This window comes from Taudactylus pleione, unplaced genomic scaffold, assembly GCF_031769625.1.
Source record: "Taudactylus pleione unplaced genomic scaffold, aTauple2 ptg000216l, whole genome shotgun sequence".
NCBI classification, from domain to species: domain Eukaryota; kingdom Metazoa; phylum Chordata; class Amphibia; order Anura; family Myobatrachidae; genus Taudactylus; species Taudactylus pleione.
In genome coordinates, this window is record NW_028284618.1 from 9044916 (window position 1) to 9117004 (window position 72089).

The window sequence follows — 72089 nt, forward strand, 5'->3', positions numbered from 1 at the left end:
GTGTGGCGCAGCATGGACCTGGCTAAGTTGTAACCGGGGAAAATTAATCACCTGGAGCCCCAACACAACCTAGAGGGCGCCAGAAGGAGGACGAGAATCCAAGCACCAGGTACAGAACAGGGAGGTGAGACTTGTGTCCTCTGCCCCAGCAGGTCTCAGCAAGCTGTGGCAGGACTACAAATCGCAGCAAGTAAGAGGATTGCTACATCAGGGGTTGAAGCATTTAGAAGCCAATAGACTTATGTAGGTTACAGGAGTCTATCGGCTGCTATTGTAAATGCATCAGTCCCTGGGCTTGGCTGCACTAAAGTCGAGACTGTGCCTAGACCTCTTACTTTTGCAGCAGTCCTACAGGACAGATATACCCAGGGGATGGCTGATCCCCGGGCCTCCTTTAGCGCATAACACATAGCAACAGTGTCAAACAGTGCAGGCTGGGAAAGGAGTATTGACTTTCAGCAGTGGTGTTGATGCATGGTGTCCGGTGTGAGTATGTGTGTATGCTGTATATACTGTGCATAATTGCATATGGCTTATGGTGACTGTGACCCCCCTCACAAGCAAAGCTGTAAGTATCAGACCCCAGATAGATACTTCTATATCCAGCACTATAGTTCTAGAGTTATACTGTAGTGAAGACAGCACTCTGTGATAAGCTAGAGTATAGTCAGGAGGTTACGGAGCCTTATATGTAATGTGGCTCCGGTTGGGGAAAATGTTGTAATTTCATTTGACTGTTGTTGGTCATGTGGAATTTGTATAGTCTTCCCTTTAGAAAGTAAAATATCTTCTGTGTGTCAGATACCAGTGTCAGTGCCAAGGCATCGCTGAGAGCCCACATTACACTGCTGCCTGGTGGGGATGTAGTCATGTGACCGGCGGCTCACAATCCCGACAGCGAAACGCCAGCTAGGTAGTTATGATAGGCGTCCAAATACTGATAATCCCGACGCCGGAACGCCGAGGACGCCATCCCGAACTAAGGTAAGTCCTTAGCGTTAACCTGCGGGGGGGAAGGGTTAGAATTAGGGAGTCCAGCGGGGTTAGGTTTGGGGTGGGGGGGAGATTAGGGTTAGGCACCCCTAGGGGGTAGGGTTAGGGTTAGGCACCCCCAGGGAGAGGGTAGTGTTAGGCACCCCCCTGGGAAAGTTAGATTTAGGGAGTGGTAAGGGGGGGGGATTAGGGTTAGGCACCCCTGGGGGTAGGTTAGGGTTAGGCACTCGGGGGGAAGTTAGGGTTAGGCACCACTAAGGGGGGGGTTAAGGTTAGGGGGGGGACAGGGGAGGTTAGGGTATCTACCTGCCTCTGTCGGGATTTTGATTGTGTCGGGCAGCCGCTGTCGGGATTTCAAACCCATTCCACCTGGTGCTGTGTCGCATGTGTTATGTCATACATGTGTTATGTCAACAAACTGTCCACATATTCCCTATTGTTAGAGGCTACTGTGCATGATTGTGTGCCTGTGCCAGCGGCATCCAGTCCCTTTTATAGAAGTCACTCTGCCATCTTCTCTAGGTTTGAAAAAAGGGATTTGCCCCCCAGCACACTGTAGCAAAATCAAAAATACTAAAATCCTACAGGATAATAGAGATTCAGAGGTATTAGTTACATACATTTGCAAATATATGAACCACTTAATTCACATAGAATATTTTTATCACTTCTCTAATTGTTTGTATATTATTTATGTCATTTTAATTCTTTCACATTTCATTAACACTTATTGATTTATCCTTACACATCTATCCTTTACACTTCACTATCACCTTTTTTCCCCTTTCATGTGATGCCCTGGGGATGGTCCTTGGCTGGAATTTTTTGGGGTGCCTTGCTTCTCGGACGTGAACCCCTTATTGTTAGGGACGCCAATATAGAGGAGCCTTGACGATTGGCCTGGCGCTTATTCATATATTTGCAAATTATGGAACTAATACCTCTGAATCTCTATTATGTATTATTTAAGTATTTTTGATTTTGCGACAGTGTGCTGGAGGGCAAATCCCTTTTTTTTGTGCTCAGTGTAAACCCCGCCCTTTACAAGCACCTGTGGTATGTCATTAAGCTGATTTGAGCAACTACCTTTTTTTTTTTTTTATCTTCTCTAGGTTTACCAGTGTGAGATGTCACCCACTGATTCCTGATGACTGGAAGTGGGAGCAGTAATAAGTGGTAAGGGGAGAAGTCGAGATTAATTCCTAACATCCACCACCCTCCCCCCCCCCAAAAAAGAAAAATCTAGATCTGCCCCTGGGGGGGAAAGAAGGTTGTGGCAGAACTTAGTAAAGAGGGGATGTGCTTGTGTATGGAATAAATTAATCGGAAAATAATGAAATGAGGAATGTGGTGCAAAATTAAATATGTTCAAAGTCTAGGGAGATAATTTAGTTTTTAAGAGGGAAATTGGGGTATATCAGGGATGGAGCACATTATGGGAAGAAAGAAACAGATAGGAAGATGAAAACTGCAGGTGTTATGAGCCTCAGGGGCCTATTCATCAACACTAAAATAACGTTTTTAAGGACATGTTCCTTAATTACGGTTATTTTAGTATTCATGAAGTATCTTAACACAGGAGATATCACTGATATCTCCTGGCTAAGTCCCCCTGCGTTAATTTTGCACACTCCCCATAAAGTACATTAATATGGGGATGTGGAAATTATGCTATTCATCAAATTCCGGAAATTATGTATTTTCGGAATTTGATGGAGTTACTATACGCCACTGTGTGCTTTTACGAATGTAACAGCGCATGAGCAGCACTGATTACAGCTGCGGTAAGTTAGTGTAGAGAGAGAAAACTATCTATTTCTCGAAAAGCTGTCATTGCAAATATAGCAGCTTTTCAGAATAGATAGTTATGGAGAGGAGGAACGATGAAATCTCCATGCAAGTTCTAGACCTAATTACCTCCAGAGAATTTTAAGGTATGATGAATAGGCCCCTCAGTCTCATTACCCTGTACTTATAAATTATATTATGACGTGGATATCCAAGCACTCTGGGGGTCATTCAGACCCGGTCGTTAGCGCCGATGCGCTCGGACCGGGTCGATGGCCCCCCACAGAGCATGCGCACGACGGTGACGGCGCCGTCGTGCGCATGCGTGAGACCCGCTACGACCGACAGCGCCAGTCGTAGCGGGTCTCGATCCAAAGGGGGCGAGCTGTCGATGTTGATTGACAGCTCGCCCCGTTTGGAAGGCGGGCCAGGGGGGTGGCAGCCCAAACGGGGGCGTTCCCATGGGAACGCCTACCATTTGGGGGCGGCCCCACTGACATCATTAGTGATGTCAGTGGAGAGCTTCCGGCTCAGACAGAGCCGAAAGCTCTCCGGGGCTTACGAAAAGGGAGACCCTACCCTAGGGTCTCGTTGTAAGCCCCGATGGTCGCGATGGTCTTGACCATCGCGACCATCACCTTAGGCGGTCGTAAGGCTGTGGGTGTTAACCCACAGGCTTACCACCGCAAAGGAGGACGTCTTGAAAATTCAAGACGTCCTCCTCTCATTCAGACCGACCGCACGTTCTGTGCGACCGGCTCTGAATGAGGTCCTCTGTGTCATTCTAATCCTGTCGCTGCATCTACCACAGTATATTGATGAGATGGATAAATCACTGCGTAGTACATGTATAATGCATGAATGTGCTCAAGCACTGCATATTGTACCATCCATACTATGTTCTGTTTCTAAGCTTCCACATAGGTGTAGTGATGTACTAATCCTGTAGTAATCCTGCCTATTTTGGTGTTGGTTCTGCCTATAGCTGATTTGGTGCTGCCTACATGAGGCCAGTTCTAGAAATTTTTCAAAGGCCACTTTTAATTTCCAATCCACCCCTGGCAAGAGAGTTTTTTATAGGGGTAAACCAGCTAATCTGCGGCCTAAAGGTTACTGTAGATAAACCATTAGATCACTGTGGTGATCTTAGGGCCTGATTCAGCAAGCCCTTGAATGCCTCTGATTGACAGGCAGAGGCATTTAAGGGGTGCTGCGGAGGCGGGCGGCGTTCCCGGACACGGGGCGTGTTTGCCACGTTTTCCGGAAGTGGCAAGCCCAGGGACTGCGTGGACGTACGCAGTCTACTGAGCTAGCGAGCAGGCCAGCCTGAGTAAGCTGAGGCTTACTCAGCTGGCCTGCCGCCTGGCGCTGTCCACTATTGCAACCATCGACCGCCGGTCACAGCGCTGGGATCACAAATGCAGCAGGGGGTGTCATACACCTCCTGCTGCATTTGCATTATTGCAAGAATTGCAATTGCAAAGCTGCACGCGATCCTTGCTGAATCAGGCCCTTAGTTTGATACATATTACCTGCCAGGGTTCATTGGTTGGGGGTATAGGAAAAATATAGAGGTAGTTTTAATCACCTTAGGGCCCTGCCTTGATGAATTGATTGGCAGACAGTGGGATAAAGTTTATTGCATACATGCCTACTCTCCCGGGAATCGCGGGAGGCTCTCGATTTTTCGGGTAACCCCCCGCGATCCCGGAAGAGTAGGCCTATCTCCCGCATCCCGCCCACTTCCTAGTGAAGTGGGCAGGATGGGGAGATTTTACCTGAAATTATCGGGTCCGTCGGGAAGGGGTGGGGCTAAATTAGGCAAATCGCGTCATTTAGCCCTGCCCCCTCCTCCCGGACCCGCGAATCACGGGGGGTTTCTGTAAAGGGGGTGGGGCCTAATGCTGTCTATCATCTGGCCCCGCCCCCCGAAGAGGAGAGCAGCAGGTCCCCTCCTGCTGCTCCCGGAAAGCTGCCCAGCAATGTAGGTAAGTATGGTTTATTGTCCCTGACAAATTATCCATTTACGTTTTCTGCTGGCATTGTATGCTGTGGAAAATTAGAAGGCATTCTAATGTTAAAATAAATGTGACCACCAATATGGAGTACACACTTGAACCACAAATCGTTAGGTCTGCTGACCCGCCAACCAATTAAACGATTTGGCAAGGTTATGCACAAACAACCCGATATGTCTGGCCAGAAGAACCAGATGAACTGGATATATTGTCTGTCATACAGTATGTACGAAGGATATATGCTGTATCTCCGAGTGTGTACCCAGCATAACTGTAATGTTATAGTAATTACAAAAGTTCAATTCTGTTTTTAACAGGTAGCTACACAAATCATTATTTGCTTTAAAAATCTTTATTTGCTTTAAAAAAAACAACAACAGATGTGGCTTAACGCAATGTTAACAGGTTCACACGTTCAATGAAAAAAAATAGTATTACATAACATATTTGATTTATGTTTTCTAACTAGAACCTGACATTCTACCTCGGCTGCTGTTGCTTAGTTATCATGGCCATCAGTACACCATCTGTAGACAGAAAAGTTTTGCTCTGCCTATTAATGCCAAAGATAATACCTGTCCTTTACTGTATAGTTCATGGCTATGACTATTCATTGGCATCACCATTTTCCCACCCTAGTAGTGGTGGCAACTACAGTAGTTTATCAAAAGCAATGTTGCTATAGTAAGACCAATTATCATCTCATTTGTCAGCCTATCTGACAAATGCCAGAATAATCAATCCGTTTGTTACAGTTAATCTGACATATTTAAACAATAATGTGCTTATATCCTTCTGTTAGATAACAATAGTAATAGAAATAAACAGTGTATTTACTTACATCTTCCAACATACAATGACCTGGTTATCCTAGTATAGTTTTATGAACTGATGTGGCCACATACGCCTATCATCAAATTGCATTAAATGGATGCATTTGGCACACCACGGACTTTGCGACTTAGCCACGTCATGCAAATTTTTCTTAAATGTGGCTTACGGCTCTATTTACTACAATCCGCATATTGAATGCAGATTGTAGTGTGACATTAACGACTGAATTCGCATTGCGAATTCAGGCAATATCACAGGGATTTACTACAAATCCCTTGCAGGGACAGAGCTTGCGAGAAAGCTCTGTCCCTGCGAATCCCCTCCGCACACTAGTTACAGTATTTTCGCAAAAAATACCGTGACAAAGTGCCCGCGCATGCGCCGACCCGCCGCCGCTGTTACCCCCAACGGCGCTAAGCCCTGCCCCTGTCATTAAGCCCCACCCCCGCGATAGCGGACCCCCCCGCGACCCCCCCTCCCTTAATAGCACTTACCTGCAGTCATCGGTGCTCCGGTGATGTCTTCCATGCCTCCGGTCAGCTGATATCCCATACTGCACTGGGACCCGATCACCTGATGACCGGGCTGCAGTGCACCATGGGAGACCAGCTGACCGGAGGGGAGTCATCACCAGAGCCCCGACCACCGGTCCATGGAGTCAGGTAAGTAAATTTTTTTTTCCTTTTTTTTTGAGTAGAGATCAGCTTGCTGTCTTTTTAGACCACACAGCTGATCACTGGGACCGGCTCTGGGCTCTGCTCTGCCTTTTAGAGCATAGTAGGAGCCCGGTAACCGGGGGAGACCCTGGATAATGCCACCTCCAGATGGTGTTATTATCACAGGGCTTTCCCCGGTATTTTTTTGACTATTTATTTTTAGTAACTACCAGGCAGGTTGCATTTCCCATAATTGTAATGGGAAATGTAATCTGCTTACTAAAAATAAGTGATACTTATGGCTTGGAGTAGAATTTTACGAATTCTACTCCAACTGCCCTATAGTAACTATAGGTGATACTAAAATAATGTGAAAAGGGTGTGAAAACACCCTTTTTCACTTTGTTTTAGTAAAAATAATGTTAATAAATAGAGCCTTTAACCTGCTACTCATTGTTGCCTACCTTTGGCTTCTCCTCCCCCAGAGCAGCCTTGGTAGGAGAAGCAGGTGGGCTGTGACGGGGGCGTGGCCTGATGGGTTGCGTCATTAAGCCCCTCCCCCTTCATGACAAATTGTCGTGATTGGCTTAAATTTAAATAGGCGTGGTGTTAAATTATGTGATTCACTGAGAATTGCGTCTTTAAGCCCTGCCCCCTACACAGGGACCCGCGATCGCCACGGAAATTCTCCCCATTCTTCATTAGGTAGTGGGCAGAATGCGAGAGGAGTGCCTACCCTTCCGGGGGTGCAGGGGGTTACCCGACAAATCGTGAGCCTCCCGCAAAAACCGGGAGGGTAGGCATGTATGCTGCTACTTTGTACAGTAACAATATATTTGTCCCAAGTACTAAGGGCCTGATTCAGCTTGGGTCGCAGGTCCCCAGTCAATGTTTGCTTTCTGTGCATGCGTATGCACTGCAGTGCGTGAACCAGCCGTTGCGATCGTGAATGCAAATGCAGCAGATATGCAGAGACACAGGGAAATGATTGCCAGCAAGTGCCATTTGGATAATCTGTGAGAACATTGGTTATCTGGGTAACTCTCAGGTTACTCAGGATGGCCGCTGTTTTCATGCTGATGCGGTGCAGCCCCTGTCCGCGGCACGCCCAGAAAATAGGGCAGACGTTGGAACGCCGGACCGTGTTCCCAGACAGAGATTTGCACAAGAGCAGTAGAGATCCTGCGCACGCGCATATCGATAAACATAGGAGATGTACGTCAACCATCGGGTTTGAGCACATTTTTTAATTAACCCCTTAGTACACAATTAGCAAATTAAGACGCAAAATTCAGGAAAAAAATGCTCAAGTGCGAGAATCGCTGCCTGTGGTGGAAAGTTTAAGTCACTTGAGGTGTCCTGTACCATATGGCGCAAAAAGGATAGATGTATGAGGAGACATCTGTATCTTGTAGTAGTACAATGTGCAGATATATATTATAAACTACTAAAGTATAAAAAATCGTTACACACAATATTTATAGAATCCAGCAGCGTCGTATATTTCAGTAATAGTAAATTAAGTCCTTGGTATATGCGTTTAATAACAGTCTGTCTTCTTTAGTAAGTGCTTAGGCACATTGGCATTACATGACTTTGCCAACTGTGTTCCACTCTGTTGCATTCCAAATACAATCCACACGGAAATTGATTAACGTTCTTTGTTCCTTCATTGGAAACCGCATAGTATCTGAACACAGGTATAAAGAGTTGAACTTAGAACTGATGTTTTGCCTACTTTCCGGTCATTTTTAATTGCTTTCATACATTTTGCAAAGGTATTGTGCATAGAAAAAGACTGATTCTCTTTGAATACCTACTTTAAGGTAAGGAAGAATTGTTTTTGCACTTAGTACATTGAATGCATTATAAGAGCACTAAACTAAGACACAAATAAGTTTTACAGTTTGAAATACATTTGAAAACATCCCAGAACCTTAGCAGGGCTGGATATATTTTTCATGACTGTCAGCCATTTTATACAGGAAGTGTCCTTCAGCAAACTTAATGACAGGAATTCAGCTGTGTGTATGAAAAATCTTGTCCCTAGGAAAATTGCAAGCCTCGGTAGTGTCTTAAATGCAGGCAATCCCACATGTGGAAGTGACACACACCCCAACACATCGGACATGAAGGAGCGTCAGCCAGCATTTTCAAAGCTGCTGGCTGTGTCTACTTCATGTTAGCAGCCAATGCTGGATGTGTGAAGTTATGTTAGATTTATTGTATTATTTTTTTGTTATATATTCCCAATTCTGATAGGCTCATTACACATTTATTTTTGTGTAAACTTTTATGTGTGAAAAAAAACCCACTCTAGAGGAAAAAAGTTAGCATGACTCCAAAAATATAATTGTAATGAAGAAAAGAAAAAAGCAGGGGGCTGTGTGCAGTATCTATGCCACCTTCCTCTGTTGCTGGTAAATGCACCAAGTAGACTCTGGCACTGTGCGAGAGTATACTGTGAATGCACAGATCTTTGGGAAAGTGGCACCAGTGCTATATTCCCAGTGATGTCTCTACTAAATACGAGTATATATACACAAGGGTGGTTCAATAAGTAAGGTACAGTAACAAGACCTCTTGTGTGTGTAAAGTTCTCTATCTCATTCCAATATCCCACCAGGCCAGAGCAGGTAGACCACTGCTTCCCCTCACGGCCATTATATATACACTGGTGGCCAAAATTGTGGACACATTTTGAAATTTTTATGTTTTTCAACATTGAATGCTTATAAAAACTGTTTCAATTCACACAGTGCAATGAGTCATATATCAAATGAAAGGAAATTTAATACTGAGGTCAAATATTTGCATCACAAGGGAAGTTATGCTACTTTCAGTCAGACAAAGAAGCACAGATGCATGAGATTCAAGAAGCGGATTGTAGCAACAGCTACTACCAGCAAATCGGAATCGTCGTTCTAAGGACCAATCGGCTGTGGTTTATGAGCAGGTGCGAGGTCATGTTCAAAGGAGGGATAGGTCAGTTTGGCTGTTTCATTTTGCAGAATAAAGTTGGTTACTGAAGTGCAATTACGGTTGGATGTTTGTGTGTATTGTTTAGTGCTAACGACGGTGTAAAAAATAAATACAATAATGTCGTCCAGGCAAAGTGGTGACTGGTCACCCAGGAAGAGATCCAGGATTGTGGCATTACGTGAAAATGGTCTTTCGTATGCAGCAATTGCGAGAGAAGTTGGTGGGAATATGACAACATCAGGAATATGAAAGTTTTGTTTACGCTATCAGGAAGAACAAAGAAGGAAAAGGTCAGAAAAACTGCACAACAGAGGTTGATGTTAGGAGAATTAAATGAATTTGCGTCAGGGACAGATGGATGTCATCTGCGGCCATTAGTAGTGAACTGAGTGCAATTGGTGTTTTTGTCAGTGCAAGAACGGTACAGAAAAGACTAACGGAGGTTGGCCTAAAAGGTAGGATTCCCCCAAAAAAGCCATTGCTGAATAAAAAGCAGCGGCAGAAACAAATACAGTGGGCAAAAGAACACATTGCATGGACAGAAGGTCAGTGGAAACAAGTGATATGGAATGACAAAACTAAGATATCGATATTTGGTAGTGATGGGAAAAAATGTGTGAGACGTCGCATCGGGGAAAAGGTACATCCAGATTGCATTCAAGCGACAACAAAGAATCCTACAAGTGTTATGATCTGGGCATGTATGACAGCAGATGCTGTAGGCCGCCTTTATGTCATAGATGGCACACTGAACAGCAGAAAGTACATTGACACCATCCTACAACCAAAACTTCTACCTTCTATCAGGGATCTTTTTCCAGATAATGCTCCATTTTTTTTTCCAGCAGGATTCAGCTCTCTGCCTCAATGCACGGATATGCAAACAGTGGTTCCTGGAGAATGACATGCAGGTGCTGGGATAGCCAGGAAACAGCCCAGACCTGAACCCCATAGAACATTTGTGGTTCCGTTTGAAAAAACTGGTACATCTGAGGCGTCCATCCAATAAAAGACAATTAATTGAGGCTATAATTGTCTCATGGCACCACATAATAAAGAAGGAAGAGCTCCAAACATTGGTTGGCTCAATGCCACGTCGCTGTGCTGCTGTCTTGAAAAATAAAGGATACCCAACGAAATACAGATAGGACAGTAACATCATAAGTACACAGGGATTTTCACCCTAAGTGTTGTTTTCACTGCATAACTTCCCTTGTAATGCAAATATTTGACCTCTGTTTATTGTGTTGAATTCAGCATTACATTTCCTTTCAATTGATATAAGAATCATTGCACTGCATGAAGTGTAACAGTTTTTATAAGCATTCGAAGTTGAAAAACATTCACATTTCAAAAAGTGTCCGCAATTTTGGCCACCAGTGTATATGTCACACTGTCCCAACATCAGTTGGAAGATGACGGGGCTGGCGGACACATGGTCAAACATTGAGGTGCATAGTGTGACCAGATTTCTCTACCTTACAGGGCACATCAGCAGCTGAAATTCATCACCAACTTGTCGAGGTGTACAGTGATAACGTCATGTCATGGAGACAGGTTTGGGTTTGGTGCACTGCCTTTAATAACAGCCAAGCACGGCCACCACAGATGACAATTTGTGCCGTTTTGAAGATCTGATTCAGAAGGACAGACACACTGGAGTTAGTGATATTGCTGATGAACTAAACATCTCAGTGGGTGCTGTGCACAACATTATACATGAGCAACTGGGGTACAGGAAAAAGTGTTCACACTGGGTACTGAAGCAACTCACAGAAGTTCACAAAACCAAAAGGATGGGATTGTCTCTCGTGCACTTGACACAGTAACATGAGGAGGGAGTACAGTTCCTGCAGCGTATTGTTACAGTCGATGAAACGTGTGTGTGTCATGTGTCACTGGAGATGAAACAAGCTTCCTTGACATGGAAACACACATCATGCCCACCTTCAAAGAAGTTCAAATTGACTCCATCAGCGAAGAAGGTCATGGCAACCATGCTTTGGAACCACAAGAGGTGTGCTTCTTGTTAATTCCTCACCAAGGGAGATACTGTGAAGCTTACTGCTATTGTGACACTTGAGCCGGTTGCTGTGAACAGGCGTCGTATTGCTGTACGATAATGCCAGGCCACACTCAGCCATTTGCACGTGTGAGTTGTTAGCCTGCTACCATTGGGAGGTACTGGTCCATCCTCCCTACAGCTCTTACCTGGCACCGAGTGATTTCGATCTCTTTGGACCATTGAAGAAGCACTTGAGTGGAAGACGATTCGCAACCAACGATGAAGATCAGCAAGACGGCATGTCCTGGTCTTAGGCGCTTGACACTGATCTCTTCTATGCCGGGATAGATGCCTTGAGGTACCGTTGGAACAAATGCTTAGACAAGTATGGGGACCATGTGGATAAATAAATCGGTACCAAGGCCACACTATTGATTATACTTATACTGTATGTACGAGTTGAATACATTTATGCAATGAGAGGTCATGTTACCTTATTTATTGAACCACCCTCGTATATATTAAGTTTGTTTCAGGATGTCTTATTTGCTAGAAAATACAGTTATGTGTACAGTATATGGAATATAATATGTGATCTGCAATGGAATTGTTAATATTCCATTGCAGCACTCTAGTAATGTAGCTTGCATGTTATATGGTTTCTCATTGATAGTTGCTTACATTTTAAAGAACACATAAGCACACAAGATAATGATGTGTAATAACAAAAGGTTACACCACCTATATTCTTAGCATTGGCTAATGTCAGCGAGACTCCAGTTCAGTGGACAATGGAATGCTTTTTTTCGTGTCGTCGTCAGACAGCTTTGGTTAATGCTTTGCTCTCCGTTCCCAACCCTGGCGGATTTTTGTGATTCTCTGATCCAGACAAGGAATAACAAGGATGAACTTCATTGCAAGAACTGCACATGGTATAATTAAGGAGAGGACAAAAGCTGGGGGAAGACACCATCGATAGAAGGGTCCAAAGATAAATCTGTCTCCACCATAGACAAGGGTATGAGCTGTGCTCAAAACCAGGGTCAGGTAGCCCAATTTTGACTGCAAAAAATAATAGGTATTTTTTAAGAAACTGTGTTTGTGGTAGGGAAAGAAAGTTACAATACATTTTCAAGTCTTGGAGAGAGATATTGCAAAAAGGAGAGAGATAAAGTACCAACCAGTCAGCTTCAGTAATTTTTCTAGCAGCCTGTAAAATGACAGTTAGGAACTGATTGGTTGGTGTCACGGTTTGAATATTCGGATCCAAGTCAGAACACGTGGACTGGGCTAAGGAGGTGTACGGGAATTGAAGTGGCTGGATTATATGTCTACTCATGGGTAGGACCCACATGTTATGTGTCATCTAAGAGGTCACAGATGACTGGAAGGCTCCCAGTCTGCCCTTGGAACCAACTGATTGGAACTCAACCCCTAGTCTTGAACACAGGATCAAGTGGCTGGAACCAGTGTTTGAGAACTCAGGGAGCAGAACAGTGAGTAATACAGATAATCAATTAGCCCACCTGGAATTCACTAAAAACTAAAGAGCTGGGTGCCTGGAGCCTACTTCTTCAAAGAGGGAAATAGATCCAGTACCCAGTCCCCATCAATAAATTGACCACTTCAGTTGAAACTTAGCATGAACTCCAACACTCAGGGGTATATTTACTAAGGTGAGAGTTTTTAGAAGTAGAGATGTTGCCCATAGCAACCAAACAGGTTCTACTTAACATTTAACTAGCACCTTCTAGAAGATAAAAGCTAGAATCTGATTGGATACTATTGGCAACATCTCCACTTCTAAAAACTCTCACTTTAGTAAATTTACCCCTCAGAGAGAGGACCCTCAGAACAACAACCATCATTAATAGTGATATTGAAGGTAGGAGGAGCAGAGAGTTCCAGAAGCAGGTTTGGGGCTGAGATAGGTAGTAGTCTCACTGAGCAGCAATACAGTCTGAAGTACAATACAAGAATAGTCCACTTGATCATGCAATGAGCAGGCGAGTTGTAATCAGAGGACTTGCTTGAAGTCGGGATAACAGCAGACTTGGCACTTGAAAGCACTATTACAGTCTACAGGATAAACAGAATACTTCAGACTACTGCACAGGCTGGAGCAAAGATGCAGCAACAGGCTGAACCTATACTGATTGATCCAGACTGGGACTGGAATGAAAGACACAGATTGAAGGCATGCAGGCTGATCTGGACTGGGACTGGAATAAACAGCATCTTAAACCAGACTGGGACTGGAGCTTAATCCGGTCTTGAACCGAGGGAGAACAGCAACTTAAACTGGACAGGAACGTGAGCTTGAACCGGACTGGAACTGAAAGAGAACAATGGCTTGAAACAGACAGGAAGCGGAGGAGATCAGCAGCTTGAACCAGACTGAGACTGTAGGAAGAGAGCTGCACTGAACATAGGGCCCGATTCAGACTCGCTCGCTAGATGCATTCGCATGCAGTCGTCAGCTGCCAAAGTATGCAAATCCTGCAATCGCACAGCAAGACATTAGCACGCCCATTATGTCTTGGCGTGCGATCACTATATGTATTTAGACGCCCACCAGCATGTCACAAGACACCCACTTTCCCTTAGTAACACACGTCATTGCCAGGAAGTGTATTAAAGTATTCGGTAACATCGAGTAACATCGGACCCATACGCAGCACTTCTGGCTGACCATACCCTACCACAAGCACTGCGAATGCAGCAATGTGTAAAACAGCCATCTAACGTGTCTGATGACGCTGCGTCTTAATTATTCACGCCCTTGAAACGGCATTCAGACGCACAGACACACCTGCGTTCGCACCATTACACCCTCGTTTTCATCGACCACCCCCTGTCAGCACCCACAAACTGCTCATCCTGTCACTCATTCTAGCGAGGCATCTATGTACAAGGGGTGATCGCTTCGCGATCGCATGGACTGGTTCGCGCATGCGCACTGTGACTTATATGCATGCGCAGATTGCAAACATCAGCAGGCTAAGTGTGAACGCATCCCAGCGAGCGGGTCTGTATTGGGCCCACAGGTTGAAGGTCTGCAGACTGGATACTAGCAATAGCAATATGCTGCAGAGTGGATGAGACAAACTCTCAGGCAACAATGAAGAAGCATGTGGAAATAGAAAAGTAAGGAGAATCGTGGTGCTTCACTTGTGTCAAAAGCCGCCTCTTAACCAACACCTTTGGATCTATCCCAAAACAAGATCCCAAATGAATCGGCAAAGAAATTGTGATCAGTGTGGAAGATGGCGCTAATGTGGGGGAACAATATGAGTAGTAAGCAAGAAATACTTATCTGAAAAAGATGGTCAATCGGAAGTTTGTCCTCATTGCTCAGATGTTAACGCGCTCAATAGATATACGGACGATCCCTTGGACATGTGAAGAAAAGGGGGTGATAATACCAATGTGTAGTATGGTAAAATATAAAATATAAAGATGGTAATCAACACGTCATCTAGTTAGTGTACCGAACTCACTTTAAAGGAGACGGAAATGGCATGTGTCAAGGTATCTTTAATCAGAAAAAAATCTGAATAGTTTCTTTAGGTACTCTTTTAGGTGGTAATATCGAGGACTCGTACCTTACTTACAGTATTATGGGGTAGAAAACATATGTAAAGGTATCTTTTAACACCAACACAACATGACTTCTTTAAGTATTCCCTTAAAAATTCTCTTAAATGAAAGGTGCAGGGTTCATACATTACTTACACAGTTCTAGTGTAAAACGGGATGTAGTTAATAGACCGGCGGACGCAATGCCGTCGGTCTAAATCCTGACACTACCTCCACAACACGGGACTTAAGATAGGCGTCGAAATACTGACACCTATCTTAATCCTGATGCCAGAAAACCGACCCCCATCATCCCGATCGTCATGTGCTGGGTAAGTATAACACTTAGCCCGTGGATGGGGGGGTTAGGTTTAGAGACCCCCGGGGGGACTTAGGGTTAGACACCCCCCGGGGAAGGTTAGGGGTAGGCTAGCGGAAGGGGGTTAGGGTATTCAGAATTTTTTCTGATTAAAAGATACCCTGACACATGCCGTTTTCCATCTCCTTTAAAGTGAGTTCGGTACGTCAACAAGATGACGTGTTGATTACTATCTTTATATTTTACCATACTACGCATCGGTATTATCACCCCTTTTTCTTCACATGTCCATGGGATCGTCTGTATATGTATTGAGCGCGTTAACATCTGAGCAATGAGGACAAACTTCCGATCGATCATCTTTTTTGGATAAGTATTTCTTGCTTACCACTCATATGGTTCTCCCACATTAGCTCCATCTTCCACCCCGACCACCATTTCTTTAACAATGAAGAAGCAGTTTGAACCGGGCTGGGACCAGAGGTAAACAGTAGCTTGAACACAGGCTGAAGATGTGCAGGCAGCATATTTGTAATAGTGATATACTGCAGAGTAGATGACACAGACTCAGAGGCAGTAGCTTGCAGAGGTCTAGCTGACAGGACCGCAGATACAGGCAGTGGATCAGAGACAGTAGATACACTCTGGTGAGTGAGCACATAGAGGAGTACTATTCCACATTGTTCCGACGGTGTGCTAATGGCAGGCACAACTTTAAATAGGGCTCTCTTGCAGAGGATAGGAGGAATCAGTCATGTGAGCAGACAGGCAGTGATTGGATACTGGTGCTCAGCTGATCAGAACTAACATGGCTGTGCCCATGGCACAGTCGAAATGAATGGAGTGAATGGAGTTAAAGTACCAACCAATCAGCTCCTAACTGTCACTTTACAGGCTGTGTTTGAAAAATGACAGTTAGGAGCTGATTGGTTGGTATTTTATCTCCATTCACTTTATCTCTGCTCCAATGCTTTGCACATAGACCCCTTAGTCCCAGTTTTGTGACAGTTGGTACTTTGGAGTCTATGGGGTCTATTTACTAAGCAGTGTTAAGAGACAGAGTGAAAAGTGATAAGATAGTGATAAGGTACCAGCCAATCAGCTCCCAACTGTCATTTTTCAAACACAGCCTGTGAGATGACAATTGGGAGCTGATTGGCTGGCACCTTATCACTATCTTATCACTTTTGACTCTGTAAATAGACCCCTATGTACTAAGCCTTGGAGACAGATAAAGTGGACGGAGATAAAGTACAAACCAATCAGCTCCTAACTGTCATTTTTTAAACACAGCCTGTATTGTGACAGTTAGTAGCTGATTGGTTGGTACTTTATCTCTGTCCACTTTATCTCTCTCCAAGGCTAAGTACATAGACCTCTTTATCTCGCCCCTCTTCATCTCTTTCCAAAGTTTGATACATCTCCCCCATTGTCTGTTACATAGTTGCTGTAGACAAGTTTCCTGCCACAGTTGAGAAACATACTATCATGCTGATTGGCACCTAACTAAATTGACCCTACTGCATATTTTTGTATATATTTCAACCTCCACTGGGGTAGGTAATGACATACCTGATTGTACAGCGCTGTGTAATATGTTGGCCTTATAAAATTAAAGTTTATTAATAACATCAATGCTACAATTGTCTTAGAGAATCTAATTACAAAAAACTTGTGCATATTATTATTTAAGGCTATACAGTATAGACAATGTACACTTACCTGTACAAAGTTAAATTCTCTCCAGTTGACAGCATTACTTACTGACGGTAGTGACGTGATACCCAGTAACACGTAAAAGAAAAAACCTAGTATTCCCAGTGCAACGTAGGAGTCGGAAAGCCAGGCATAGTGGTTTAAAAGTGGATATGTGCTATTGTCTTTAATCTGCAAACAAGACACAGTGAAACCTTTACTTGGGTTTACAATAACATGGTAAAACTTTGGACCTTATGTAAAGTTGGAAGCTTTTGGCAAAACACAGCGCATGCAGAAAGAGCTTGCACATAAAAATTGTTATAGGTGCATGTGCGACTCAAGATGCATCCATATATACAACATTAGCATATGCACCAAGATTACTTCAGGAAAGTGTATGTGTAACCCAATAGGATAGAGATATGGCTTATTATTATTAGTAAATACATAATTCACATTTACCCTATTTGTACATAATATAGTACTCCAACGGTTTTATATATATATTTGTATATTTATTAGGGGTGTGCACCGGCCACTTTTCGTGTTTTGTGTTTTGGTTTTGGATCTGGATCTTTCTTCGTGTTTTGGATCTGGATTGGTTTTGCCAAAACCACCCTTCCGTGTTTTGGGTTCTGGGTTTTGTGTTTTGGATCTGTATTTTTTTGAAAAAAAGCATAAAAACAGCTACAATCACAGAATTTGTGGGTTTTTCTGCTCCTATGCTATTATTAACCTCAATAACCTTAATTTCCACTCATTTCCAGTCTATTCTGAACACCTCACACCTCACAATAGTGTTTTTATGTCCACAAGGTTGCACCGAGGTAGCTGGATGACTATGCTAAGCGACACGAGTGGGCGGCAAAAACACGTGGCCCATCCAGGAGTGACACTGCAGTGGCAGACAGGAAGGCAGTTTGAAAAACTAGGCCCCAAACAGTACATAATGCAAAAAAAAAGAGGTGCAAGATGGAATTGTCCTTGGGCCCTCCCACCCACCCGGGCCCTCCCACCCACCCTTATGTTGTATAAACAGCACACTTTAACAAACCAATCATTTCAGCGCCAGGGTCTGCCACACGACTGTGGCTGAAATGATTGGTTCGTTCGTTTGGGCCACCACAAAACAAGCTGGCAATTAATCTGTCCCTGCACAAACTGGCTCTACGGAGGCAAGATGTATTCCTCATCCTCCTCATCCACCGATTCCTCACCCTCTTCAGTGTTGTGTACATCCTCATCCTCACAGAGTATTAATTCGTCCCCGCTGGAATCCACCACCACAGGTCCCTCTGTACGTTCTGGAGGCTGGTCTCCCTGGAAGAGTTGATAATTCATTTTTATGAACATCATCTTCTCCACATTTTGTAGAAGCAACCTCCTACGTCTTTTGCTAACAAGGTTCCTGGCTGCATTAAACACTCTTTCAGAGTACACACTGGAGGGGGGCAACTTAGGTAAACTAGAGTCAGTTTGTACAGGGGCCTCCAAATTGCATTTTTTTCTGGCCAGTACAGGTACGGACTGTCTGACATGCCTACTTGGATGCTGTCACCGATGTAATCCTTTAACAGACAGACGCACGCTTGTCGCCCCTGCTTTGAGGATGCAGGTGCGGCTACAGCCCACACAATTCACAAAGGCAGAAAAAAAAAGAAGAATTTTTTATTTTTTGTGGAGCGCACTTTGAGGGTTACACCACCCTTTAACAGTCAGACGCATGCTTGTCACTGCTGCTTTGAGGATGCAGGTGCGGCTACAGCCCACACATTTTCACAAAGACAGAAAAAAAAAGAATAATTTTTTATTTTGTTTGGAGTGCACTTTGGGGGTTACAGCACCCTTTAACGGACAAGCCAGCCGGCCCTTTACTTATGACACAGGCGCACGCTTGGCGCTACTTTGTTGATGCACGTGCGGCTACTGCACACACAATTCACAAACACAGAAAAAATATGTATTTTTTTGCACTTGGGGGGAGCACCCCTGATGGACAGAGCACCCCCTGGACAACACTACAGCACCCCTTTAGGACTGGGACACTGCACAGGACTTTGGAGTGGACACAGCCCCTATGGACAACTGACTGCACAACACAGTCCAGCCAGCCCCTATGGACTTTGGAGGAGTGGATACAGCCCCTATGGACAACAGCAGCACAGCACAACACAGCCAGCCCCTATGGACTTTGGAGGAGTGGACACAGCCCCTATGGACAACAGCAGCACAGCACAACACAGCCAGGCCCTATGGACTTTGGAGGAGTGGACACAGCCCCTCTGGACAACAGCAGCGCAGCACAGTACAGCACAACACTACACTGCACTACACTACACAGCCCAGCCAGCCCTAACTCCCACCCTCCCTCTTCACTGTCCACAGCCGTGTGAGAAAATGGCGCCGACGCGAGTACCTTATATAGAATCCAAAACCCGCGAGACCCGGAAGGCGGGATGATGACGTTTTGCCTCGATTTCAGATCCGAGTCAGGCGGGAAAAGTCGAGCCTGACTCGGATCTGCCTCGGATCGGGGGGCTCGGGGGGGTTCGGATTTCAGGAATCCAAACCCGCTCACCCCTAATATATATATATATATGAGAATTGTGTCTTGGCAGTTGTATTAATAAGTAACATTTATCACATAATATATAATTACATATGGGCACAAATAGTGACTAAGGGGGAGATGTATCAAAACAAGTGCAGAAGTTGCACATAGCAACCAATCAGCTATCATTTATCAAGTACAGATGTGCCCAGCTACATCTTTGTCTGTAGCACAGCGAATCGCGCCAGGCGTGGCACGAGATGGACTTCCACAATCGGAGACGAGCATTTGCGTCTCCATAGGAATGAATGGTAGACGCACTCCCGCGATCGGAGATGAGCATTCGCGTCTCCATAGAACTGAATGGAGACACTCTCCAGCAATCGGGGATGCGCCATAGCGTATCGTGGTGCATAGCGCAATGCACGCGCGCGTTTGTGGCACGATCAGCCACAATGAACTTGGGCGCATCTGTAAATTCTACAAAATGATAGCTGCTTGGTTACTACCACCTGTCCTCTTTAGAAGGTTTTGATAGATCTCCCCCTAAAAATTTAATTAAATTAAAAACAAAAATCCATTTTCTCTTTAAAAATGAAAGAGGGTCTTTTTCCCAGCCGCACTGTAGGTACAAGACGCAACCAAATCCACAACTACAGCAATATAATTTACCTGTCTGTTAAATATTTGCAAAAAATTTGATATAATGTTTCAAGGCATTTTACAAATTGTCATTAAATGCAGCAGGTTTCTTAATCAACTGAAAGAACACTAAAACTTAAAAAAAAAAAAATTTCTTAAATAAAGCATGATGTCTAGCTTCTTTCTTCCGATAAAAAAGGACTTTTTTGTGCGATGTCCTCATAGATGTCAAACACCAAGCATTGGCCCGTGCTTTCAGGGGGAGGTATCGCACACCTTTCAGATGTCCTTATGTGTGAAAGGGTCTTTCTAGGTTTTATCAACCACACAAAAGTTACACATAAAAAACAACAGTGCTGAAGTTATTAGGGAGGGTGTCTAAGTGGTTCTGAAGAGATTTTCCCCTACAAAAAAGCTTTGATAATTCCTATAGAATTTACCATGGTTTAATTTCTCCCCAGCAATTAATTAGAAAAAAACTTGCGACTGCGGGAAAATTTAATATGACCCTTAACCTTTTTATATGTCTGGGTGTTATAAAAAGTTAAACCTTGTTTATTCACATCCATCTCTTCATTTGTTTTAAAATAACTACCAATTCGACTTTTGTTGAAACACAGGGGCTCAAGCATTCCCTGAAAACTCAGCTTTACAGGCAAGCTTCCCAGTCCCAGAACCACTCTCTTAACTTACATAGGCAATTACCCCCAAAATAACAGCACTCTATTCTATTCTACCCACTAGCCACCACGCTACAGAGTTCACACAAAATGTACATGTGTTCATTTTTATACCCAAACAACTCTCTGACACCGAAACTAATATTGTTACTGTATGTGACTAAGTCAAAAAGCCAGACTTAGGACACTTTTTATCAAGTGGTGAAGAGAGATTTTGCTGACTTAAACACTAGCAAAGTCTCTATTACTGAGTCTTACTTTTGAAGGAAGGACTAGAACAGGGACATCAGCATAGAAAGGATTCTTTACTGTAAATGTGGTTAAGCTGTGGAATTCCTTACCACATGATGTGATGGGGGTACATTTGTTAACAGAAAAAAATGTGATTTTCTTATAAGACCATTATAGTATACTTTATCCAAGAAAATGATCTAATTGCCGTTTCTGATTTATTTCCCCTATCAAAATTAATTTGCTATTGTTTTTGAAATTCTGTTTCACATTTCCTTTGAATCTACATCATTTTAAGCTATGAAAGTTTATCTTGAAGGACCTGTGTCTCCCTTTCAATCCTAATACCAATATAACTGTAGGCAATCACACAATGCCTCAATATGTCTAAGGAACCTTCCAAAGTTGGTCATTATTCTGATCCTTAACCTTTGTTAAGCATAAACAGCAGTTGATTTAGTTATGTTATTTATCTCAGTGAACACAGGCTTAGATATACAGTATATTATCGTTCACTAGTGGGCACATTGGCATCTGTCATCTATAAGTAATGGAGTCAGCAAGTTTCTTGTGGCTAATCCAGTATTCATGATAATGCAGCTAAATGGCTAGTCCTGCGTAGAGTAACAGACCTACTGTATCTTCTGACCATCCAGGAGCCCAGAAGTCCGGAGGATCTGTCAGAACTACACAGATGGTGGCTGTAAGTCACTGGCTGCCTGAGAATCCAGTGCTAGGACTAAGAAGAGTGAGTGTTGGCTCCTGGATCAGTAGTCATCTGCGCCCACTGTGTTTCCATCCAAAGCCGTGATCGCCATCATTAGTATGGGCACATGGACCAGCCCCACACTAGGTACAAAAGATCTGTCTGAAACAGTCTCCCCTTCACAGTACGCACAACTCAGAAAAGCTCGGATCTTTAGCTACATGCCCACGACACTCCCACATGACAGAACAGTTCAGTGAAATCGCTTTGTTGCCTCCCAGTTCCCACCCCAAAATGCTCATTTTATGTAATGCGAGATCTGGCAAAGATCTGTCTGACTCAGAATTTACTTATAATCCTAAGGTATCCACTTAGCGATTAAACAGGCTGATTGAACGACATCGACATCGTTATCGTTCAATCGCTTGTTACACTCGCAAATCGGCCATGTAAATGTCAAAAACGACCAGTGATGCACGTGCCCGCTGGTCGTTTTTGACATCTATCATCGCCCGAACATGCTGGTCAACCTGACGACACCATCAGGTTGCCTATGTTCAGGGATGATTGATGAGCCTATACTGATCGACTGAATGTTCAGTGTAGGCACATCACGACTGCACGATTACAATGTCGTAATTGTGCACTCGTTTCTATGTCTGTAAGTGGATACGCACCATTAGACTTTGTTGATTTTAAGCTATTGTGCTTTTGTGGCAAAAAAGTATTCTGCAAAGGATTCTGACCCAAGTTGCAGCGTTGCCTTTCTTTCTTCTTTAGATACCAGAAATACAGTATATTGACTCACTATAAAATAAATAATAATAAATAAATCCATATTTAAATCCCATTGTTACCCCTGCAGAGTTTTATGCACAGACCAGTAAGATATTTAGACTCTGTGATTATACAGATGTGTCCTCATTAGAGATGTGCGCCTCGGTATTCCAGAAATCCGAATCCACCTGAATTTTGTTAATATGGACAGATCCAAGTCGCAGTTCTGATCTCCTGAGGAGATACTGATAAAACCTGAGTTGCTGTCCTGATCTTTTCGCGGTTCGGAATTTGGATTTTGAGTCATAAATTACATGATTTTAGCTGTTTTTAAAAACTTTTTATCAGTTTAAAAAAAAAAACCCAGATCCAAAAAAAAAAACCTTGAGGGTGGTTTTTCGAAATCAAAACCAAAAAACGCAAAGATGAATCCAGATCCAAAACCAAAAGATGGGGGTGTCAGCGCACATTTCTAGTCCTCATACATCTAGCCTCAATACACCACGCAGCACGACTTGCCTAGCGTTTGGGAGCCGCCAGGTCCCATGCTATTCAATCGTTGGCCATCCTTTTTACCAAAAATGTGTCTAAGTCTGTATATGAAGCACAACGGAACTTAGAATGAATAAGCTGCAGCCGTTACATTGTAGCACTTTATACCATGGGAGCTGGTGCACCGAGAGAGACTTTTTAGCTCGACTGCAGCAAAGATGTGTAAGGACGTATCTGTATCCCTTTACACGTCTCTCCTCTACTATAAAGAGCTCTATAATCGCTATAACCGCTGAGGAGCTACGGGTGGTTTCACTCTTCTTCATACATGCACAATATGTACAATGAGAAAAAAGAATTACCTTTTTGATTAGATAATATTCTGAACTCCATCGTACATAATAGCGTATTGGCATCACCAGCGTGTAGATAGCATGGAGGAAGGCGTAAGCCAATGCTACCAATCCAAGTTGCTTGCGGCAGAGCATCCATTTGTCCAGCCAGTCTGGAAAGCGGCTGTATTTGGTGCCTCTGTAGAGCTGGATGATGGCAGCGATAATCCCGGGGAGGTACACTAAGGCCAGGAGTATAAGAGACACAATTGGGAACACTCTGTTGGGAATAGAAATTGCAATAAGGTAGGAAGTGTCCTCTTTGGCTGTAGCATAGGGATAGAACACTTCAGTCACTAGGCAATAGAGAAAGATTAATATTGTGAATCCAGCACAGATGTAGAAAGGAAGCCTCCACATTGGAAATAACTGCAGTGGGTAATTCTCTATCTCATTGGCTGCCAATAGGGATCCTTGGTCTAGCGGTGTGAGTCCAAGAGAACGCGCAATCTCTGTGACCGCTTCTTTCGCTTTCGCATCACCACCGCACAGGAAAACCTGTTGTGTGATAGATCAAGTTTTAAAATCACAGTAATTATTAAATGGTAATAGTAGTAGTAGTAGTAATAATAATAATAATACAATAAAAAAATAGTTAAAAGAAATGACTGAAGGAGTAGACCATCCTCACTAACATACATTATTAAGCTAACCATATCATTAAAAACATATATATTTATTTACACTATACACACACACACTGTATATGCTGGAAGTGAATTAAACAACAAGACTGAGGGTTGGCCTTTGTGTCAGTCACACAGGTTTAGCCAATGGAGGTTGAAGGGGTGTGGTATTAATGATATTAGTCTGGACCGTATTGGCAGAGTTTGGGAAGCTCTGCCTTAATTTGTGTTTCCGGTGTGTGTTTATTTTGCGGCTCAATATCAGAATAGATCAGTTTTCAAGGGGCACCATTTTTTTATTTGCTCTGGATGCCATCAGTCGTTGTTACGCCTCTGTGCATAGCCTGTACAGTATTTCCATCATCACGTACCCACTAAACGTTGCCTACGTGCCAATGCCCCATAACTATCCACTTGACAAACCTTCATTCACAATGTGTAGTCTAATGTGTAGGCCAACAACACGCAAGATATCTCTGCAAGACTGACTTGTACTCAATTTTGCGTTAACCCAGTTGTGTTTTCATTGGAGACCCTGTGCCTGATTCAGAGGTGCATGCAAATGGCTTCTCAGCTGCAATCCAGTGCGCAGTGTGCTTGCGAAAATATTCAAGTGTAACAGTCAACTAGCTTTGTATTTAGAATGAAGTCCACTGACTGCTTCTCAAGTCTGCAGCTTGTGTACAGAGACGCAACCATCAGATGCACGTTGCTCGACAATCAACCATCTGAGCAACCCATGGTCACGTAAAATGGCCATGGGAACTGAGAAGATGGAGCCATTTATACTACGTACAGGATTGGAATGGAAGTCTGCGACCCCCCCCCCTAAACGGTTACGACACGCCTGTGTATGAGCCATCACACCCCAGATCCCTCCCACAAACGCCCCCTGACTGTCAATCACACTACGTCCAAGTCCTCACGGCAACCATCAATGGTAATGTAATTTGACGCACGCGCAGACCTCCGATAAACACAATTATGAAAACATCGGCACTGATGCCACCTCTGAATCGGGCCCATGTTCCTTCTGATTGGTTGCTATGGGCAACATCTCCACTTCTGAATACTTTCACTTTAGTAAATATACCCCTATGTTTCAGTCTGTGGCTCAGGGCCTGATTCACTACGGATCACTATTCTGCTTATACGCACGCAACGCGATTGCTAATATCAGCGGTGATATGTAAATGTTGGCATTCGCATTGCGATCGCAGCCTAACATTAGGATTCCCACTTCCCCTTACTCACATCCATATACTTTGCCAACATAGCAAAACAATCGGTAACATCGGACCCATACACCCAGTTAAGGCAGGTCAGACCTCACTCAGGAATTGCTTACTTCAGCGCACGCTATGAGGCCTCAGGCTACGTATGGTATAGCAGTGGCTAATTTATGCACGCCCCTGCAACGCCGTTGAAATGCATTGGCGCGTCTGCGTTCGCCCGACCACCCCCTGTCCTAACCCACAAACGGCACTTCCTGAAATGCCATGGGTCTGCAGATCGCTGTCCCGATCGCAGTGGTTAGTGCACACACGTACACTGCGATGCATATGCATGCACAGTATGCAACAGTCAGCCGATTGTGTGCGTATAAGCATCTGCATTCCTTGCTGAATCAGGCCCTCAGACTTTACTTTAAAGCACCTTAAAAAATAAAAAATAATATTAAGGTGTTGCAAAAATAACATGTAAACAAATAAACTAGCTCATAATAAAAAACGTTTAAAGATCAATTTATAAATACTTTAAGGAACTACTCGAGCAATGAAACGCTGCAGGTACTGGAGGCCAGGGTCCAGGAACCGTGACAGATAAAGGAAATTGAGATAGACAATAATCCTTACCTGCCTACTTGCATCTAGAGTTCCTGATTGCAGGGCCCATGCCGAGACCGTGTTAAATGCCTTGACCACTTTAGCTCCTGGTAGCAAACTGGCCAGGTGTTCTGCATTAGATTTCGGGTACTGGTTTATTTTCAGATTGTTGCTGACATCTACTAATACTTTACCTTGCAGAATGTCAGCAAAAGCTGTCAGAAAGTCATAGTGCTCTCTGTGAATGGCTAAAATAATGAGGTTGGACTTCTTTGCTGCCTCTACGTGGGTTAGAACTTCTGCTCCTTTAGGGATAAAGTCAGAAGAGTTTGGATTTCTGCTTCCGAAGATAACAGTGTAGCCACATTGGAGCAGCTTAAACCCAAGAGATCTACCAAAATCTCCAGTTCCGAAAATACAGACAGCAACTTGTTTTGTAGACTCCTTTGGATGAAGCGGAATGCAATTTAATGAATCATCCATTTCCTGTAAAATATGAATATCAGATGCTTTAAAATAATACACTGAATTCAGAAATTCATATCAGACGTAACACATTAAAATTAAAATACATATTCTGTGATCTGCTACAGTACTTACTGTAACTATGGTTACTGTACTTGAGAAACGTCATCAACCTGAAATCACCTGTAGAAATCTAAAAAAAAATAGACTGTTACCAGAATAACTGACTTCCCTTATCTGTTACCATGGAAACACTATGTACTACGGTTTGTTTTAATTGTTACAGATTTTAGTCATGTACACTAGTTATTCACAACCAATCTGGAAAATGACAGGAGCAGTATGTTTTTGAGGTTTCAACAAGTGATTTCAGGCATAAATCCAAGTTCAAGAACCATCAAGACTTATTGCAGTAAATTGCAGTACCAATCTTATCCGTAATGATGAAGGCCAGGGTCAACAGTAATGAGGTGACTGATTACCTCGGTTCAACACAGAAGAGAGCAGCTGAATCAACACATATTCTAGTGTGATGTCAGGGGGGCACTTAAATGCTAGCGCTATTAAAGCTAGAACATTGCTACCGATCACAGCACTCAATTGTTCCCATGCTGACGAATTAGTGAACAGGGAAAGCGCATATCATTTCACATGGGAGGGATTAAGTTCCGAATATGCTGCATTCAACATTTTCTCACCATAATCGCATCTGTGTGACATGGGATAAGAATTCCCGTATTTGCTTTAATGTGACAACATGGAGTGATTGGAAAACTGTCATTCAAAGTGCCCATCTGACATCAGTCTCAGAATTAAAACACAAAGTAAATACACTGAAAACAAACAAATTAAATACATTCTAAAATAACAAAAGTAACAGCCCAAAAAAAAAACACACCCTAAAAATGCCAAAATCCACTTAATATATACTGTATTTATATATAATAGTGTGCATACATATTTAGTACTCATGTATATATTAGAACATACATTTCTTGGATTGAAATCATGTTGCAAAATTAATTAAGGTTAAATCATGAAAAATAACATTTATAAATTTGCCTCCCTCATAATGTAATTGCTATAAATGAAAGTTATATTTTACTAAAGTACCAGCACAAATCTCTGTCTGCCAACCCCTCTTAAAAAAAAAACAACAACAATATAAAATTCGCTTGGCAAGAGCAAAACATAGGAAAGTTATTTTCAGTACAATCAAGCAGTGTGATAATGAATATAGGCAGGAACACATGGGGTGCACATACTGACATGTAACGTGCCAGTGAAAGGGTTAAAATAACAACCAGCCCAAAGTCCCGAGCTGGTTGTCATTGGAGAGGGGGTACACAATTTTTTGTGGGGTTCCCATTTCCCTAGGGATTCAAGCCCTTGGCTGACCAGTCAAGGGTTGCTTGCTTGCTGTCATGACAGTGGGACCCCACACCGTGCTTTCCCCTGCCATAAATCAGCTGCCCCGGCTGGATTAACCTAGTGCTGGTTATTGGACCCTATCCTATACCATTCCCCCATATATATATATATATATATATATATATATATATATATATATGTATATACACTGTATATATATATATATATATATATATATATGTTATACATGTATATATATATATATATATATATATATATACAGGTCCATAAATATTGGGACATTGACAAAATTTTCAGATTTTGGCCTCTATTCTCAACCACAATGGCTTTGAAATGAAACAAACAAGATGTGCTTTAACTGCAGACTTTCAGATTTAATTTGACGGTAATTACATCCAACTCAGGTGAACGGTGTAGTAATTACAACAGTTTCAATATGTGCCTTCCACTTTTTAAGGGGCCAAAAGTAATGGGACTATCAACTCAAAAGCTATTTCATGGACAGGTGTGGGCTATTCCCTCGTTATTTCATTATCATTTAAGCAGGTAAAAGGTCTGGAGTTGATTCTAGGTGTGACATTTGCATTTGGAATCAGTTGCTGTCAACTCTCAATATGAGATCCAAAGAGCTGTCACTATCAGGAAAAGCAAGCCATCATTAGGCTGAAAAATCAAAACAAACCTATCAGAGAGATAGCAAAAACATTAGGTGTGGCCAAATCAACTGTTTGGAACATTCTTAAAAAGAAAGAACGCATCGGAGAGCTCAGCAACACCAAAAGACCCGGAAGACCACGGAAAACAACTGTGGTGGATGACAAAAGAAAAACCCCTTCACAAATCAAGAACACTCTCCAGGAGGTAGATGTATATGTGTCAAAGTCAACAATCAAGAGAAGACTTCACAAGAGTGAATATAGAGGGTTCACCACAAGATGCAAACCATTGGTGAGCCACAAAATCAGGAAGACCAGATTAGAGTTTGCCAAACAACATCTAAAAAAGCCATTACAGTTCTGGAACAACATCCTATGGACAGATGAGATAAAGATCAACTTGTACCAGAGTGATGGGAAGAGAAGAGTATGGAGAAGGAAAGGAACTGCTCATGATCCAAAACATACCACCTCATCAGTGAAGCATGGTGGTGGTAGTGTCATGGCGTGGGCATGTATGGCTGCCAATGGAACTGGTTCCCTTGTATTTATTGATGATGTGACTGCTGACAAAAGCAGCAAAATGAATTCTGAAGTGTTTCGGGCAATATTATATGCTCATATTCAGTCAAATGCTTCAGAACTCATTGGACGGCGCTTCACAGTGCAGATGGACAATGACCCGAAGCATACTGCAAAAGCAACCAAAGAGTTTTTTTAAGGCTAAAAAGTGGAATGTTATGCGATGGCCAAGTCAATTCCCTGACCTGAATCCGATTGAGCATGCATTTCACTTGATGAAGACAAAACTGAAGGGAAAATGCCCCAAGAACAAGCAGGAACTGAAGACATTTGCAGTAGAGGCCTGGCAGAGCATCACCAGGGATGAAACCCAGCGTCTGGTGATGTCTATGCGTTCCAGACTTCAGGCTGTAATTGCCTGCAAAGGATTTGCAACAAAGTATTAAAAAGTGAAAGTTAGATTTAGGATTGCTTAGTTTGTCCCATTACTTTTGGCCCCTTAAAAAGTGGGAGGCACATATAGAAACCGTTGTAATTCCTACACCGTTCACCTGGTTTGGATGTAATTACCCTCAAATGAAATCTGAAAGTCTGCAGTTAAATCACATCTTATTTGTTTAATTTCAAAGCCATTGTGGTGGTGAATAGAGGCCAAAATCTGAAAATTCTGTCAATGTCCCAATATTTATGGACCTGACTGTATATATACTATATATATTAGGGATGAGCGGGTTCGGATTTAAGAAATCCGAACCCCCCTGATCCAAGCCGAGAACCGAGTCCAGCTCGCGTTTTCCCGCCTGACTCGGATCTGAAATCGAGGCATTACGTCATCATCCTGCTGTCGGATCTCGCGGGTTTTGGATTCTATAAAAGGTCCCCGCATCGGCGCCATTTTTCACTCCGGCTGTGGACAGTGAAAAGGGAGAGTGGAAGTTAGGGTTGGCTGGGCTGTGTTGTGCAGTCAGTTGTCCATAGGGACTGTTTCCACTCCAAAGTCTATAGGGACTGGCTGGGCTGTGTTGTGCAGTGTCCCATAAAGGCTGTAGTCTTAAAGGGGTGCTGTAGTGTTGTCCAGGGGGTGATCTGTCCATCAGGGGTGCTCCCCCCAAGTGCAAAAAAACAATATTTTTTTTCTGTGTTTGTGAATTGTGTGCGCAGTAGCTGCCAAGCGTGCGCCTTTGTCATAAATCAAAGGCCGGCTGGCTCGTCTGTTAAAGGGTGGTGTAACCCCCAAAGTGCACTCCAAAAATAATATAAAAATCTTTTTTTCTGTGTTTGTGAATTGTGGGCCTGATTCAGACCCGCTCGCAAACGCTATGCGCTCGCAAGCGGGTGAATGGGCGGGCAGTGCGCATGCAAGCCCCAGAGCGAGAAAATCTCTCGCTCCGGGGCTCGCTAGAAACAGGGCGTCTGTCGATGTTGATCGATAGCTCACCCCATTTTGTAGGCGGGGAGGGGGGTGGCTGGCCAAACGGAGGCGTTCTCGAAGGAACGCCTGCCGTTTGGGGCGGCTCTACTGACATCACGAGTGATGTCAGTTGTGAGCTTCCGGCTCTATTAAAGCTTGCGGCAGGGAGGGTTAGGTTTAGCGCACCCGGGGGGATTTAGGGTTAGGCACCCCCCCGGGAGGGTTAGGCTAGGGGGAGGGAGACTTAGGGTTAGGTACCCCCCTGGGGGACTTAGGTTTAGGCAGCGGGAAAGGGGGGGGTTAGGGTTAGGCACACAGGGGGATTAGGGTTGGGCACTTTTTGGGGAGGTTAGGGTTAGGCACCCCTAAGGAGGGTTAGGGGGGCTTAGGTTAGTATATACTTACCTGAGGACGATCGGGATTTCCAGCGCTGACGGGCTGCCGCTGTCGGGATCTGCCCATCTGTCGGCCTGCCGCTGCCGGGAATCGGCCGACGGTATTTCATACCGATTCCATCCACTTGCCGATAAAAATGAGCAATTGAATGATAACGATATAGTTATCGTTCAATCGTTCATTAATCGTGCACAAATCGGACATGAAGATGTCGGAAACGACCAGCAATGTGCGCTCCCGCTGGTCATTTTCAACATCAATCATCGCCTGAACATGCTGGTCAATCTGACGATAACGACAGATTGGTCATGTTCAGGGATATGGGAGTGTGCCTACACTGATCAACATATCGTTCAGTGTAGGCACTGCAGGGGAAGAGGAACGACTGTACGATTACAATGTTGTAATCGTTCTGTCATTCCACTATCTGCTAGTGGATACGCATCTTAAATTGTACCGATTTTCTAAATGGAAATGTGTTTATTTAGCAGATTACAGTACTTGGTTTCTGGACAATTTAAAAATAATATAATGAAAAATTGTGACAGCTGCTCAAAAATTATTTTTTGGAAAGCATATAATATATAGTATGATATATCTGACTGCAAATTAAAAAACTATTTATGTTTTAGTGATGTTATATTACAGTATTATGTAACATAAATATGTTTTTTCAGAAAAATAAACACCTTTCATATGTCTAGTATTGCTGATGCCCACATTTAATTTACTTATGCAAACGAGTAATGTTTTCTGGCACCGTTATCTTCCTTATAGGATGTTTGCATACGTTGCTTCTGTAGGTGTGCACATCCAACGCTGGATTAAAAGCTTTTGGAGATAAAAAAGTTCTCTTCTGACTTTGACTGGTAAAACTGTTGTTATTGTTCATAAGCCAATTTTAGATTAAAATCCTAACGGACGACTACAGGGAAGCTGAAAATACAGGTTGTCTTATACAATAGAGCTGCTGTAACAAGTACAAATATCGAGATGCTGGCGTCGGCATACCGATTCCGCCTAGGGTACAATTGGTTAGGTGGCAACTACAGTAAAACACTGAATGAGTGGCATATTGTCACTCATTCGTCATTTTATTGCTGCTGCAGTGCCATAGGCAAATTTAAGAGAGGAGGTGGGCTGTGTGCAGTCTCCGTCCGGTTCCCCGCTTTTCTCGCCGGCTCAGTTACAGAGTAGTCTCTGCTTTGGGTCCCACGCTGAGTTGATAATATGACAGCCCGCACCATGTTTTTGGTGATTTCTGAAATGCCAGTCTCCAGAGAGGTCAGTATAATGTATGGGTATAGGGTGTGGGCCCCCATAAACCTAGGGGCCCTTGTGCACCAACACCCTGCACCAGGGGTAGAAATAACAGTGGTGGCCCTTCGCAATGAAGGGGCCCGTAGCTGGTGGCATTATCCAGGCTACCCAGGTACTAATAATGACTCAGACTGACTCCTAGGGGTCTATTTATTAAGCAGTGAAAAGTGTGGAGAAGTGGACCAGTGGAGAAGTTGCCCATAGCAACCAATCAGCTCCTACCTATTATTTTATAGACTGTACTTGATAAATGCTACTTCAAAGCTTATTGGTTGCTATGGGCAACTTCTCCACTGGTCCACTTCTCCACACTTTTCACTGCTTGATAAATAGAACCCCTAGTTTGCCGTAGGCCGTCATAAAGAGGCCCAGCTGGAGGAAAGGAGGTGTTAGCCCATCCCCTCCACTGGTGTGCGCACAGTTTGTGAGGCAAAGCCTCAAACTGTTGCTCTTGCCCCAGTTCCCTTTCCAGCCACAGCCACTCCGTGAGCTAGTCCCTGCCGGTTTAGTCATCATGCAGGTGATGCCTGCAAATGCTTCAATCTTCTTCCCACCAGACAGCCTGCCTTCACGTTTGCCTTCAGAGAGCTAGAGATTGGAGAGCCAAGGCGGTGAGATTGCGAGTGCCACAAACGAAAGGAGAGGACCTCTGATTAGTGACTTGCCACTGCCCGAATGAAGGTTACCCTCTGCCTCTCCCTATGATCTTCTACCCATCACCCTCTGCCTGCACTTTCTGCCTTTTCCTGTTAGCCACTAAGTCACCATCTGCCTGTCATCGTATGCCAATCACCCTCTGCCTCTCCCTGTCACCCTCTGCCCCTCACTCTCTTCCTAGTGAAGGGGCCAGAATGGGGAGAATTTTTCCGTGGATTGGCGGTCCGCGAGTAGGGGGCAGGGCCTAATGAGAGAATCACATAATTTGGCCCCGTTCCCATGTAAATGTGCAGGATTTGCAGCATTTTATCATAGGGGGTGGGACTTAATGATGCTGGTAGTCTGTCCCCATCATTGCCCACCTGCATCTCCTTTCCGGGCATCTCCTGGAGAGGAAAATCTAAAAGTAGGTAAAAATTGATTTATTTATAGGTTAGTTTGTCTTTAATAGTGTGCGTACACCCCATTTCCGCCCAGATTCCCCCCTTTAGCTGCAATGGAAAAAGCGACCATGTTGCATATGGCTCGGAAATGTCTGTACTTGCGTGCGCTTCGGAGATTGTGCCTGCACCTGGATCTTCAATGCTGCCCACATCCCTCCTGATCTCCCCATGCAATCTGCTTATCCACTCCAACTATGCCTTACCGAATGACGCAGCGAGATGACCTCTCAAATGGTCCTTGGTTGTGGCCCCCAAATCATGAGGCTTGGTGCAATTTTGCTGAACTCATTGTTTTTTTCTTCTTAAGTTTAGACTAACCTTTCCATAGATGTTATATTACTGTGACCCTTGTATCCAGCCCATCTGTGTCACCCATGTTTGTCTGCCCCCTCCCCTTTAGAATGTAAGCTCTCATGAGCAGGGCCCTCTTCCGTCATGTGCTTCTCCTTCACTTAATTATACTTGAATATACAGCATATCTAAGTGTTATACAGCAATGTATAAATCCAGTGGCGTCACAAGGTGGGTGCGGGGGGTGCGGCCTGCACCCGGGTGTCACCCGCCGAGGGGTGACACCAAGGTGCAGGATCCCCCTCAGTGACAGGAGCCGGGTGCTGCACTATAGCATTAAGTGCAGCACTCGGCTCCTGTCAGTGAGGGAGTCGGCACTGCCCATGCCCGCACCTCCTGCACCACCCGGCGGCACCACCCCATTGATACCTAATGTATCATACATTTTGTTTACCACAGCCATGGGCCGGGTTCGCGCCGCGAGGCCACGCCCCTCCCGAAGGGCTGACATGCGAGGCCACACACCCGACACACCCCCTCCCGAAGACCACGCCCCCATTTCGGCAGGTGCCGCGCGCATGTCGTCCCTCCCCACACCGGGTGTCACCGTGGGGAGGGACGCCACTGTATAAATCATGTATCTGTCCTGCATTGTTTGTACTGTTAATATCTGTTTTCTTGTGTGCTTATTTGTTTATGTACTGAGTAAGGCGCTGCGGAACTTGTGGCACCATATAAATAAAGGATAATAATAATAGGAAAGTTTCACTAAACGTAAAATAGCAGATACAATATGTTTGTGTCTTTAAGCAAAGGGCTATGAATAAACTTAATCATGTTGAACATACAGTAGAATAATATCACCTTTACGTAATGTGAATCAGCACTTACCTCGGTGTCTATTATCCAGTTTTACGATGAACACTCAGAGATTGTGCAGTCCGCTGCTCTCCTTTATGGAGCTGTGCTATTTTGTCCAAGGACTTTCAGAATGCTGCAGCCAAGAATGTGAAGTGTTCTGGTAGAGTAAGGAGCCAGATTTATATCCCTCCCATTGTCTAATGTTTGTGGAAGAAAACTTTGGGGAATTCCCAATCTTTCCTGAGTCAGGAATTTTCTTAAAGCTGTTTCTAAACATTAATTTCATAGCATATATTATTACATAATAACACATTCATAGATCACATTTCACTCACGTACAGTATTAGCTTCTGGTAAAAACAAATCAAATAAATAAATTGAATATATAATTCAGGACCGTCCACAGTTATAAATGGAATATATAATTCAGGACCGTCCACAGTTATGGACACGTTTGTGGCACAGCAGAGATACCATTCTTGGTATTAACATCTTTAATGTCCTGTTATAATCATGCATTGCTGCACAATCAGAGAATTTTATTCAGAGTGACACATCAGTCCTTGCCCCCAGAGCTTACAATCTAATGAATCTGCCACAGCCAAAATATGCACCCATATAACAGTGTGAATTTAGCCAGAAGATAATGAACATTCAAGTATGTCTTTGGTCTGTGGGAAGAGGTTGGAGTACCCAGAGACACGGAAGCATGCGCTTTGCAGAGAGCATTCTTGATGAGGGCTGAAGTCCAGGGCTCGGTGCCGGGATGCCCAGGCCAACCTCCTTAAAACAATTTCTCAAATCAAATGTGAATTAGGAAGCAAAAAGCTGACAATTAACCCATCCAAACAGCTTTGCAGATAATGTGACACCTGGTCCCCACCTATGGTTCCAGCCTATAGCCTGTGGACATCAATTCTATTATCATCACCAAGCTGACTGTGACAAAAGCCACAGTCAGTGTGCTAAACCAAACTGCTTATTTTTTATATACATAGTCATATATATATATTTAAAAAAAAAAATAATTATACATATATGTATATATATATATATGTATATAAGAGATGTGCAGTTCGGTTTTCCAGAACCCCGAATCCACCCGAATTTCGTGAATCTGGATAGATCCGACCCGCGGTTCTGATCTCCGGAGGCGATTCGGGAAAACCCAACCCGCGGTTCTGATCTTTTTGCGGTTCGGAATTTGGATTTTAAATCCGAATTTTGGCTTTTGGATTGCATAAATTACATGAATTTAGCGGTTTTTAATAACTTTTTATATATTTATCTAGATGCAAAAATAAAAAACACATGAAGGTGGTTTTGCAAAACCAAATCCAAAACGAGAAGATAAATCCAGATCCAAAACCAAGAAGAATGTATTTCCTCTTGGGTCAGATGTATCAAGGTGAGATAAAACTTAGGATGGTGTTATGCAGCTAAAATAAAGTCTCAAACCTTTATAGGCTTGTGCAAGCGCAGTGTGAAATAAAATATTGCAGATGCTGGCTAGTCCTGCACATGTCTAAACTGGTCATGTACATAGAACTACAGTATACTTTGCTCATACTGGGGGTTAACAGATCACCAGAAGAGTAAGTTTGCAGATCTCCAGGGACTGTTGTTTTGATACTTTTCAGAGCTAAGACCAGGGGCGTAACTATACCTACAGGGGCCCCATAGCAAAAATTTTTATGGGCCCCCCTCTCAGCTCGTGGGCCCCCAATCTCGTCCCGCTCTTGCTTCCCCCCCCGGTCCGAGGCCCCCCCGCACCCTGGCTTACCTGATCCATGGTCGCGCTGTGCAGGGCAGACCAACCTTCCCTCCCGGTCGGCTCCATCTCACTGACTGATGTTGGGAGGAGATGGCCACACCTTCTCCCAGTATCAGCCAATGTGGAGAGCCGGAGCTGACTGGGAAGACGCGACCACGGAGCGGGGGGGGCACGCAACCAAGGAGCAGGTAAGTGCAGTAGAGGGGAGTGAGGAGACTGATAGGGGAGTGAGGAGGGTGCGGAGGGAAGGGCAGCGGACAGCGGCCTGGCACCATAGGTGCAGGGGGAAGGCCGGGCCACGGGTTGGTCCGGGCCCCATAGCAGCCGCACCCCCTGCACCCACGGTAGTTACGCCACTGTTGATGGCAGATTGTGCATTGCTGAACTGTGGAAGAGAGGAGGGGTGTATGGTGGGTGGGAGGTGTGGTTGCAAATTGTATTTTCCCTTATCTCACCCCCACATCCCAGGAGCTCCTCTCGCAGATGCTACAATCGGAACATGCAGGGACAATGAATTCTAGATTTCTGATTAGTATAAATGCACATTCTCATTTTCAATATTTTTTTAAATGGGTTTATGGATCTACATAAAAATGAATACAATTTTGTATTGGCAAAAATAGAGAGGTATTGCAGAAAGCTGGGATGAAAAGGTGTGAGGAATACAAGCATGAAGGGAAAAAGCAGAGGTGCCTTACAGTAGATATTCACCTTTAATGTATACTAGTCCTACAATGCAATGTACAAACCTCCTGTAGGCTGCACATATCCTATTAAGGCAACCAATGTCCTCCCTGGTATGCCTGTATACTGTGCTGCTTTACATATGGCAACAGCTATTACCGCTGCTGACCGCGGGCCTGGACACCATAATCTGCAGTGAATATTCATTTCTTGCTGCAGATGGTGGTGTCCCGGCCCGGGGTCAGCAGCGGTAATAGCCGGGTGTTGTGAGGAGCACTTTCCGGACCCAGCCGCGTCTTGACCCAATAGACTAATGCGGCTGCGGCCTGCGGGTCAGCAGCGGTAATAGTCGGGGCCCCCAGGTGGTGTGTGGGGAGAGCGGCATGCTCTTACCTTCCCACGCGTGCGCACCGTCTCCTCTCCTTCCTGGACGTTACTCGCGAGATGATGACGTCATTGTCATTATCTCGCGAGTCTTCTAGCAGGCGGCTGCGGGCGGCTCACCATTCACTGCTGTACTGCTTCTCCTTGCCGGGCCCGCCTCCAGTGCGGTTAAAACCTACAGAGTGGCTGGCGCATAACTACAGAGGGTTTAGGGGGCCCGTCCACACCAGATTAAATAAACTTTAAGTTTGCTTGCACTCGGGCCCCCCCAGGCCGCGGGCCCCATAGCAACTGCACCCCCTGCACCCTCTGTAGTTACGCCAATGGCTAAGACATCCTGCATGGCTGCAATAAGCGGCAATAGATGTCTCTTAACACTAAAATAAAGGACATTTTGATACCTTTCTATCCATTAAATTGGTATTAAACTGAGTGTTCATGCTGGGTGTATATTAGGGGTGTGCACCGGCCACTTTTCGTGTTTTGTGTTTTGGTTTTGGATCTGGATCTTTCTTCGTGTTTTGGATCTGGATTGGTTTTGCCAAAACCACCCTTCCGTGTTTTGGGTTCTGGGTTTTGTGTTTTGGATCTGTATTTTTTTTAAAAAAAGCATAAAAACAGCTAAAATCACAGAATTTGTAGGTTTCTCTGCTCCTATGCTATTATTAACCTCAATAACCTTAATTTCCACTCATTTCCAGTCTATTCTGAACACCTCACACCTCACAATAGTGTTTTTATGTCCAAAACGTTGCACCGAGGTAGCTGGATGACTATGCTAAGCGACACGAGTGGGCGGCACAAACACGTGACCCATCTAGGAGTGACACTGCAGTGGCAGACAGGATGGCAGTTAGAAAAACTAGGCCCCAAACTGTACATAATGCAAAGAAAAAAAAGAAGTGCAAGATGGAATTGTCCTTGGGCCCTCCCACCCACCCTTATGTTGTATAAACAGGACATGCACACTTTAACAAATCAATCATTTCAGCGCCAGGGTCTGCCACACAACTGTGGCTGAAATGATTGGTTCGTTTGGGCCCCCACTAAACAAGCTGGCAATTAATGTGTCCCTGCACAAACTGGCTCTACGGAGGCAAGATGTCATCCTCATCCTCCTCATCCACCGATTCCTCACCCTCTTCAGTGTGTACATCCTCATCCTCACAAAGTATTAACTCGTCCCCACTTGAATCCACCACCACAGGTCCCTCTGTACCTTCTGGAGGCTGGTCTCCCTGGAAGAGCTGATAATTCATTTTGATGAACATCATCTTCTCCACATTCTGTGGAAGCAACCTCCTACGCCTCTCGCTGACAAGGTTCCCGACTGCACTAAACACTCTTTCGGAGTACACACTGGAGGGGGGGCAACTCAGGTAAAATAGAGCCAGCTTGTACAGGGGCCTCCAAATTGCCTCTTTTTCCTGCCAGTACAGGTATGGACTGTCTGACATGCCTACTTGGATGCTGTCACCGATGTAATCCTCCACCATTCTGTCAATGGTGACAGTATCATATGCAGTGACAGTAGACATGTCAGAAATTGTTGCCAGGTCCTTCAGTCCGGACCAGATGTCCAAACTTGGTCCTGCCTGCCCTGCATCACCGCCAGCGGGTTGCTTAGGATACCTAAGTTTTTTCCTGGCAGCCCCAGTTGCGGGAGAAAATGAAGAAGGAGCCGTTGACGTGTCACGTTCCGCTTCAGCTGACAGTGTGTTCACCAGCAGGTCTTTGCACCTCTGCAGGCTTGTGTCGGCCGGAAAGAGAGACACCACATAGGCTTTAAACCTAGGATCAAGCACGGTGGCCAAAATGTAGTGGTCTGATTTCAACAGATTGACCACCCTGGAATCCTGGCAAAGCGAATGAAGGGCTTCATCCACAAGTCCCACATGCCGAGCGGAATCGCTCCGTCTTAGCTCCTCCTTCACTTTCTCCAGCTGCTTCTGCAAAAGCCTGATGAGGGGAATGACCTGACTCAAGCTGGCTGTGTCTGAACTGACTTCACGTGTGGCAAGTTCGAAGGGCTGGAGAACCTTGCACAACACGGAAATCATTCTCCACTGCGCTTGAGTCAGGTGCATACCCCCTCCTTTGCCTATGTCATAGGTGGATGTATAGGCTTGTATGGCCTTTTGCTGCTCCTCCATCCTCTGAAGCATATAGAGGGTTGAGTTCCACCGCGTCACAACCTCTTGCTTCAGGTGATGGCGGGGCAGGTTCAAGAGTGTTTGCTGGCGCTCCAGTCTTCGGCACGCAGTCGCTGAATGGCGAAAGTGGCCAGAAATTTTTCGGGCAAACCCAAAGCGTCTCCTGCACGCCCCTGTCGCTTTTCAGAAAATTCTGCACCACCAAGTTTATTGTGTGAGCAAAACATGGGACGTGCTGGAATTTGCCCAGATGTAATGCCCGCACAATATTGGTGGCGTTGTCAGATATCACAAATCCCCAGGAGAGTCTAAGTGGGGTAAGCCACTGGGCGATGATTTCCCTCAGTTTCTCTAAGAGGTTGTCGGCGGTGTGCCTCTTACTGAAACCGGTGATACACAGCGTAGCCTGCCTTGTAACGAGCTGGCGTTTCTGAGATGCTGCTACTGGTGACGCTGCTGCTGTTGCTGCGTAAGGTGATACATCTACCCAGTGGGCTGTCACAGTCATATAGTCCTTAGTCTGCCCTGTTCCACTTGTCCACATATCCGTGGTTAAGTGGACATTGTGTACAACGGCATTTTTCAGGACACTGAGGACACTTTTTCTGACGTTTCTGTACAGTCTCGGTATCGCCTGCCTAGTGAAGTGGAATCTAGACGGGATTTGGAACCGGGGACACACTACCTCCATCAATTGTCTAAATCCCACTGCACTAATGGCGGATACCGGACGCACGTCTAACACCAACATAGCAGTCAAGGCCTCAGTTATACGTTTTGCTTCAGGATGACTGCTGTCGTACTTCATCCTCCTCGCTAAGGACTGTTGGAGGGTCAATTGTTTAGTAAAAGTAGTGGTGTTCCTACTTCCTCTCTGGGATGATGAACGACTCCCAGCAGCAGCAACAGCAGCAGCGGCAGCAGTAGGCGTAGCAATGCAGGATCCTCCGGAGGAATCCCGGATAGGAGAGTCAGTCATGCCAGTGACATGGCCTGCAGGACTACTTCCGATCCTGACTAAGGAGGAAATTGACGAGGAGGGAGTTGACGGTGTGGTTTGCAGGCGCTTGGATACAACAGGACAACGGGATTTAGGTGTCCCTGGACTGCTTACGGTCTTAGCCAAAGTTTCTGAACTTGACAGTAACTTTTTATGAACGCCCTGCAGGTGCCGTATAAGGGAGGATGTTCCTAGGTGGTTGACGTCCCTACCCCTACTTATTTCACCTTTACATATGGTACATATGGCAAGACAGTTGTTGTCCGGATTTGGATAGAAATATTGCCAGACCAAAGAGGTGGAATGTTTGGTCTTCTGCCCAGGCATGACCGTGATGGGCTTTTTCATCCCACGGACAACAACTGTCTCCCCCGGAGCCTGATTTAAACAAACCACATCACCATCAGAATCCTCCTCGCCAACTTCCTCCTCAGCGCCAGCTACACCAGTATCCTCATCCTGTTGTACTTCAACAGTGACATCTTCAATTTGCATATCAGCAAGTGGACTGTGGGTGCTCCTTTCAGCACTTGCAGGGGGCGTGCAAATGGTGGAAAGAGCCACCTCTTCCCGTCCAGTGCTGGGAAGGTCAGGCATCGCAACCACAACCACACTTGGACTCTCCTTGGGGATTTGTGATATCTTCTTAGAAAGCACAGTTCTTCGCTGTGCTTTTGCCAGCTTAACTCTTTTGATTTTTTTAGTGGGAGGAGGGCTTCCATCGTCATGTGAAGCTGAACCACTAGTCATGAACATACTAGGGATCGACCTTAGCCGTTCCTTGCCACTCCGTGTCGTAAATGGCATATTGGCAAGTTTACGTTTCTCTTCAGCTGATTTAAATGTCTTTTTCAAGGTCATTTTCCTGAACTTTGCCATTTGGGATTGTATGTGCCCTCTACTATGACATTGGGCATCGGCCTTGGCAGACGACGTTGATGGCATGTTATCGTCTATGTCATGACTAGTGGCAGCAGCTTCAGCACTAGGAGGAAGTGGTTCTTGATCTTTCTCTATTTTATTTTTATCGGAGAAAGTTTGGTCCTCCATTTATGTTATATCGATTTGATATATACGTGCGGCTAAACACAGAAAATAATTTTTTTTTTGGTTTGGACTGGAGTGTACTTTGGGGGTTACAGCACCCTTTAACGGTCAAGCCAGCCGGCCCTTTACTTATGACACAGGCGCACTCTTGGCACTACTTTGTTGATGCACGTGCGGCTACTGCGCACACAATTCACAAACACAGAAAATAATTTTTATTTGGTTTGGACTGGAGTGTACTTTCGGGGGTTACAGCACCCTTAACGGTCAAGCCAGCCGGCCCTTTACTTATGACACAGGCGCACGCTTGGCACTACTTTGTTGATGCACGTGCGGCTACTGCGCACACAATTCACAAACACAGAAAATAATTTTTTTTTTGGTTTGGACTGGAGTGTACTGTCGGGGGTTACAGCACCCTTAACGGTCAAGCCAGCCGGCCCTTTACTTATGACACAGGCGCACGCTTGGCACTACTTTGTTGATGCACGTGCGGCTACTGCGCACACAATTCACAAACACAGAAAATAATTTTTTTTTGGTTTGGACTGGAGTGTACTTTCGGGGGTTACAGCACCCTTTAACGGTCAAGCCAGCCGGCCCTTTACTTATGACACAGGCGCACGCTTGGCACTACTTTGTTGATGCACGTGCGGCTACTGAGCACACAATTCACAAACACAGAAAATAATTTTTTTTGGGTTTGGACTGGAGTGTACTTTCGGGGGTTACAGCACCCTTTAACGGTCAAGCCAGCCGGCCCTTTACTTATGACACAGGCGCACGCTTGGCACTACTTTGTTGATGCACGTGCGGCTACTGCGCACACAATTCACAAACACAGAAAATAATTTTTTTTTGGTTTGGACTGGAGTGTACTTTCGGGGGTTACAGCACCCTTAACGGTCAAGCCAGCCGGCCCTTTACTTATGACACAGGCGCACGCTTGGCACTACTTTGTTGATGCACGTGCGGCTACTGCGCACACAATTCACAAACACAGAAAATAATTTTTTTTTGGTTTGGACTGGAGTGTACTTTCGGGGGTTACAGCACCCTTTAACGGTCAAGCCAGCCGGCCCTTTACTTATGACACAGGCGCATGCTTGGCACTACTTTGTTGATGCACGTGCGGCTACTGCGCACACAATTCACAAACACAGAAAATAATTTTTTTTTGGTTTGGACTGGAGTGTACTTTCGGGGGTTACAGCACCCTTTAACGGTCAAGCCAGCCGGCCCTTTACTTATGACACAGGCGCACGCTTGGCACTACTTTGTTGATGCACGTGCGGCTACTGCGCACACAATTCACAAACACAGAAAATAATTTTTTTTTGGTTTGGACTGGAGTGTACTTTCGGGGGTTACAGCACCCTTTAACGGTCAAGCCAGCCGGCCCTTTACTTATGACACAGGCGCACGCTTGGCACTACTTTGTTGATGCACGTGCGGCTACTGCGCACACAATTCACAAACACAGAAAATAATTTTTTTTTTGGTTTGGACTGGAGTGTACTTTGGGGGTTACAGCACCCTTTAACGGTCAAGCCAGCCGGCCCTTTACTTATGACACAGGCGCACGCTTGGCACTACTTTGTTGATGCACGTGCGGCTACTGCGCACACAATTCACAAACACAGAAAATAATTTTTTTTTTGGTTTGGACTGGAGTGTACTTTCGGGGGTTACAGCACCCTTAACGGTCAAGCCAGCCGGCCCTTTACTTATGACACAGGTGCACGCTTGGCACTACTTTGTTGATGCACGTGCGGCTACTGCGCACACAATTCACAAACACAGAAAATAATTTTTTTTTGGTTTGGACTGGAGTGTACTTTCGGGGGTTACAGCACCCTTTAACGGTCAAGCCAGCCGGCCCTTTACTTATGACACAGGCGCACGCTTGGCACTACTTTGTTGATGCACGTGCGGCTACTGCGCACACAATTCACAAACACAGAAAATAATTTTTTTTTTGGTTTGGACTGGAGTGTACTTTGGGGGTTACAGCACCCTTTAACGGTCAAGCCAGCCGGCCCTTTACTTATGACACAGGCGCACGCTTGGCACTACTTTGTTGATGCACGTGCGGCTACTGCGCACACAATTCACAAACACAGAAAATAATTTTTTTTTTGGTTTGGACTGGAGTGTACTTTCGGGGGTTACAGCACCCTTAACGGTCAAGCCAGCCGGCCCTTTACTTATGACACAGGTGCACGCTTGGCACTACTTTGTTGATGCACGTGCGGCTACTGCGCACACAATTCACAAACATAGAAAATAATTTTTTTTTTGGTTTGGACTGGAGTGTACTTTCGGAGGTTACAGCACCCTTAACGGTCAAGCCAGCTGGCCCTTTACTTATGACACAGGCGCACGCTTGGCACTACTTTGTTGATGCACGTGCGGCTACTGCGCACACAATCCACAAACACAGAAAATAATTTTTTTTTGGGTTTGGACTGGAGTGTACTTTCGGGGGTTACAGCACCCTTAACGGTCAAGCCAGCCGGCCCTTTACTTATGACACAGACGCACGCTTGGCACTACTTTGTTGATGCACGTGCGGCTACTGCGCACACAATTCACAAACACAGAAAATATATTATTTTTTTAGCACTTGGGGGGAGCACCCCTGATGGACAGAGCACCCCCTGGACAACACTACAGCACTCCTTTAGGACTGGGACACTGCACAGGACTTTGGAGTGGACACAGCCCCTATGGAGAACTGACTGCACAACACAGTCCAGCCAGCCCCTATGGACTTTGAAGTAGTGGACACAGCCCCTATTAACAACAGCAGCACAGCACAACACAGCCAGCCCCTATGGACTTTGAAGTAGTGGACAACAGCAGCACTACACTACACTACACTACACTACACAGCCCTAACTCCCACCCTCCCTCTTCACTGTCCACAGCCGAGTGAGAAAATGGCGCCGACGCGGGTACCTTATATAGGATCCAAAACCCGCGAGACTCGGAAGGCGGGATGATGACGTTTTGCCTCGATTTCAGATCCGAGTCAGGCGGGAAAAGTCGAGCCTGACTCGGATCGGACTCGGATCGGGGGGGCTCGGGGGGGTTCGGATTTCAGAAATCCGAACCCGCTCACCCCTAGTGTATATACATGTACATCTCAAAAATTACAGCTATATCACCACTCCAAACAGCAATATATTTTCAGCAATCATAATTCATATCTCACTGGTACAAGCTACAGAGCTCTTTCTCAAGAACTTTTGAAGTTCATCTTTTTGGAGATTTAAGCATTGATGATTAGATTTCTTCACCCAGGCGATTGCTTATTAAACTGTGAGTGCCATCTGCTTTGCATATGTTTATATTTTATACATAATCGTATAGACAGGGCTGATAAAATTAGAGAATCCCTACTTAGCCCACTGTGGAGCGAGTTCTACTGCTCACAATGAAGATAAATTTGGACAACAGGTACTTCAGAGGATGCGCTAGCCATTTATTGAAGAAAAAAAAAATTAAGTATAAATTTTTGTCACCAGGTGGCGATACAAATCAATCGCTAAAGGAAACACTTTACTGCGGAATGGTCAGCCTACTTTCAGACATTTTGCTCACACCGATCACTGGACATCACACTATGGGCTCTATTTATTATCATTATTTTTACTAAAATAAAGTGAAAAAGGGTGTTTTCACACCCTTTTCACATTATTTTAGTTTCACCTAAAATTACTAAAGGGCAAGTGGAGTAGAATTTGTAAAATTCGACTCCAACCCCTAATTATCACTTATTTTTAGTAATCAGATCGCATTTCCCATAATTGTAATGGGAAATGTGATCTGCCTGGTAGTTACTAAAAATAATTTGTGAAAAAAATAGCGGGGGAAGCCCTGTGATCATAACGCCACCTGGAGGGGGCGTTATTCAGGGTCTCCTCAAGTTACCGGACTCCTGCTCCGCTCTAACAGTTAGAGCAGAGCCCGGAGCCGGCCCCAGTGATCAGCTGTGTGGTCTAAACAGACCACACGTTGATCTCTGCTAAAAAAAAAAAAATAGTAAAAAAAAAAATAACTTACCTGAGTCCAGGGACCGGAGATCGGTGCTCCGGTGATGTCCTCCCTCCGGTCAGCTGGTCTTCCATCCTGCACTGGGACCCAGTCATCAGGTGACCGGGTCCCAGTGCAGGATGGGATGTCAGCTTACCGGAGCCATGGAGGACATCACCAGAGCCCCGATCACTGCGGGTAAGTGCAATTAAGTGAGGGGGGATCACGGGGGTTCGCGATCCTGGGGGTGGGGCTTAGCAATGAGGACGGGGTTTAGCAATGACTAGTCGACGCATGCGCAAGCACTTGTCACTGTATTTTTTGCGAAACGTGTGCAGAGGGGATTCGCAGGGACAGAGCTTTAGTAAATCCCTGTGTCGGTAATATCACACTACAATCTGCATTCCCAATGCGGATTGTAGTAAATAGAGCCCTATGCAACTTCTCATTGTGGATTTTTTTGAAGAACCAGGTGTATTGAGAGAAGGATGTCATACCCTGTCTGATATGAAATACAGCATTCCACCTGACTTATTATGTTCTGCTATAGAAAATGTTATTCTTTGAATGAAAACTGTTGTTGATCCCAATAGAGGCCACACTGACCAGTTGTAGACCTCTTCGAGTGCTGTGTATCTCCACATCGCCACCTGGTGACGAAATTTGTAACTAACTTTTTTTTCAATAAATGACTAGTACATCCTCTGAAGTTGTCCAAATTACTCTTCATTATGAACTTGCTCCATAGTTCTCTATATAGGGATAATATTAACAGTCCTGTACTTGACCAGTATCCTAACATACTCTAATCCGTCTCCCTATATAATATTGCAATCGCCCTATGACAACTCTTGAGTTATTATATGCATGGATTTCTTCAACACTGGATCAATACTGCCAAACTGGCAGGCACAGAGGAAGCGGTATGAAATACCGCCGGCCGCATGGCCGTGAGTTCTAATCCCGGCAGCGTGAGGCAGGCAGCTGGAGAGATCCCGGCAGCGGCAGCCCGACAGCGCTGGAAATCCCGATCATCCCTAGGTAAGTACTTACTAACCTAACCTAACCCCCCTAACCCTCCTTAGGGGTGCCCAGCCCTAACCTCCCCCCCTGTGCCTAACCCCAAAACCCCCTCTAAGTGCCTAACCCTAACCCCCCCTTCCCCGCTGCCTAACCCTAAGTCCCCCGGGGGGGTGCCTAACCCTAACCCCCCCCCGGGGGTGCCTAACCCACCCTCCCCCTAGCCTAACCCTCCCGGTGGGGTGCCTAACCCTAAGTCCCCCCGGGAGTCCTAAACCTAACCGTCCCGCACCGCGGCTGTCCGCTCGCGGCACCCTTCGATCGGGATGCCGGGCGCCGGTCTCCCAGCGTTGGAAAAATTACAGGCGTCTAGATTTAGACGCCTGTCATTTAACCCTCGCCGGGATAAAGCAGTCAGGAAGTCGGCTGTCGGGCTTACGTCAGCCGGCTTCCCGATTGCATCCCGGCACAGATGTGCTACTAATATGAAGAAAGGGAGCAAAGCTGAGTCCAGGGAATTACAGACCAGTAGTGAGTACAATATTTGGCATAAGAGATCATATTGAGAAATATGTTATTATAAGCAAGTTTATAACAGAGCTTCAACAAAGTTCTGTCAAGGATCGGTTGTGCCAACTAATCTGATCAGATTTTATAAGGGGGTAATGTAAAATGGATCTTGGCAATTCCTCTTCATGCAATTTATTTGGATTTTGCCAAAGCATTTGAGAGCGTTCCACGTAATAAAATGTTACATAACATTAAGGCACCGTGAACTGGGGAAAATAGGATGAGTAGATAACTGGCTGATGGAGAGGAAGCAGGTGGCTATAAATTTAGCATTCATATTCGGCTACAGTTGTCAGTAGTGCTCCATACAGATTAATACTCTGCCCTGTCTTTTTCAATATTTTTTGTTGACAAGCTTGTGGATGGCATATAAAGTGAGATGTCCGTATTTTCCAATGGCACAAAGCCTTGTAAAGCCCATATACACATAACAGGACAATAACTCATTACAGGGACAGTGGACATGGGGATCAATAATATTCTCAGAGCCAGGCAGCAGCTGTAAAGGTTACTACAATGCCATGATGCATAACTACGGGTGTAGATGCATAAGAAGCAAGCATAAAGCTATATCATTGTATAAATTACTGGTCCTATGCCATAGTCTCAACTGTGAATTTATGGCAATGCCATACTTGCCAACATGCACTGCTGGAGGGGGGTGGGGGTTTCGCCTGACGGATGCCCTGGGAGCGTAGGAAAGCATGGCTTATTCTAGAATCAGCCTTTGGTGTACAAGCGTGCGTCTGAATGTGCAAGGACTGGGACGCCCACTTTGAACGTAGATGCCACCATTGTTAGCAAGATCAAAACTTTTACCAGCCGTATGGCAGGTGCAGATTCTCTGAGTATGGCCTCCAATGCCAGCAATTACCTGTCTGTGTATGCAACCACTATCAGCGACACGCTCGTGACACTCCCATAACACGCCCATAGGATTGACCCTCTCTCCGTGCGGCTGATTAGCCACCTCCCAGGAATGCATGACATTTCTGATAGCGTGCGTCTCAATTGCAACTGAGTCTCTGTGCGTACACAGCATGTAACGCATGCGCCATACAAGTTTTTAGGTATTTTCGTGCATGTGTAGTATAGAAAAACTGGTTCATCTCTTTGAACATCGGTAGGACTTAGGATCAGGCCCTAATTATAGTCCATATAAGTCCTATAACTTCAGTTTTATGGTTTTTATATATACTGTTTATTCTATTTGAGAATGGTATTAGAAGTTTTCGTGGTCCTTTTAGTATTGCAGTATAGTAAATGCACTGCAGGTAATTTACGGTATATAGTACAAATTTGCAAGGTTGATGTGCCTCGATTTACACGTGTGCACCTAGACTGTTGCCAAACAGCACAGGCTTATGGATCACAGTGACTGTGGGCCTAATTCAGAGAGATACTCAACCCTGATTATGGTGTGTACTTCTCCGATATTTTGCAGAACAGGTACTGCCATCTCTCTCGTAGAGGAGTGGGGGCGTAGCTGGCCAGCATTCCTGGAAACTGGGGCATGTCACCCCCATTTTCTGGGAGAGTCTGCTTCCTGGCCTCTACAAAGCCTGGCCAAAGGAGCAACCATCATAACAGATGGTCACAATGGTTCCGATGATCGCAGATGCATGTAGGAGATGTTTATTTCCTAGAGACACCTCCTGCTGCATTTGCATTTTAGTTGGACGGTATTGAAAGCCGCTTCCTTGTGGTTGTGAAATACCGTCCATCTTTGCATCCGGCCCTGTGTTTGCAAAGGGGCAGAAGTTTACACCAGCCAAAGAGAGGAGCTGGGTGGAGTGCAGTGGGCCTTGGTAAATATGAAGGTGGGCTGGTATGCTTACATATGCCTAGCAGTACACAAACTGCAGAGAGAGATTACTGAAATTAAACATAGAGGTTTATAGGATATAATTTTAGGAACTCTGGCCCTGATTCAGAGCCGGTCGCTCTGACAGAGCGCTCGCTCTGAATCAGGGCCGGTCTTTTTTTTTTTTTTTAGAACGGCCTCCTGGCCGCTCGCATAGCTGTGGGTGACCATAGCTGTGGTCAAGACCATCACGACCATCGGGCTTGCGATGAGACCCTTGTGGTAGGGTCCCGTGGCCGCAAGCCCCAGAGAGCTTTCGGCTCAAACAGAGCTGAAAGCTCTCCCACTGACATCACTTGTAATGTCAGTGGGGTCGCCCCCAGATGGTAGGCATTCTCATGGGAACGCCTCCGTCTGGGCAGCCACCCCCCCCGGCCCGCCCACCAAAGGGGGCTAACTGTCATTCAACATCGACAGCACGCCCCCTTTGGTGAGAGACCCGGAGCTACAGATTGCCCTTTGCTATCCGGGTCTCGCGCATGCGCACGACGGAGCCGGCTCCGTCGTGTGCATGCGCTCTGGGCCACCATCGACCCGGTTGCGAGTGCTCAGCACTTGCGACCGGGTCTGAATCAGGCCCTGAGCAGGGGGAATCTGCTCTCATTAGAAACTGTTAATAAATGATATATGCTAAGAGAGGAAACATATTGCGGGACGAGGGATCTATTGTCACTGAGGGTGGGGTCTAATGCTACAATGGACACCTGTGGCCGCCATCAAAGGCGTAGAGTAGTATGGGGCCTGCACTGATAGGGGACCCGCCGCTACTGATAGTTGTCTTTGCTTCACAGACAGCTGGGAACCAGAAGCAGTTAATGGCTGAGGGGTCATCAGCACTGACAGAGCACAGGAGGCAATATCACAGGACCCCCTTTCTCACACAGGCATAGCCAGACTGGCCATCTGGCCAGATGGGACAATTAGGTTGCTGGGGCGGACCAGCGCGACTACCTTAGGCAATGGAGAGGCACCATCTGGAGTCGTTGCCATCATCGTCAGCTGATGACACCTTTTTCAGTCCCCTGCTCTCCTGCAGAATGGCACACTCTGGCACAATGATGGTAGATGCTAGAACCAAGTGGGATAAAGGACCTCTGATGTCACAACCATGTGACCAGCGATGGCGGGGGGATGGGCAAGGTTGGTGGGTTAACAGTTTTACTATTCATGTAGACATCTATTTGGAATTGTAACCTATTGTATGGCAAAGGAAGCGAGCCTCTTTGCCCTAAACATGGCAAGCGAAGTGAGTCCACAAGGGTACTCGTTGGGTCCCATGTTCTGAACTTGAGCCGACCTTGCTCCTTCCCCTGCTGTCACTGGTCACATGATTGTGACATCAGAGGTACTTTTGCCTACTTGAATTTAGACCTAACCGAGGACATTTAAGAACCAGCAGAGAGTTGGGGAGCGGGGGTGAAGAACATACATTTAAAAACATACAGAGGGTGGGAGAGGTGGCTTTAAAAAAAATATGGACATTGGTAGGGTGGGGTTAATGCCACTTGGGAAATGAAAGAGAATGCTACATGAGTCTTCAACACACACCGCCAGGGTGGTACTAGACACCTTCTAAAATAGTAAAGTAATATTTAAAATAGATATACTTGACCTATTACAATAAGAAAATAAATCACAAATTTCTTGTCACAGATTTGTAAAAAATATTTGGCAGTTAAGTGGTTAATTAATGCCATAAATGACGGAAAGTGATCAGTGATTTGGCATAAAGAAGGTAAGACGTTATTTCATAATAGGAGTGTTTGAAAGTGTTGGGAGGTTGATGATTTTTATATTATCGCACAGCACCTGCTCTGATTGTTCTACCTCTCCACGTGCCTGGGCAACATCAAGGCAAATGAGTGGTCACACCTGGGCAACATCAAGGCAAATGTGTAGTCACACCTGGCAACATAAAGGCGAATGAGTGGTCACACCTCAGCAACATCAAGGCGAATGTGTAGTCACACCTGGGCAACATCAAGTTGAATGTGTTGTCACACCTGGGCAACATCAAGGCGAATGTGTAGTCACACCTGGGCAACATCAAGTTGAATGTGTTGTCACACCTGGGCAACATCAAGGCGAATGTGTAGTCACACCTGGGCAACATCATGGCGAATGTGTAGTCACACCTAGCAACATCAAGGCGAATGTGTAGTCACACCTGGGCAACATCAAGGCAAATGAGTGGTCACACCTGGGCAACATCATGGCGAATGTGTAGTCACACCTGGCAACATCAAGGCGAATGTGTAGTCACACCTGGGCAACATCAAGGCAAATGAGTGGTCACACCTGGGCAACATCAAGGCGAATGTGTAGACACACCTGGGCAACATAAAGGCGAATGTGTAGTTACATCAAGGTGAATGTCTAGTCACACCTGGGCAACATCAAGGCGAATGAGTGGTCACACCTGTGCAACATCATCAAGGTGAATGTGTAATCACACCTGGGCAAAATCAAGGGAAATGAGTAATCACACCTTGCCAAATCAATGCGAATGAGTGGTCACACCTGGGCAACATCAAGGCGAATGAGTGGTCACACCTGGGCAACATCAAGGCAAATCAGTAGTCACACCTGGGCAACATCAAGGCAAATGTGTAGTCACACCTGGCAACATCAAGGCGAATGAGTGGTTACACCTCAGCAACATCAAGGCGAATGTGTAGTCACACCTGTGCAACATCAAGGTGAATAAGTGGTCACACCTGGGCAAAATCAAGGGGAATGAGTAATTGAACTGAAACTGAATACTGAATACTACAGTGCAGTACCTGGCTCCTGTCACTGAGGGGGAGTCTGCACCTTGGTGTCACCCCTCGGCGGGTGACACCCAGGTGCGGGCCGCACCCCCCTTGAGACGCTACTGAGTGCAGTGCAGTGCATTTTATTTAGATTTGCTGCAAATTTATCTTCTGCTGTTTGTATAACCTGGCCACTGCCTTCTGCTAGAGTTGTTAGAATAACCTGGTCACTGCCTTCTGCTAGAGCTGTTAGAATAACCTGGTCACTGCCCCTCTTGTTGGGTGCACACGTAGACGGATGTCAACTTTTAACCTTGTTAGAAGAATCTTTATTACAGCTGTTCTCACAGTAGCAGTTTTATTCCTGGCATTAGGAAAAATGTGTGCCTGGCATGTTGCATAATTCTGGAATTACTTTTGCAATGATTTTCTTGTACATAGAACATTTAGTACTGATAATTCATGACATGTACAACTTGTTAACAAAAATTTAGCTTGTTCTGTGTTTTTTGTTTTAAATTCTGTTTATATTACATTATAATGATCTGTTTAATTTTACGTTTTTTTTTCTTGTTATAAACTATCTAAGGAAGGTTATGTTGACACATTGCAGTAAAAATAATGCATTTTACAGGACAACTTTTCAAACATTATGGGACTAATTCTGAGTTGGAAGTTAAGGAAAAAATAATAAAACAGTAACTTTGTATCTGGAACAAACCATGTTGTTAATGGCCGATATATCTATAGTACATCGGCGGGTGTGTACACCTGATATGTCTGTGAACGACATCGTTCACAGACATATCGGATCAGCCCATTCACATGCTGCAGGGAACTACCGATGAATGACAGCTCAATTGGACAGGCAAATTGAAATGCCCCTCCAGTTGTAATGTCATGCCCAGCACATTGGTAAGTGTGAAAGCACTTACCAATCATCAGATAGGTCGGCGGATGGCCGACCCGTCGACCTAGTGTGTACCCAGCTTAAGTGTTGTGTAAATGAAGCAACTTTCTGGAGCAAGTCACAGTAAGCACTGGCAGCCATTTAACTATATTATGTAAAACCTAGGGGCATTGGCATAACTTCATCTCAGTTGCTCTGAGGCAAGAAGGTCGGTGCCCCCATCAAAAGCATTCACCAACAGTACCACCTCCCATCCACAAAAACAGTAATTACTTTCCTACTTCTCTCTGCATCCTTCTGCTCCCATATCCTGTCCATTCTGATGCCGGCATCGCAGACATCCTGACGTCACGTCATAGATGCTGCCAGAGGCATACTGCTTACCAGAAGTAGGGTGCAAACTTAGAACGCTGGGGCAATGGAGGAGGTGCCCCTTCAGAGCTAGCGGCGAAACGTGACAGCCTCCAATTGCCTCCTGTAGTTCATAAACCGCCTAGGGGGAGTTTTTGCGACCTGTAAGTTTGTGAAAATGCTGTTTTTTCATGTTGATTATGGTGGCATTCAAAGCACTAGATGTATTAAATGCAAAACGCTGCAAGATCACAGCAAAAGTACCATGTTCAATCCCAACATGCTCCAAATCTCCAGCCTGATTTTTTTTTACATGTAAAAATGCCAATCGCCAGATCTAGTAACCTGTGGTGTAACAAACTGCAAGAAAAGCTCTTGGAAAACACAGCAGAAAAAAAAGAGATGGTTGTGACATCCGAGATAGTTTAAACCTCAGGCAGCTAAAGATAACTTGCTTGTCTGTCAAATAAATAAATACATAAAGGTAATACCCCTTCTTTCCCCTTCACTAACAGGCTGTTGCTTGGAAAGAACATATTTTTTACAGTCTCCCTTACTATTTAAAAATAAAATGAACACCCCTGTTAAGGGGCACATTCAATTGGGCGCGAGGTTTAGCGAGGTAGAAAACCTTGCGCCCAATTTTGGATTACCGCGGGTATGCGCGCTCCTGATACTCATGGTAACCAATTTTAAAAAAGTGGTCATAGGGTTTTCCTAGCTGAAAACCTGCGCCACATGAAAAAAAGAAAAATATTCTACACTTACCTGCCTGGGGGTCTCCGGTGGTCCCGACGGCTCCCTGTGGCCTCCCCTCCATCTTCTCACTGGAGAGGGGACTGCTGGGAGTCCTGGGAGCTGCTGGGAGGCTCCAGGGGCTGGTGGGAGGAGCAAGGACTGCTGGGAAAGGTAGTTCTCCCAGCGTCCATTATGGGGGGGCATACACAGACACTGCCGTGGCCACACACACCGGGGGTCACACACACACAACACTCATACACACACTCACTCATACACACTTACAAACACTCAAACACACTGACATACTCACCCTGCAGCAGAAGACCCGGCTTCTGACGTTGGATGCAGAAGACAGCGCTGCAGAAGGAAAGAAAGGGGGGTGCCGCCGGGGTCCCAGAGCAAGTCCCACTGATTTTTCCTAAAATTAACGATTTTAGAAAAAACACACTTGCTCTGGAGGTGCGAGAATAAAAATCTCCCAGGGCTCAAAATAGAAAACAATATGCACCTAATTGAATAGCAAAAATCCCGCACCTGCAAGGAAAACCTTGCAGATGCGGGATTTTTGCTTTTCTCGCCCCCAATTGAATATGCCCCTTAATGTAACAATATTGCCCCTACAGCTATATATTTCTTTAATAGTGCCCCGGCATTTTTTTTTTTAATAATAGTGCCCACCACCCATTACTCCATAATATTGGGCAAAGAGTGCAGTGGTATCAGTAACTATTTCCATACACTCTTCCCTCCTTTGTTAACCTGATTCATAACCGTATGCAACTGCGAATTCGCACGCAATCGGCCGATTGTTGCGTTCTGTGCATGCATATGCATCGCAGTGACGGGGGGTGGTTGGGGAAACGCAGGCGGGCCAGTGCTTTTGCACGCCATTGCAGGGGCTTGCATAAGTTATCCACTACAATGGCCTACGCAGCCTGAGGCGTCATAGCGTGCGTGGTTGTTAGCAATTTCTGAGTAAGGTCAGGGCTTGTGCAAGTGTGCGTGAGGCTGCCATGGTACTCCATTGTGTGCAATGTAAAGTGGGCGTCCTTATGTTGTGCTGAGTTTGCATTGCGATCACAATGGATTAGCATACTATCGAAGCTGAAATGCGCACATACACAATATGGCGATCTGGAATGAATCAGGCTCCTAATCCAAAGGATAAGGAAAAAAAATTAAGTGAGAAATAAGTTTTCTCACTTTTTTTCACTAAACACCTTGTCAGATCAGGAAACTTATTTTATATGTTTTACAGTATATCTTTCTCTCTATTTATGTATTCATAATGGCTCTGTGTGAAGTGTACATGTTCTGTACTTTAAGCATTTATTTTAAAATTTTCCTGCACATCACATAAGAGTACAGTCACTAAATCAGTTACATCACAGATTGGGATGGGCGCACGGGCAATCCCAATTCTGGCATCCTGACAAGTTTAGGATCGACACCTGTCGGTAAGTATCCTAACCCTACCCCTAACCCTCCCTCTCTGCACCATAAACCTAACCTCTACCATAGTGCCTAACCCTAACCCTCCCCCCTAGTGCCTAACCCTAACCCTCCCCCTAGTGCCTAACCCTAACCCTCCCCCTAGTGCCTAACCCCTGAGCCTAACCCTGCCCCTAACCCCACTACTTACTGCTGGGATACTGGCACCGGGATTCTGACGCCAGCATTTTGAGCGCCAGCATCCAGACAGCCGGGATTTTAACTACCTCCCCACAGATAAGCATTAAATCTTAATGTTTGCTACACATGCAGAGCCGGCCCTAGCCAATTTGGTGCCCTAGGCAAAATTTTGGCTGGTGCCCCCTACCACTATACACACACACACATATATATATATATATATATATATACATATATAGTAATGACCCTGTAGTGCCCATGTACAGTAGTAATGCCCCTGTAGTAGCAGTGCCCATATACCCCCATAGTAATACCCCCATAGTATTGCCCCTGTAGTAGTGACCATATACCCCCATAGTAATACCCCCATAGTATTGCCCCTGTAGTAGTGCCCATATACCCCCATAGTAATACCCCCATAGTATTGCCCCTGTAGTAGTGCCCATATACCCCCATAGTAATACCCCCATAGTATTGCCGCTGTAGTAGTGCCCATATACCCCCATAGTATTGCCCCTGTAGTAGTTCCCATATACCCCCATAGTAATACCCCCATAGTATTGCCACTGTAGTAGTGCCCATATACCCCCATAGTATTGCTCCTGTAGTAGGGCCCATATTCCCCCATAGTAATACCCCCATAGTATTGCCCCTGTAGTGCCGCTTATACAAAAAAACCACACATACCTTAATCTCCGCTCCTGCATCCACCGCCGTCCTGTCTGCCCAGCTGCTCCTCTTAACTATGGGAGAGACGTCATGACGTCTGTCCCATAGTGCGCATGGGGAGAGCCGGAAGCTGGAGTTCAGGAGAGAACTCCAGCCTCCGGCTAATGCGGTGCTGCAGGGAAGGAGCCTGGCGCCCGCTGGTAATAGCATCTCAGTGGGCGTCCGGCTTGGAGCCCCCCCTGCGGTGCCAGGCTGGAGGACACTGGTGCCGGGTGCAGCGGCGCACCCGGTGCACGTGCACTTCCAGCCCTGCCAGAATGAGCTTCTGTACAGAAGCTCATTCAGACCTAAGTCCTGCTCAAACACTGAGGGCCTGATTCAGAGCCGAACGCTCTGACCAGAGCGCTCGCTCTGAATCAGGGCCCTCCTCCCTAAAAATGGAGCGGCCTCTTGGACGCTCGCATAGCTGTGGGTTACCACCCACAGCTATGCGAGTGTCCATGATGATGGTCGCGATGGTCAAGACCATCGCGACCATCGGGCTTGCGACGAGACCCTGCGGTAGGGTCTCGGTGACCGCAAGCCCTGGAGCGATTTTGGCTCTATCAGAGCCAAAATCACTCCCACTGACATCACTAGTGATGTCAGTGGGGCCGGACTCAGATGGTAGGCGTTCCCATGGGAACGCCTCCGTCTGGCAGCCACACCCCCGGCACACCCACCAAAGGGGGCGTGCTGTCACTCACCATCGACAGCATGCCCCCTTTGGTGCGAGACCCCGAGCGACGAATTCCTCGGCGCTCGCCGGGTCTCGCGCATGCACATGACGGAGCTCCCTCCATCGTGCGCATGCGCATTCGGGCATCATCGACCCGCTTGCGAGCGTCCTTCACTCGCGAGCGGGTCTGAATCAGGCCCTGAGCTGCCGATCGGAGCTGAGCTCCAATCGCGGCAGGTGGGGGGTAGCGGCAGGCAGGGGGATCTGCACAGGCCAGCTCCGATCGCGGCAGCGCTGGGGGGCCAGCAGCAGGTGGGGGGAGCTATGCCTTGGGGCAACAGCAGAGCCGTCGGTTGCCCCTGGGCATTCCAGTCGCCCCTAGGCATTTGCTTATAATGCCTATGCCTAGGGCCGGCTCTGTACACATGTATTTTACCTTTAATGTATAATGGAGCACACATGAGTGCATATTTGCAACTTTAGATATTAATGTGCCTCTTAAATTTCTTCCACAAGAAACAAGCTCAGTACCCTCCCCCCACACACAACCACCCACATCCACACCTCTGTTGCTGCACTTGCTGCTAAGTCTAAATTACCCAAAAGTATTTAGTAAATCACTGATGTCCTCAAGCTTTTGACTTGTACATGCTTATCATAAATAACTGTTTCCAAAATAATTACAGCCCCTAAGGACATCACAGTGTATTTGCCATGGAACCTGTAATTAATGCCTCTATTAATAAGCATATTAATTAACAATGCTGAAAGTCAGAAGATCAATGCATATGATGCAAAGAACAAGAGAATAATAACCAAATTACAAATATCATGTACTACAACACTTATGAAACAGTGCTGGAAGGAGTCTAAACGTACAATATGCCATGTTATAGAAAGAAGAATACAGTAATACTGTACGTTACATATATTATTACACTTCTCATACACAGATCCTGAAGGTGTCAGCAATGTTGGTAATAGGGCAAGGGAGTTGGTAGTCAATGAAGAGACTGGTGGTGAATGATCACGATTTCAACTGTTATTCATTTAACCAGAGGAGGACGACACTTTGGGATGGAGAGATCTCTCTTTGGGATGGAGAGAACATGCCACCGCCTTCCTCCAATATTTATTTCTCATTTTTTTCTTTTATTTTCACAATGGAGGCTCTGGTTTTCAACCTCAACCCTCAAGCTTTCCCAACACATCAGGTTTTGAGGATTTCTGTCTGTAGAAGCAGGTGGGATAATTACTGACTCAGCAAAATAGAGTAACTTTAACGAAATCCACAAAATATGACCTGTTGGTGTTATTTCAGGACTAGAGTTGACAACCCCTGATCTGGCAAGACTGAAATAATGATCATCAGCATGAGATGTTTGAAAATGACTTGGCCTGGGCAAACCTTCACCGCTCTGCAGCACATTGTGGGTCTCCCTCTTATAGTGTGACTAGCCCAGCCTGGCTTATCCACTTTGGCAGACAGACTCTACACTCTTTGTCCCTCTGCAGAAGCTGTAATCTGCCCGAGTGCTGGCTACTAATTTGGGGGTATAATTCATAATGTCGACACCATAATGTTGACACTACAATTTTGATATGGTTTAACGTGTCGACAGTTACCAAGTCGATATTCTCGTAATGTTGACAGGTTCACAATGATGATGACCAAAATGTCTTCATGTGAAATGTTGACATTCTCAGAATGTCGACGGTTAGGGTTTGGCACCAAAGGGAGGGTTAGGCTGCAGAAGGGAGGTTGGGGTTAGCCGGTTGGGAGGGAGGCTCATAGAAAGGGTTATGCACTAGAGAGTGAGAGTTAGGAATAGGGCAGTATAATTATCTGATGGCCCACAGGACCCCAAAAAAGATGCCGAAGACTCAAAGTCACTGGATCATTTGTCATGATGACATGTCATGCGTGTAGACATGATGATTGTCGACATGGTCACTGTTGACATGCTAAGCATGTTGACATGTCAATATTGTCTACATTCTCTTGTCAACCTAATGCATGACGACATGAGAACTGCAAGTCTTTCTTCCTCATCGTCCTGCAAGATCAGACGTGCCCCTGAGTTACTCCTACATAATGGAAGATATTATCCCCTACAGAAACCCAATTGCCCTGTGTGACCACTGCACAGTATATTAGAGCTCCCGCTACCTTGTGCACTACAATACACAGCATACCCTGTACGCTCCAGGCTGCAACTGGCATACTGTTCCCCTACAGTTGAACTTGCGAGGTAAAACATACTATTAAGAAATTAATAGTATGCCATACCCCCTACAACCTTACCGCTAGAGGGACACAGTATATTTCATTTTCATGTCTGACATGAAAATGGGACAAACTGCAGGGTACATATACAGAGCGGAGGCAGAGCTGGGAATGCCAACAGTGGGTGGTACTATAAAGTTTTCTTATCTGCAGAGCAAGGCGACATGATGTCATGACAGCATGCCACTGGACACTGAGGAGGAGCTGAGCCACCCGCGAACATGGAACAGCAAGCAACATGGGTTTGTAAGAGTGGGCTAGGCTGGTGAGGCTGGAGATGAAGGCACAAGCTTGGAAGACTAAGGATGATGGGGCCCGGCTGCAAGACACAAGAAGCAATGATGCTGGGAGACACAGAGGAGTAGGCTGAGATACACAGCAGAAGCGGAGGCTGAGAGACACAGAGTGAGGGCAAAGCCGAGAGACCGAGTGAGGGGGAGGCTGAGAGACACAGGGGTCTATTTACTATGCTGTCTTAGGAGATAAAGTGAACAATGATAAGGTACCAGCCAATTAGCTCCTTACTGCCATTTTTCAAACACTGCCTGTGACATGGCAGTTAAAATATGATTGGCTGGTACCTTATTGCCATTCACTTTATCTCCTAACAAATTTAGTAAATAGACCCCACAGTGAGGAGGTGGCTGAGAGACACAGTGAGGGGGCAGCTGTGAGACAGGGAAAAGGCTAGGCTGAGAGACACAGAGTGAGGGCGAGGCTGAGAGACCGAGTGAGGGGGAGGCTGAGAGACACAGTGAGGGGGTGACTGACAGACACAGTGAGGGATTGGCTGGGAAACAGGGAAACGGTGAAGCTGAGAGACACAGAGTGAGGGGAGGCTGAGAGACACATGGTGATGGGAAGACTGATAGACACAGATTGGGAGATTGAGAGACATGGGATGGGGTTGAGAGACACAGGGGAGGAGGTTGAGAGACACAGGGGAGGGGGTTGAGGCTGAGAGACACGGGGAAGGAGTGTCCGGCCCTGGTTTTAATTGTCCTCGGATGTGGGTTTAGTGACTGCGGGGCTAGGGTGAGCTGATGGTAATAGACGAGGATGCAATATATAAGTCTTCCTCATAGGCTACTCTCAGATGTTAACGAGACCTACTCTGAGACGACGAGTCTAAACCACTTGATGGTATTCACATTCGCTGCACCAAGTGAACAGGTCGCAACCCCCAGAGTAGTTATCTGAGAGAAGCGAGAAGATACGGGAGAGAACTAGAATACACTGGAGGAATAACACGAGAGTATGAGTATCAGCTATGAAGAAGCAGAGGCTGATTAGCGATGGGAACAAATCCTTAGATCCAAATACTGTTTTGTCAGGAGTAGCTGTACTGGGAATCTAGATGCTGAACAGCAATGGGCAATAGCTCCGGTGATCCTCATGCTGTATAGCAAAGGATATGTAACTGGATATCCAGATGCTGAATAGCGATGGGTAACAGCTCTGGTGATCCTGATGCTGTATAGCTAAGGATAGGTTACTGGGCATCCAGATACTGAATAGCAATGGGTAACAGCTCCAGTGATCCTGACGCTGTATAGCAAGGATAGGTTACTGGGTATCCAGACGCTGAATAGCGATGGGTAACAGCTTTGATGATTCTGATGCTGTATAGCAAAGGATAGGTGACTGGGTATCCAGATGCTGAATAGCAAAGGGTAACACAAGGAATGATTTCTTGATAGCGAACACTAGAGAATAGTGTGGAGCCTAGGACACAGTCTCAGCAAATAATCACTAGAGAAGTGAAGTTGCACAGGGAATTTCCCGTTCACGAAGCCAGACTTAAATACCCTTAGGTAGCTGGTCATTGGATGCAGAGATCAGCTGAGTGACCACAAGACTACCATTGGAGGGACCAGATCAGATGACACAGACCAACATGGCTGCATTCATGAACGTGATCGCGACACAGAGATGCAGTTTGGAGGTCCTAGCAGACCCTGGGAATAATACTCAGTCCACTATTCACCTGTGTTCCTAGCATCTGACTGCCTCAGAGATCGAAGATGCCGGTACATAGGCGAGATTGGCCACAACCTGACAAGGAGGCTGGAAAGACAGGAGGCTGGAGTGACAAGGCTGGAGACTGGAAAGACAGGAGGTTGGAGTGATGGGGCAGGAGGGTGGAGAGACACAAGGGGACAGAAAGCTTAAGACACAAGGGAACAAGAGGCCAGAGGCACAGGGAACGGGTCTGGAAAGACAGGCCAGGAGGCTGGAGTGACGTAGCAGGAACTGAAGTGACGGGACAAGAGGCTGGAAAGACAGGAGGCTGGAGGCTCAAAGACAGGAGGCTGGAGCGGCGGTGCAGGAGAAGGATAGAATGAAGGGGCAGGAAGCTGGAAAGACGGGGCAGGAGGATCTAATGACAGAAAGCTGGATATAGGGGGCAGGAAGTGACACAAGTGTGATTCAACCTCTGCTGTATGATGGTTATATTCCTACACAAACAGGCATCTTCTGGACCATGTGATTGCTTACACGAACTGTGAATACTGACTGAAGACACTATTTGCCTAGGGAGGATCAGTTCCTTTAGAGTTTCCCACATTGCTGAGAAACCACCATATAGGTATGGTGGTTTGGAATGGAATGGAGAGGAGTGTCGAGAAACGGGTGGCGTGCCATGTTGACACGCTCTCATTTCGAGTAGCCATGTCTAATTTTTTGCACATGTGCCAAATAAATTATCTCTGCTAACACCACTGAATTTGATGTAAGTGCCTAGCTCTGCTATGGTAACATATGCAACAATTTTACACAAAGTATGATCTGTAATATATGTGTCAGATTAATGTCAATAGATGTGCCTTGTAAGTCATAGTAGAAAATGCTATACTTACAGTGCACAATTAGTACACAATATAGTACTTCAATGAAGTACCATATACTGTACAGTACATTACAGTGTTATCCATAAATAAGTCACATGCACCATGTAAAATACATTTACATACAGATGCAAGTCCATAACAAAAGTACATATTAAATTAAATTAACTTAAAATCATACTTTAACAAGTAGTTAAGAAATTTAATTTGCTGCTTTGGTCCAAGTGCATATATTCTATATACGGTAATAAGCGAGAAAGCGTGTCTGTCTTTCTGTCCGTTTGTTTGCCCTTTATGCACGGTCAGAGTTTTGGACCTAGCTCCACCAAATTTGGCATGGTGGTGTAGTTTGACTAGGATTAGGTTATTGCATAGGTCTTTCTTTCCTTCTTTCATTTCGGCAATCCAAATCATTGACAGATATTACCCCATACTGTAAGGGGGCAGTCTGGTGACATTCCATACAGATACTTCATCCTATATGTTTTTTAGAAATATTTTTTGCCTTGACATATGAACACGGCAGTTCATACTTGGAGGACATATTCTGGATCACAATAAGCATTTTAGATGACTACTAAGTGACCAGAACACGATACATTTGTCCAACAATAGTTTAATTAACAGTGTGATACTTAAATATACAACCTTTGTGTAATTTGTCTGTCTATATATGGTGTTATGTCTTTTATGTAAAGTAAGTTGAAGATTATGTAATAAACTTTGTTTTAATAGATTACATTACGTTTGTGCCCCCAGCCAAAAGAGTTTTCTTTTCCTTTCTTTTTTTGATTCTATAGGTTTGAACTTTGTCAGGGCCACACACTGTCACACAATACCTAAAAATGGGGATACTTTTAAATTACACCCGTTCCAGGGCTGGCTCCAGTGGAAATTGGCAGTCTGACAAAAACATGTGAGAAAGCTACAAAAGTATATTTTTAACCTCAGTCTGAGCAAACTTGATAACTCATGCAAATTCATATTTAAGAGCCTCTGTGTTTGCATGCAAGGGCATAACTAGAACTTTGTGGGCCAAATAGCAAGATCTTAAAAGGGCCCCCCAAAGGTAAAAAATACATACATTTGCCCCCACACAGAATCCATTCATGTTATACCACACAGACCCCATTCAGGTTATGCCACACACAGCACTCTTTAGGTTATACCACAGAGTAGGATCCCTTATACACATTATGACACACAGTAGTAGTCCTCTTTACACATTATACCACACAGTAATGCCCTTTACAGATTATGCTTCATAGGGGTTGGGTACAGGATGCATATAACACAATATTCCACATAAAAGTAGGGCCCCTTACACATTATGCACCCCCCCCAAGTAAGTCACCTTCCTATGTCCCTCCAGCAGCCTCTCGCTTTCTCCTGTGTGCCATCATCAGCCAGCAGGTATGGATTTGAGGCTAATTACAGCTTCCGCACCAGCAGGCAGCAGCAGACATGGACAGAAAGTGCTGGCGCAATTTGAATCTGGTGCTGGTCGCAAGCCAACCAGAGCTCACAGACCAGCAGCCATTCGGGAATTCCGTTTGTATTGTTAACAGCTACAGAGGCACCTGACAGATACAGGACATGCTCAACAGTAGCATGTTTATAATATCAGACAGTTTCCTGTATGAGCCTATTAACTAATCTGTACATCAGCAGCTGCCTGCTAGATGTTACAGACAGCTCACGGATGCTCTCCCACCAGCAATGAACATTATGCAATCGTGGACCAAGTCGCTATAATCTTATGACCGCCAAGGACCCCTTGTACCAACACTGGTCTCCTAGGTTCCCTATGTGCCTTACCCCTGTGCCCCTCAAAGACTACTTTGACATTCTCCAGCACATTGCTATTCAAGCAATCACTTTCAATATTCTTGTCACAGACATTTTAAATATTATTTCTGGTGACCTGAAAGACCTCACTAAAGAGAATATTAAAGTGGTATTTTTATAATAGTTTCCAGTATGCCTATTTTATTGGGAATAGTTTGTTTACTAACCTGTAATTAGTAACCGAATGTATAAAATCCTATGGGTGCGCCATTACCACTATAAATCTGCAATTCCGTCCTACAGTATATAATTATGTTGTGTAAAATCCTATAAATCTTTCCCTTAGTGCTACATATATATATATATATATATATATATAAAACTCACCGTTCCTAGATTTGGGGTGCAACATGGTATGTGACCACATTGTTTAAATTGAAATCACAGGGGCTCTGCTTACATGCATTGATCAATTCATGAACCAAAACCCCACTGTTTATTATGTTTATTATTATTGATAGTTATTATGGTGAGTGCCGAGCCCCTGTGATTTCTATATACATATATATGAATTACACTCTGTTTTGTTTGTAATTTGGCATTTAGAATAACTTTTGGGTATGCAGTGCCTCCTGCTGGCTGGAAGAGCCTGGAGTTATTACATGGAAATTGCAGGGCACCACCACACAGGTATTACAGAATTGTTGTAAGATAGCACCTTGTGTTGAGCTTCTCAACATATTTTCCCTCTGCATTATTAGAATTATCAAACAGTTTTTTCTTTAATTTCTTTACCTTTAATTCACTAGGCTGTATATGTTTGTTATTCCATGTAACCCAGTATTATGCAAGTCAGTAGTCCTTTTCAGATAGAAAACACCCAGTACCAGCAATAACTGCCCACTACATCATCATATCTCCTAATCAGTGGTGAGATGGCAACTTTTAGCAAACCTACATGTTGCCCATGTTCTTTTACCAGTGCACTGCAATGGAAAAACCACAAAGTTGTGGTATTAAATAGATGAATGGTTCGGTTTTGCCGCAAACCAAACACACCGGAACTTTGAGGTTCCGATTTAAACAGAGTCCCGGCTCTAATCACTTTGGGGTTCTGAGTAGAACAGAGTCCAGTTTCAGGTCTACCCTTAAGTTCAGATCTCAGATCTAAAAAAAAACAGATTTTGGGTTTTGGATTGCATGTAAACAGGTCCAAATTAGATGATTTTAGCTTTTTTTTCAATTTAAAGAAATCCAAAACCAATCCCGAACCAAAACATTTGAGGAAGGTTTTGCCAAACCAGAACCATAACATTTGAAGGTGGTTTTGCCAAAACCAAAACATGGAGGTTCACGCACATCAGTAGTTTTAAATAGTCAGTGAAATATATGAAAACTTGTTTATGTCAAAGAGCTATCATCAAATATAACACAGTCCCATCTGACTAGTCTGTAATATAGAGACTACATTAGAGACTTTTTTTTTAAAATCCCAAATTATCAGTTTTTTAAATTATCAAATGACATAAATATAAGTTATATAAACCTGTTTCATTATAATTTTGTAACAAATTTGCAGATTTCTTAATATAATTATACTGATTAAAGTTTTGTATATACAATCCCTGTACTTGCGCTAATTATGTACCATTTGCTAAATAATTACTTTATATTATGGTCTATTTAGATACTAATGGCTGCACCTCTTGAACAAACCCCTTAGTTAGGGTTTCACCTAATTTTATCCAATCCAATCAATTCAAAAAGGCACTCTAATAGACTCACAATAAAGTCTAACTTAAATGGACCCACAATGGTGATATTAATTTAAAGATGTTATTCCTGCAGGAAGACTTCAATTTATCAGAGAATGATATACAGTAGAAGTGTATAACCCACACTGAACTACTGTATATAATCTTTATAGAAATATATAATAAATGGAATGTAATTGTACTTTTACTATACCCTTCTAATAGATGTATACCCAACAATAAAAAAACATTTAATATTTAAAAAAAACATTTTATGAAATTTATTAAAACATATTTCCCTTCCAAAATATTCTCAATACAAAATCATCATCATTGTTACATGCATTATTATCTGCAGATCTGTTTCAACTTTAACTGTAGATAGAAGATACCACTTTTTGAACTGTCCTATATAGGAACGTGAGCTCGTACCAAATTTTGGCTTACAGTGTTGTGGACACATTCCTTACGCCCATCAGGTTTTGTCATGGTTTGACTTCGTTAGGGGTAATGCACTGGTAGCATATCATGATACAACTTCCAGCTCTTTCTAAACAATGTGTATAAATAAGCATCGTCCAATATAATCGGCTTTCAAATGGCAAAATAATCCAAACATAGCAGCCAAAAGGTTATTTTTAACAAAGTAAAGTTTTTTTTTTATAACTATCTACTATATAAAAGTGAAAATTTGTCCTTCTGTCCTTCTATACAAATCCACAGTTTACAAGCCAAGATCGTGAAATTTTACATATGAGCATATTAAAACACAGTGGAGGCAACTAAAAAAATTTGAAATCGAAATGAATTACTGTTAATTTTTAATTCATTAAAAACCACCATAGCATTTGCCCTCTACAGGTCAGATACGGAATTAGAAAAGGAATTAGCTTATCTACTATTTCTTCATTTCTATCTCTACTATCTACTATATTCTGTCTTTCTGTTTTTCTATACAAATCCACAGTTTACAAGCCCCAGTTTACAAGCCAAGATCTCTCATGGTTCTACACCTAAAACACCAAAGAACAATAAAATCATTGCTCTGTTTATTTTATTGTTATATGCAGATTTTGGACACCATTCTTCTTCAGCCATCTGCAAGGTCAATAATAAAAATATAAAATGTTATTTTTATTTCATTTCATAATTTTATTTTATAACATGCATTTTGCTAAATACTAAATCTAAGTCTCTGAACATCATTTACTATGGCTCTCACGTGGAGTTTACAGTACCTTTTAAATGCTGTATGAATTTATAACTATTGATATTAAGCCAGGCTTATTATGAGTCTGAATATGGTAAAATTTGATATCTGCATCCATGAGGAGAGATCCATCTGATTTACAATCAGGCCCATAAAGATGGCAACTATACTGGGATACAAAAACACAGCTCTGCAGCACAAATTTTATTTATACTTGCTCATGCATGAGCTTACACAACTAGATGGTGTCAACAGTGGCGACCAAACTTTTTTGTCTACCTCCTTGGTTGCTGGACCGCACTATGGAACGCACAGTGGCTACTTCTGGTTTATTCCTTTGTCAGCCCCTGAAGGGTAAAACCGATTGGATGAATCTTGTACACCGTGGAGACCCTGAATGCCGGAAACAGCTGCACAAGGAACTGGAAGTAGTTGCTGTGCATTTCATAGTGCGATCCAGCAGCCAGAAAGTACACAGTCATCCTGGTATCAGAGCAACAGAAGCTCTTGGCCGTGTTTACACTGTACATCTGACAATTTTGAATGCTTCTATCTCCGAAGTTTGCTTTACACTGTTACAGGTCCTACTTCCTTTGAAGACCTTAGGACTGTTAATGGGGAAGTTTGTTACACTTTTCGTGAGGCCTGCCTCAGGAGAGGTTTGTTGGAGGATGATGTGTAAACAAACATTCTTAAAATCCCGGGCAACGCCGGGTACTCCAGCTACGATTTAATATAAAAACTTTACAGTCCTGCAAGAAGAAAAGCCGGCAGCAGGAGGTGGGCAATCTGCCCATTACTGCTGCGGCGCTGCCTTGGAGAAGGGGAGACATGGGGAGAAGGCGCAGACAACGGCAATTTCAGACTGTGGGTGATCCTGACAGGAATGCCAGTAGCGGATGTAGAGCAGAGTGGGCAGCCCTGTGAGGTCAGCCTGTAACAGCGGACAGCCATGGCTGTTAAGAGTCCTGTGAGGTCGTGCTGCAGCCGCAACTCCTTCACTGTGGCAGTGGCTGGGAGGGATATTTAATGGTGCCAATGGGTCAGCATTGCCTCTTGAGCTCAGCGGCTGCTGAAAGATTGACTTACAGCAGCTGCCAGTCGGCATTTCTGACACAGTTGCATGAGATACAACTTTGTCAGGGAAAGCCCAGCTTGGCATGGTCGCATCTCAAGTTGATGTGTTAGAAGAAGGAAAAATGAGTAAGTGTAAGGATCTGAGCGACTCTGACAAGAGTGAAACTGTGATGGTTAGGCAACTGGGTCAGACCATCTCCAAAATGACAGGTCTTGTTGGGTGTTCCCAGTATGCAGTGTTTTGTACCTACCAAAAGTGTTCCAAGAAAGGGCAACCAGTGAACCGACGACAGGGTCATAGGCACCCAAGGCTCATTGATGTGCGTCGCGAGGGAAGACTAGCGTGTCTGGTCCTATCCCACAGAAGAGCTACTGTAGCACAAATTGCTGAGAAAATGAATGCTGGCTATGTATGATAGAAAGTTGTCAGAACACACAGTGCACAACAGCTTGTGTGTAACTTCAGACGGATCAGAGTGCCCATGCTGACCCCTGTCTACCGCCGAAATCACCTACAATGGGCATGTGAGCATCAGAACTGGACCATGGAGCAATGGAAGAAGGTGGCCTGGTCTGACGAATCATAATTTCTTCTAGATCATGTAGACGGCTGGGTACCTATGCGTAGTTTACATTGGGAAGAGATGGTACCAGTACGAGGTACTTAAGTTTCAAAGAAAATAGTATAAAGGTGTAGGTAAAGCATAACAAAGCATGGAGAAGGTCACCCCTATCTGTCCTGTCTTTGGTCTTTTTACATAGACGGCATACTTTTTCCTTCATGTTGTGTCCTAGCTCTTAGCTTTTATAGTGTACTGGGTACTTAGGATTTAGCATTTTGGCTAAGTCGCAAATTCCATGGCACATTAAATGGGGCCATTTCGCGCAATTTGAGGATAGGCGTGTGTGGTGGACACATCTGCATCTTTACTAAGCTACGACTTTTCAAAGTAAGTGCTTGTCAGCAGCTTAAGATGTATACAATTTTTGATATGTGCAGACTTCATTTTTTGGAATATTGTTAAAAAATAATTAAAAGAAAAAGAACTAGCCCCGGGCCTCTGAGCCTAGGCTGCTATTGGACAATAGGGGGGAAAACAGCATGGGGTCCCCCCTACTTTACAATAACCAGCATTATGCTGACGCTAGAGCATGGGGACACACAGCGTGGGGTCCCTCTAACATAACTGCAACCAGACCCAATCTGGTCATCCCAGGGCTGCAATTCCTAGGTAGGTGGGGAACCCCCTAGGAGGATCCCATGCTCTGACCAATCAGCATATCCCCATTCATTCCTATGGAGAGTGTCCCTGAGTGATCTCTCCTTTATGACAGGGCTTCATGAGGAGTGGTAGAGTAATTTCTTTTGTGTTGCCAAGATTCGGAATGCTACATGAACTGAAGAGGACATGACCCCTTCATACTGTAAGTAACACATTGGTGAAAGGGGAGTGTGGGGGTGTTTTTATTTAATAAAATATTTGTACATTCGGTGTGTGTATTGTTTTGTTTAATATTTTTTATAAAGGTGGACTATAGGGGCCAGTGGGCCCTTGATATCCAGGCATGCTGGCACTTGTGGTTCAACAGAGAATGATATAGAAGTGTATACAGGTGCACCTGTAGTCTACCTGTGTAAAACAATATTATTTAACTATTTACTTTTATTATTACCTCCGCACTCAGGGCCTGATTCAGAGCCGGACGCTATTTGCGCTCGCTTGTTCAGAAAAAGGGGCTGGCTATTTAAATTGAGCGCTCGCTCTTTGCGGTCTGTTGACGCCTCTATGTCTGAGCGAGCGTCCAAAACATGCGCTCGCTATTTTGTAAAGACGCCCCTTGGCCGCTCGCATCATACGTCATCTCCGCTATTTATTTGATTAATCGAGTACATCGAAAGGCGTATGAACTGCTCGTTATTCTTGTGGTAGCATTTTCCTACCGCAATCATGCGAGCAGTTCAGGCTAGAAGACAACCAACTGACGTGGTCGATGACGCTGTTTTGTTAATTATGCACACCCTTAAAACGCCCGTTTTGACCGTTTGGCACGCCTGCGTTCGGATCTCCACTCCCCGTTTTCAAGCACCTTCCCTTGTTGCCACCCACAAACGCCTCATCCTGTCACTCAAATTAGCAGGCATTCGCTATTTTGCGAGCACACGATTTCCGACCGCACTGACTGGTTGGCGCATGCGCATTACAACCCATACGCATGCGCAGATGTGCGAACATCGCTCGGAGCGAACGAGTGTCCGCTTACGAGCGGCTCTGAATCAGGCCCTCAAAGCCCAGGGGTGCAGACAAAAGCTGGTTTTCATTGGGGTGGGGGGACTGCTGTGGAGAGCCAGCAGCGCAGGACCAGGTAGGAGGAGGCTGGGCTGCGTTGTGCTGTGACAATACTGCACCATGAAAGAGCCTTCTATTGTGAATGTATCCTCAGATACTCAGCACTTCTCAGCACCGAGGTACAATATAGGGACCCTTCAGTTCCCAGGGTGAGGAGAGCTGAGCATCTGGCACACAATTTCTGCACTGGTCACGCCCTCTGGTGACATCACAGAATACTTCACCTCACATAGTAGTGAATTGTGTGAAGAGCAATCCACTGACCCCATCCTCCATAGGACCCCAAAGTAACGTAATAGAGAATAAAGGAGGATAAAGATAAGTAAGCCTGTATAAATACAGTATAAATACATAATCACAGAAACTTCTAGTTGACTGTACGCACAGTAACTCACAGTAACACATATTACAATAAGTGATGTGAATGGACAAATACTCTCTGTAAATTGCTGCAGAATATGTGTGCGCTATATACATAGCTGGTAATAAATAAATAAACATGTACAGAATTAAAGCATATACAATATAACTGTACAAAATAAGGACTCAATGTGAATTAAGGCCCACATACATCAGGCATCCGATCTTGCGATCCTGCGATCGGATATGCCGATCCGCTGTCCAGAAATGCTGACCGGAGGCCATCGATGTTCCGCGATCCATCGCAGGATCAGTGAAATTCTTCTTGTTAAATTTCTCTGACGTGCCAATCACGATAATTTTTTGAACATGATCGGCATATCTGTGAAATCCAACATGTTGGATTTCACCGATCTTGTGATGCCGGATTGCAGGATCGCAGCGATGTATGGGGGCCTTTAGATGCCACTGCAGTAGATGATTATTGGAGTGATAAATTGAAACATCCAATGTGGATGATCCTTTTATAAATTGGCAAATGGATGTTGGTAAGATTGCGTTAACCCTGGGTTTTGATATTAAAATAGAGCCGTCTTGTTTAAAAGTTAATAAATATTGTCTTATTGAATATATATGGTCTTTAGTGAATACAATTTGCACTCGTATTGATGGTTAATATAATCAGCTATTCATGTTAATTATTAGTTATTGGTAATACAGACTTACCTATTTAGAAGCAGCATCAACACGATTAAATCAGTGTAGATATATTGAATATTAACCACTTAACTGCCAATTTTTTTTTCTAAAAAATGCTCAGAAATTGTCATTTTTTATGAGTGAATTAAGTGAAGAACATCTATTTCAACTTATCCAAAATTATTTCATAAAAAAAAAAAAGATTTTTATATTCTTTAATATCTGTAAAAAAAAGAATATTTTTTTTCCCTCAAACATCGTATCACCACCATCAGAACATCGGAAGCATTGGGACTTTTATTTTGACAGTGGCTTCAGACACCAGGTACACTTTAGGGGGTGAGGTTACTTTACTTTTTCCCAGCGGGTGCTGATCTTTGCAGCTGCTGGGTGGGGGATGCAGGGAAGGTCCCTCTGAGACAGCAGCTGCGGGAAGATTCCCTTCCTGCAGCCGGCCACACTATGGAGCTCATTCAGAGTCAGTCGTGAGCGCTGAGCGCTCACAACCGACTCGATGTTGCCCCACAGCGCATGCGCACGACGGAGCCGACTCCGTCGCGCACATGCGCGAGACCCGGCTAATGATGGGCGCTCCGTCGTTAGGGGTCTCGTAGCAGACGGGGCGAGCTGTCGATGTTGAGTGACAGCTTGCCCCGACGTGCCCGGCCAAACGGAGGCGTTCCAGTCGGAGCGCTTGCCGTTTGGGGGCAGCCCCACTGACATCCTTGCTGATGTCAGTGGGGAACTTCCTGCTCAAACAGAACAGGAAGCTCCCTGGGGCATACGAGTGCCCTAAACCCTACCCTAGGGTCTGGTCGTATGCCCCGATGGTCGCGATGGTCTTGACCATAGCAACCATCACCCATGTCGGTCGTTAGAGCTATGGGTGTTAACCCACAGCTTAACGATCTACAAGGAGGCGGCCGTTCAGGATGCAAGCGGCCACCCTGATTCAGAGTGACCGCTTGCATCTAATGACCACCTCTGAATGAGGCCCTATGTATCTGACTGGCCAAAATATTGCGGCCAGATCAGATAAAGCAGTCTGAAAAAATTTGACCATTCCAGGTAAATGGTTAAGTGTTTTGCTCTTGGAACTTTGGTTTTAAGGGCTTGATTTAGCAGCAGACGCAATTCTGCAATTTACGCAGATCGGACGATTATTTTCCATTGCGCATGCGTATAAGTCACACTGCGCAC

General features: G+C 44.8%; 1 protein-coding gene across 1 annotated transcript; it reads right to left on the minus strand.

Annotated features, from left to right (window-relative positions):
- Positions 1–11984: 11984 nt before the first annotated feature.
- Positions 11985–34317, minus strand: LOC148517491 (metalloreductase STEAP4-like). The gene is made up of 5 exons (XM_088478664.1): positions 34240–34317; positions 25826–26281; positions 23314–23841; positions 16897–17061; positions 11985–12338 (listed from the first exon to the last, which is right to left on the minus strand). Exons 2-5 carry the CDS (start codon positions 26276–26278, stop codon positions 12108–12110), a joined length of 1377 nt encoding a protein of 458 aa, XP_088334790.1. The 5' UTR covers positions 26279–26281; positions 34240–34317; the 3' UTR covers positions 11985–12107.
- Positions 34318–72089: the final 37772 nt, after the last annotated feature.

What these genes read in the sequence shown, in the direction of transcription:
- LOC148517491 (XM_088478664.1), bottom strand. Translation starts at nt 26,278, where the DNA reads ATGGATGATTCATTAAATTGCATTCCGCTTCATCCAAAGGAGTCTACA. An exon ending in CTCTAGATGCAAGTAGGCAG is followed by an intron (nt 23,842 to 25,825) that starts GTAAGGATTATT and finishes ATCACACAACAG; the next exon opens with GTTTTCCTGTGCGGTGGTGA. An exon ending in GAGAATTTAACTTTGTACAG is followed by an intron (nt 12,339 to 16,896) that starts GTAAGTGTACAT and finishes TATTTTTTGCAG; the next exon opens with TCAAAATTGGGCTACCTGAC.